This window comes from Syngnathus leptorhynchus, unplaced genomic scaffold, assembly GCF_054491065.1.
Source record: "Syngnathus leptorhynchus isolate UIUO unplaced genomic scaffold, UIUO_Slep HiC_scaffold_35, whole genome shotgun sequence".
In the NCBI taxonomy this organism is placed as follows: Eukaryota; Metazoa; Chordata; class Actinopteri; order Syngnathiformes; family Syngnathidae; genus Syngnathus; species Syngnathus leptorhynchus.
Window position 1 is genome coordinate 141,816 of NW_028232002.1, and position 68,356 is coordinate 210,171.

Sequence of the window (68,356 nt, forward strand, 5' to 3'; positions counted from 1 at the left end):
CTGCCTATGGAAGTGTGGAGCTCCAGCACCCTCCCTGCCTATGGAAGTGTGGAGCTCCAGCACCCTCCCTGCCTATGGAAGTGTGGAGCTCCAGCACCCTCCCTGCCTATGGAAGTGTGGAGCTCCAGCACCCTCCCTGCCTATGGAAGTGTGGAGCTCCAGCACCCTCCCTGCCTATGGAAGTGTGGAGCTCCAGCACCCTCCCTGCCTATGGAAGTGTGGAGCTCCAGCACCCTCCCTGCCTATGGAAGTGTGGAGCTCCAGCACCCTCCCTGCCTATGGAAGTGTGGAGCTCCAGCACCCTCCCTGCCTATGGAAGTGTGGAGCTCCAGCACCCTCCGTGCCTATGGAAGTGTGGAGCTCCAGCACCCTCCCTGCCTATGGAAGTGTGGAGCTCCAGCACCCTCCGCGCCTATGGAAGTGTGGAGCTCCAGCACCCTCCGTGCCTATGGAAGTGTGGAGCTCCAGCACCCTCCGTGCCTATGGAAGTGTGGAGCTCCAGCACCCTCCGTGCCTATGGAAGTGTGGAGCTCCAGCACCCTCCGTGCCTGGAGCTATGGAGCTATGGAGCTATGGAAGTATGGAGCTATGGAGCTATGGAAGTATGGAGCTATGGAGCTCTGGAGCTATGGAGCTATGGAAGTATGGAGCTATGGAGCTATGGAGGTATGGAGCTCTGGAGCTCTGGAGGTATGGAGCTCTGGAGGTATGGAGCTATGGAGCCCTGGAGCTCTGGAGGTATGGAGCTATGGTGCTATGGAGCTCTGAAGCCATGGAGCTCTGGTGCTATGGAGCTCTGGAGCTCTGGAGGTATGGAGCTCTGGAGGTGTGGAGCTATGGAGCCCTGGAGCTCTGGAGGTATGGAGCTATGGTGCTATGGAGCTCTGAAGCCATGGAGCTCTGGTGCTATGGAGCTCTGGAGCTCTGGAGGTATGGAGCTCTGGAGGTATGGAGCTCTGGAGGTATGGAGCTATGGAGCCCTGGAGCTCTGGAGGTATGGAGCTATGGTGCTATGGAGCTCTGAAGCCATGGAGCTCTGGTGCTATGGAGCTCTGGAGGTATGGAGCTCTGGAGGTATGGAGCTCTGGAGGTATGGAGCTATGGAGCCCTGGAGCTCTGGAGGTATGGAGCTATGGTGCTATGGAGCTCTGAAGCCATGGAGCTCTGGTGCTATGGAGCTCTGGAGGTATGGAGCTCTGGAGGTATGGAGCTCTGGAGGTATGGAGCTATGGAGCCCTGGAGCTCTGGAGGTATGGAGCTATGGTGCTATGGAGCTCTGAAGCCATGGAGCTCTGGTGCTATGGAGCTATGGAGCTCTGGTGCTATGGAGCTATGGAGCTATGGAGCTCTGGAAGTATGGAGCTCTGGTGCTATGGAGCTATGGAGCTCTGGTGCTATGGAGCTATGGAGCTCTGGTGCTATGGAGCTATGGAGCTCTGGTGCTATGGAGCTCTGGTGCTATGGAGCTCTGGTGCTATGGAGCTATGGAGCTCTGGTGCTATGGAGCTATGGAGCTCTGGAGGTATGGAGCTCTGGAGGTATGGAGCTCTGGAGGTATGGAGCTATGGAGCCCTGGAGCTCTGGAGGTATGGAGCTATGGTGCTATGGAGCTCTGAAGCCATGGAGCTCTGGTGCTATGGAGCTCTGGAGCTCTGGAGGTATGGAGCTCTGGAGGTATGGAGCTATGGAGCCCTGGAGCTCTAGAGGTATGGAGCTATGGTGCTATGGAGCTCTGAAGCCATGGAGCTCTGGTGCTATGGAGCTCTGGAGCTCTGGAGGTATGGAGCTCTGGAGGTATGGAGCTCTGGAGGTATGGAGCTATGGAGCCCTGGAGCTCTGGAGGTATGGAGCTATGGTGCTATGGAGCTCTGAAGCCATGGAGCTCTGGTGCTATGGAGCTCTGGAGGTATGGAGCTCTGGAGGTATGGAGCTCTGGAGGTATGGAGCTATGGAGCCCTGGAGCTCTGGAGGTATGGAGCTATGGAGCTCTGAAGCCATGGAGCTCTGGTGCTATGGAGCTCTGGTGCTATGGAGCTCTGGAGGTATGGAGCTCTGGAGGTATGGAGCTCTGGAGGTATGGAGCTATGGAGCCCTGGAGCTCTGGAGGTATGGAGCTATGGTGCTATGGAGCTCTGAAGCCATGGAGCTCTGGTGCTATGGAGCTATGGAGCTCTGGTGCTATGGAGCTATGGAGGTATGGAGCCACCAGCCAGCACCCTCCGTGGCTGGATCAATGGAAGTGTTTTAGGTACCAGGCAGCCAAAGGGCCGAGGCCTCACGCTCGACCACGCCGGCGCAGAGTTCCAGCCGCTCGGATAAGCTCTGTCACTCACCCGCCGCGCAGCCACCGGTAACGGGGAAATGTCGCCGCCTGGCGGACACGCCGTTGTAAATGAATGGGCTTTCGCACTTAGTGCAATTTTCGCCAACTCTCTGACTTAGAGCTATGGAAGTATGGAGCTATGGAGCCACCAGCCACCCAGGCTGGAGCTATGGAGCTCTGGAGGTATGGAGCTCAGGTGCTATGGAAGTATGGAGCTATGGAGCTATGGAAATATGGAGCTATGGAGCTATGGAGCTCTGGAAGTATGGAGCTATGGAGCTCTGGAGGTATGGAGCTATGGAGCCCTGGAGCCCTGGAGCTATGGAGCTCTGGTGCTATGGAGGTATGGAGCTCTGGAGGTATGGAGCTCTGGAGGTATGGAGCTATGGAGCTATGGAGCCCTGGAGCTATGGAGCTATGGAGCCCTGGAGCTATGGAGCCCTGGAGCTATGGAGCTATGGAGCTCTGGAGGTATGGAGCTATGGAGCTCTGGTGCTATGGAGCTATGGAGCTCTGGTGCTATGGAGCTATGGAGCTCTGGTGCTATGGAGCTATGGAGCTCTGGAAGTATGGAGCTATGGAGCTCTGGAGGTATGGAGCTATGGAGCCCTGGAGCTATGGAGCCCTGGAGCTATGGAAGTATGGAGCTCTGGTGCTATGGAGCTATGGAGCTATGGAGCTCTGGTGCTATGGAGCTATGGAGCTCTGGAGCTATGGAGCTCTGGAGGTATGGAGCTATGGAGCTATGGAGCTCTGGAGGTATGGAGCTATGGAGCTATGGAAGTATGGAGCTCTGGTGCTATGGAGCTATGGAGCTCTGGTGCTATGGAGCTATGGAGCTCTGGTGCTATGGAGCTATGGAGCTATGGAGCTCTGGAAGTATGGAGCTCTGGTGCTATGGAGCTATGGAGCTCTGGTGCTATGGAGCTATGGAGCTCTGGTGCTATGGAGCTATGGAGCTCTGGTGCTATGGAGCTCTGGTGCTATGGAGCTATGGAGCTCTGGTGCTATGGAGCTATGGAGCTCTGGAGGTATGGAGCTCTGGAGGTATGGAGCTCTGGAGGTATGGAGCTTTGGAGCCCTGGAGCTCTGGAGGTATGGAGCTATGGTGCTATGGAGCTCTGAAGCCATGGAGCTCTGGTGCTATGGAGCTCTGGAGCTCTGGAGGTATGGAGCTCTGGAGGTATGGAGCTATGGAGCCCTGGAGCTCTGGAGGTATGGAGCTATGGTGCTATGGAGCTCTGAAGCCATGGAGCTCTGGTGCTATGGAGCTCTGGAGCTCTGGAGGTATGGAGCTCTGGAGGTATGGAGCTATGGAGCCCTGGAGCTCTGGAGGTATGGAGCTATGGTGCTATGGAGCTCTGAAGCCATGGAGCTCTGGTGCTATGGAGCTCTGGAGCTCTGGAGGTATGGAGCTCTGGAGGTATGGAGCTCTGGAGGTATGGAGCTATGGAGCCCTGGAGCTCTGGAGGTATGGAGCTATGGTGCTATGGAGCTCTGAAGCCATGGAGCTCTGGTGCTATGGAGCTCTGGAGGTATGGAGCTCTGGAGGTATGGAGCTCTGGAGGTATGGAGCTATGGAGCTATGGAGCCCTGGAGCTCTGGAGGTATGGAGCTATGGTGCTATGGAGCTCTGAAGCCATGGAGCTCTGGTGCTATGGAGCTCTGGAGGTATGGAGCTCTGGAGGTATGGAGCTCTGGAGGTATGGAGCTATGGTGCTATGGAGCTCTGAAGCCATGGAGCTCTGGTGCTATGGAGCTCTGAAGCCATGGAGCTCTGGTGCTATGGAGCTCTGGAGGTATGGAGCTCTGGAGGTATGGAGCTCTGGAGGTATGGAGCTATGGAGCCCTGGAGCTCTGGAGGTATGGAGCTATGGTGCTATGGAGCTCTGAAGCCATGGAGCTCTGGTGCTATGGAGCTATGGAGCTCTGGTGCTATGGAGCTATGGAGGTATGGAGCCACCAGCCAGCACCCTCCGTGGCTGGATCAATGGAAGTGTTTTAGGTACCAGGCAGCCAAAGGGCCGAGGCCTCACGCTCGACCACGCCGGCGCAGAGTTCCAGCCGCTCGGATAAGCTCTGTCACTCACCCGCCGCGCAGCCACCGGTAACGGGGAAATGTCGCCGCCTTGTGGACACGCCGTTGTAAATGAATGGGCTTTCGCACTTAGTGCAATTTTCGCCAACTCTCTGACTTAGAGCTATGGAAGTATGGAGCTATGGAGCCACCAGCCACCCAGGCTGGAGCTCTGGAGCTCTGGAGGTATGGAGCTCTAGTGCTATGGAAGTATGGAGCTCTGGTGCTATGGAAGTATGGAGCTATGGAGGTATGGAAGTATGGAGCTATGGAAGTATGGAGCTATGGAGCTCTGGAAGTATGGAGCTATGGAGCTCTGGAGGTATGGAGCCCTGGAGCTATGGAGCCCTGGAGCTATGGAAGTATGGAGCTCTGGTGCTATGGAGCTATGGAGCTCTGGTGCTATGGAGCTATGGAGCTATGGAGCTCTGGAGCTATGGAGCTCTGGAGGTATGGAGCTATGGAGCTATGGAGCTCTGGAGGTATGGAGCTATGGAGCTATGGAAGTATGGAGCTCTGGTGCTATGGAGCTATGGAGCTCTGGTGCTATGGAGCTATGGAGCTCTGGTGCTATGGAGCTATGGAGCTATGGAGCTCTGGAAGTATGGAGCTCTGGTGCTATGGAGCTATGGAGCTCTGGTGCTATGGAGCTATGGAGCTCTGGTGCTATGGAGCTCTGGTGCTATGGAGCTCTGGTGCTATGGAGCTATGGAGCTCTGGTGCTATGGAGCTATGGAGCTCTGGAGGTATGGAGCTCTGGAGGTATGGAGCTCTGGAGGTATGGAGCTATGGAGCCCTGGAGCTCTGGAGGTATGGAGCTATGGTGCTATGGAGCTCTGGAGCTCTGGAGGTATGGAGCTCTGGAGGTATGGAGCTATGGAGCCCTGGAGCTATGGAGCCCTGGAGCTATGGTGCTATGGAGCTCTGAAGCCATGGAGCTCTGGTGCTATGGAGCTCTGGAGCTCTGGAGGTATGGAGCTCTGGAGGTATGGAGCTATGGAGCCCTGGAGCTCTGGAGGTATGGAGCTATGGTGCTATGGAGCTCTGAAGCCATGGAGCTCTGGTGCTATGGAGCTCTGGAGCTCTGGAGGTATGGAGCTCTGGAGGTATGGAGCTCTGGAGGTATGGAGCTATGGAGCCCTGGAGCTCTGGAGGTATGGAGCTATGGTGCTATGGAGCTCTGAAGCCATGGAGCTCTGGTGCTATGGAGCTCTGGAGGTATGGAGCTCTGGAGGTATGGAGCTCTGGAGTTATGGAGCTATGGAGCCCTGGAGCTCTGGAGGTATGGAGCTATGGTGCTATGGAGCTCTGAAGCCATGGAGCTCTGGTGCTATGGAGCTCTGGAGGTATGGAGCTCTGGAGGTATGGAGCTCTGGAGGTATGGAGCTATGGAGCCCTGGAGCTCTGGAGGTATGGAGCTATGGTGCTATGGAGCTCTGAAGCCATGGAGCTCTGGTGCTATGGAGCTCTGGAGGTATGGAGCTCTGGAGGTATGGAGCTCTGGAGGTATGGAGCTATGGAGCCCTGGAGCTCTGGAGGTATGGAGCTATGGTGCTATGGAGCTCTGAAGCCATGGAGGTCTGGTGCTATGGAGCTATGGAGCTCTGGTGCTATGGAGCTATGGAGGTATGGAGCCACCAGCCAGCACCCTCCGTGGCTGGATCAATGGAAGTGTTTCAGGTACCAGGCAGCCAAAGGGCCGAGGCCTCACGCTCGACCACGCCGGCGCAGAGTTCCAGCCGCTCGGATAAGCTCTGTCACTCACCCGCCGCGCAGCCACCGGTAACGGGGAAATGTCGCCGCCTTGTGGACACGCCGTTGTAAATGAATGGGCTTTCGCACTTAGTGCAATTTTCGCCAACTCTCTGACTTAGAGCTATGGAAGTATGGAGCTATGGAGCCACCAGCCACCCAGGCTGGAGCTCTGGAGGTATGGAGCTCTGGTGCTATGGAAGTATGGAGCTCTGGTGCTATGGAAGTATGGAGCTATGGAGGTATGGAAGTATGGAGCTATGGAAGTATGGAGCTATGGAGCTCTGGAAGTATGGAGCTATGGAGCTCTGGAGGTATGGAGCCCTGGAGCTATGGAGCCCTGGAGCTATGGAAGTATGGAGCTCTGGAGGTATGGAGCTATGGAGCTCTGGTGCTATGGAGCTATGGAGCTATGGAGCTCTGGAGCTATGGAGCTCTGGAGGTATGGAGGTATGGAGCTATGGAGCTATGGAGCTCTGGAGGTATGGAGCTATGGAGCTATGGAAGTATGGAGCTCTGGTGCTATGGAGCTATGGAGCTCTGGTGCTATGGAGCTATGGAGCTCTGGTGCTATGGAGCTATGGAGCTATGGAGCTCTGGAAGTATGGAGCTCTGGTGCTATGGAGCTATGGAGCTCTGGTGCTATGGAGCTATGGAGCTCTGGTGCTATGGAGCTCTGGTGCTATGGAGCTCTGGTGCTATGGAGCTATGGAGCTCTGGTGCTATGGAGCTATGGAGCTCTGGAGGTATGGAGCTCTGGAGGTATGGAGCTCTGGAGGTATGGAGCTATGGAGCCCTGGAGCTCTGGAGGTATGGAGCTATGGTGCTATGGAGCTCTGAAGCCATGGAGCTCTGGTGCTATGGAGCTCTGGAGCTCTGGAGGTATGGAGCTCTGGAGGTATGGAGCTATGGAGCCCTGGAGCTCTGGAGGTATGGAGCTATGGAGCTCTGAAGCCATGGAGCTCTGGTGCTATGGAGCTCTGGAGCTCTGGAGGTATGGAGCTCTGGAGGTATGGAGCTCTGGAGGTATGGAGCTATGGAGCCCTGGAGCTCTGGAGGTATGGAGCTATGGTGCTATGGAGCTCTGAAGCCATGGAGCTCTGGTGCTATGGAGCTCTGGAGGTATGGAGCTCTGGAGGTATGGAGCTCTGGAGGTATGGAGCTATGGAGCCCTGGAGCTCTGGAGGTATGGAGCTATGGTGCTATGGAGCTCTGAAGCCATGGAGCTCTGGTGCTATGGAGCTCTGGAGGTATGGAGCTCTGGAGGTATGGAGCTCTGGAGGTATGGAGCTATGGAGCCCTGGAGCTCTGGAGGTATGGAGCTATGGTGCTATGGAGCTCTGAAGCCATGGAGCTCTGGTGCTATGGAGCTATGGAGCTCTGGTGCTATGGAGCTATGGAGGTATGGAGCCACCAGCCAGCACCCTCCGTGGCTGGATCAATGGAAGTGTTTTAGGTACCAGGCAGCCAAAGGGCCGAGGCCTCACGCTCGACCACGCCGGCGCAGAGTTCCAGCCGCTCGGATAAGCTCTGTCACTCACCCGCCGCGCAGCCACCGGTAACGGGGAAATGTCGCCGCCTGGCGGACACGCCGTTGTAAATGAATGGGCTTTCGCACTTAGTGCAATTTTCGCCAACTCTCTGACTTAGAGCTATGGAAGTATGGAGCTATGGAGCCACCAGCCACCCAGGCTGGAGCTATGGAGCTCTGGAGGTATGGAGCTCAGGTGCTATGGAAGTATGGAGCTATGGAGCTATGGAAGTATGGAGCTATGGAGCTATGGAGCTCTGGAAGTATGGAGCTATGGAGCTCTGGAGGTATGGAGCTATGGAGCCCTGGAGCCCTGGAGCTATGGAGCTCTGGTGCTATGGAGGTATGGAGCTCTGGAGGTATGGAGCTCTGGAGGTATGGAGCTATGGAGCTATGGAGCCCTGGAGCTATGGAGCTATGGAGCCCTGGAGCTATGGAGCTATGGAGCCCTGGAGCTATGGAGCTATGGAGCTCTGGTGCTATGGAGCTATGGAGCTCTGGTGCTATGGAGCTATGGAGCTCTGGTGCTATGGAGCTATGGAGCTCTGGTGCTATGGAGCTATGGAGCTCTGGAAGTATGGAGCTATGGAGCTCTGGAGGTATGGAGCTATGGAGCCCTGGAGCTATGGAGCCCTGGAGCTATGGAAGTATGGAGCTCTGGTGCTATGGAGCTATGGAGCTCTGGTGCTATGGAGCTATGGAGCTCTGGAGCTATGGAGCTCTGGAGGTATGGAGCTATGGAGCTATGGAGCTCTGGAGGTATGGAGCTATGGAGCTATGGAAGTATGGAGCTCTGGTGCTATGGAGCTATGGAGCTCTGGTGCTATGGAGCTATGGAGCTCTGGTGCTATGGAGCTATGGAGCTATGGAGCTCTGGAAGTATGGAGCTCTGGTGCTATGGAGCTATGGAGCTCTGGTGCTATGGAGCTATGGAGCTCTGGTGCTATGGAGCTATGGAGCTCTGGTGCTATGGAGCTCTGGTGCTATGGAGCTCTGGTGCTATGGAGCTATGGAGCTCTGGTGCTATGGAGCTATGGAGCTCTGGAGGTATGGAGCTCTGGAGGTATGGAGCTCTGGAGGTATGGAGCTTTGGAGCCCTGGAGCTCTGGAGGTATGGAGCTATGGTGCTATGGAGCTCTGAAGCCATGGAGCTCTGGTGCTATGGAGCTCTGGAGCTCTGGAGGTATGGAGCTCTGGAGGTATGGAGCTATGGAGCCCTGGAGCTCTGGAGGTATGGAGCTATGGTGCTATGGAGCTCTGAAGCCATGGAGCTCTGGTGCTATGGAGCTCTGGAGCTCTGGAGGTATGGAGCTCTGGAGGTATGGAGCTATGGAGCCCTGGAGCTCTGGAGGTATGGAGCTATGGTGCTATGGAGCTCTGAAGCCATGGAGCTCTGGTGCTATGGAGCTCTGGAGCTCTGGAGGTATGGAGCTCTGGAGGTATGGAGCTCTGGAGGTATGGAGCTATGGAGCCCTGGAGCTCTGGAGGTATGGAGCTATGGTGCTATGGAGCTCTGAAGCCATGGAGCTCTGGTGCTATGGAGCTCTGGAGGTATGGAGCCACCAGCCAGCACCCTCCGTGGCTGGATCAATGGAAGTGTTTTAGGTACCAGGCAGCCAAAGGGCCGAGGCCTCACGCTCGACCACGCCGGCGCAGAGTTCCAGCCGCTCGGATAAGCTCTGTCACTCACCCGCCGCGCAGCCACCGGTAACGGGGAAATGTCGCCGCCTTGTGGACACGCCGTTGTAAATGAATGGGCTTTCGCACTTAGTGCAATTTTCGCCAACTCTCTGACTTAGAGCTATGGAAGTATGGAGCTATGGAGCCACCAGCCACCCAGGCTGGAGCTCTGGAGCTCTGGAGGTATGGAGCTCTGGTGCTATGGAAGTATGGAGCTCTGGTGCTATGGAAGTATGGAGCTATGGAGGTATGGAAGTATGGAGCTATGGAAGTATGGAGCTATGGAGCTCTGGAAGTATGGAGCTATGGAGCTCTGGAGGTATGGAGCCCTGGAGCTATGGAGCCCTGGAGCTATGGAAGTATGGAGCTCTGGTGCTATGGAGCTATGGAGCTCTGGTGCTATGGAGCTATGGAGCTATGGAGCTCTGGAGCTATGGAGCTCTGGAGGTATGGAGCTATGGAGCTATGGAGCTCTGGAGGTATGGAGCTATGGAGCTATGGAGCTATGGAAGTATGGAGCTCTGGTGCTATGGAGCTATGGAGCTCTGGTGCTATGGAGCTATGGAGCTCTGGTGCTATGGAGCTATGGAGCTATGGAGCTCTGGAAGTATGGAGCTCTGGTGCTATGGAGCTATGGAGCTCTGGTGCTATGGAGCTATGGAGCTCTGGTGCTATGGAGCTCTGGTGCTATGGAGCTCTGGTGCTATGGAGCTATGGAGCTCTGGTGCTATGGAGCTCTGGAGGTATGGAGCTCTGGAGGTATGGAGCTCTGGAGGTATTGAGCTATGGAGCCCTGGAGCTCTGGAGGTATGGAGCTATGGTGCTATGGAGCTCTGAAGCCATGGAGCTCTGGTGCTATGGAGCTCTGGAGCTCTGGAGGTATGGAGCTCTGGAGGTATGGAGCTATGGAGCCCTGGAGCTCTGGAGGTATGGAGCTATGGTGCTATGGAGCTCTGAAGCCATGGAGCTCTGGTGCTATGGAGCTCTGGAGCTCTGGAGGTATGGAGCTCTGGAGGTATGGAGCTCTGGAGGTATGGAGCTATGGAGCCCTGGAGCTCTGGAGGTATGGAGCTATGGTGCTATGGAGCTCTGAAGCCATGGAGCTCTGGTGCTATGGAGCTCTGGAGGTATGGAGCTCTGGAGGTATGGAGCTCTGGAGGTATGGAGCTATGGAGCCCTGGAGCTCTGGAGGTATGGAGCTATGGTGCTATGGAGCTCTGAAGCCATGGAGCTCTGGTGCTATGGAGCTCTGGAGGTATGGAGCTCTGGAGGTATGGAGCTCTGGAGGTATGGAGCTATGGAGCCCTGGAGCTCTGGAGGTATGGAGCTATGGTGCTATGGAGCTCTGAAGCCATGGAGCTCTGGTGCTATGGAGCTATGGAGCTCTGGTGCTATGGAGCTATGGAGGTATGGAGCCACCAGCCAGCACCCTCCGTGGCTGGATCAATGGAAGTGTTTTAGGTACCAGGCAGCCAAAGGGCCGAGGCCTCACGCTCGACCACGCCGGCGCAGAGTTCCAGCCGCTCGGATAAGCTCTGTCACTCACCCGCCGCGCAGCCACCGGTAACGGGGAAATGTCGCCGCCTTGTGGACACGCCGTTGTAAATGAATGGGCTTTCGCACTTAGTGCAATTTTCGCCAACTCTCTGACTGGAGCTATGGAAGTATGGAGCTATGGAGCCACCAGCCACCCAGGCTGGAGCTATGGAGCTCTGGAGGTATGGAGCTCTGGTGCTATGGAAGTATGGAGCTATGGAGCTATGGAAGTATGGAGCTATGGAGCTCTGGAAGTATGGAGCTATGGAGCTCTGGAGGTATGGAGCTATGGAGCCCTGGAGCCCTGGAGCTATGGAGCCCTGGAGCTATGGAGCTATGGAGCCCTGGAGCTATGGAGCTATGGAGCCCTGGAGCTATGGAGCTATGGAGCTCTGGTGCTATGGAGCTATGGAGCTCTGGTGCTATGGAGCTATGGAGCTCTGGTGCTATGGAGCTATGGAGCTCTGGTGCTATGGAGCTATGGAGCTCTGGAAGTATGGAGCTATGGAGCTCTGGAGGTATGGAGCTATGGAGCTCTGGAGGTATGGAGCTATGGAGCCCTGGAGCTATGGAGCCCTGGAGCTATGGAAGTATGGAGCTCTGGTGCTATGGAGCTATGGAGCTCTGGTGCTATGGAGCTATGGAGCTCTGGAGCTATGGAGCTCTGGAGGTATGGAGCTATGGAGCTCTGGAGGTATGGAGCTATGGAGCTATGGAAGTATGGAGCTCTGGTGCTATGGAGCTATGGAGCTCTGGTGCTATGGAGCTATGGAGCTCTGGTGCTATGGAGCTATGGAGCTATGGAGCTCTGGAAGTATGGAGCTCTGGTGCTATGGAGCTATGGAGCTCTGGTGCTATGGAGCTATGGAGCTCTGGTGCTATGGAGCTATGGAGCTCTGGTGCTATGGAGCTATGGTGCTATGGAGCTCTGGTGCTATGGAGCTATGGAGCTCTGGTGCTATGGAGCTATGGAGCTCTGGAGGTATGGAGCTCTGGAGGTATGGAGCTCTGGAGGTATGGAGCTTTGGAGCCCTGGAGCTCTGGAGGTATGGAGCTATGGTGCTATGGAGCTCTGAAGCCATGGAGCTCTGGTGCTATGGAGCTATGGAGCTCTGGTGCTATGGAGCTATGGAGGTATGGAGCCACCAGCCAGCACCCTCCGTGGCTGGATCAATGGAAGTGTTTTAGGTACCAGGCAGCCAAAGGGCCGAGGCCTCACGCTCGACCACGCCGGCGCAGAGTTCCAGCCGCTCGGATAAGCTCTGTCACTCACCCGCCGCGCAGCCACCGGTAACGGGGAAATGTCGCCGCCTTGTGGACACGCCGTTGTAAATGAATGGGCTTTCGCACTTAGTGCAATTTTCGCCAACTCTCTGACTTAGAGCTATGGAAGTATGGAGCTATGGAGCCACCAGCCACCCAGGCTGGAGCTCTGGAGCTCTGGAGGTATGGAGCTCTGGTGCTATGGAAGTATGGAGCTCTGGTGCTATGGAAGTATGGAGCTATGGAGGTATGGAAGTATGGAGCTATGGAAGTATGGAGCTATGGAGCTCTGGAGCTCTGGAAGTATGGAGCTATGGAGCTCTGGAGGTATGGAGCCCTGGAGCTATGGAGCCCTGGAGCTATGGAAGTATGGAGCTCTGGTGCTATGGAGCTATGGAGCTCTGGTGCTATGGAGCTATGGAGCTATGGAGCTCTGGAGCTATGGAGCTCTGGAGGTATGGAGCTATGGAGCTATGGAGCTCTGGAGGTATGGAGCTATGGAGCTATGGAAGTATGGAGCTCTGGTGCTATGGAGCTATGGAGCTCTGGTGCTATGGAGCTATGGAGCTCTGGTGCTATGGAGCTATGGAGCTATGGAGCTCTGGAAGTATGGAGCTCTGGTGCTATGGAGCTATGGAGCTCTGGTGCTATGGAGCTATGGAGCTCTGGTGCTATGGAGCTCTGGTGCTATGGAGCTCTGGTGCTATGGAGCTATGGAGCTCTGGTGCTATGGAGCTATGGAGCTCTGGAGGTATGGAGCTCTGGAGGTATGGAGCTCTGGAGGTATGGAGCTATGGAGCCCTGGAGCTCTGGAGGTATGGAGCTATGGTGCTATGGAGCTCTGAAGCCATGGAGCTCTGGTGCTATGGAGCTCTGGAGCTCTGGAGGTATGGAGCTCTGGAGGTATGGTGCTATGGAGCCCTGGAGCTCTGGAGGTATGGAGCTATGGAGCTCTGAAGCCATGGAGCTCTGGTGCTATGGAGCTCTGGAGCTCTGGAGGTATGGAGCTCTGGAGGTATGGAGCTCTGGAGGTATGGAGCTATGGAGCCCTGGAGCTCTGGAGGTATGGAGCTATGGTGCTATGGAGCTCTGAAGCCATGGAGCTCTGGTGCTATGGAGCTCTGGAGGTATGGAGCTCTGGAGGTATGGAGCTCTGGAGGTATGGAGCTATGGAGCCCTGGAGCTCTGGAGGTATGGAGCTATGGTGCTATGGAGCTCTGAAGCCATGGAGCTCTGGTGCTATGGAGCTATGGAGCTCTGGTGCTATGGAGCTATGGAGGTATGGAGCCACCAGCCAGCACCCTCCGTGGCTGGATCAATGGAAGTGTTTTAGGTACCAGGCAGCCAAAGGGCCGAGGCCTCACGCTCGACCACGCCGGCGCAGAGTTCCAGCCGCTCGGATAAGCTCTGTCACTCACCCGCCGCGCAGCCACCGGTAACGGGGAAATGTCGCCGCCTTGTGGACACGCCGTTGTAAATGAATGGGCTTTCGCACTTAGTGCAATTTTCGCCAACTCTCTGACTTAGAGCTATGGAAGTATGGAGCTATGGAGCCACCAGCCACCCAGGCTGGAGCTCTGGAGCTCTGGAGGTATGGAGCTCTGGTGCTATGGAAGTATGGAGCTCTGGTGCTATGGAAGTATGGAGCTATGGAGGTATGGAAGTATGGAGCTATGGAAGTATGGAGCTATGGAGCTCTGGAAGTATGGAGCTATGGAGCTCTGGAGGTATGGAGCCCTGGAGCTATGGAGCCCTGGAGCTATGGAAGTATGGAGCTCTGGTGCTATGGAGCTATGGAGCTCTGGTGCTATGGAGCTATGGAGCTATGGAGCTCTGGAGCTATGGAGCTCTGGAGGTATGCAGCTATGGAGCTATGGAGCTCTGGAGGTATGGAGCTATGGAGCTATGGAAGTATGGAGCTCTGGTGCTATGGAGCTATGGAGCTCTGGTGCTATGGAGCTATGGAGCTCTGGTGCTATGGAGCTATGGAGCTATGGAGCTCTGGAAGTATGGAGCTCTGGTGCTATGGAGCTATGGAGCTCTGGTGCTATGGAGCTATGGAGCTCTGGTGCTATGGAGCTATGGAGCTCTGGTGCTATGGAGCTCTGGTGCTATGGAGCTCTGGTGCTATGGAGCTATGGAGCTCTGGTGCTATGGAGCTATGGAGCTCTGGAGGTATGGAGCTCTGGAGGTATGGAGCTCTGGAGGTATGGAGCTATGGAGCCCTGGAGCTCTGGAGGTATGGAGCTATGGTGCTATGGAGCTCTGAAGCCATGGAGCTCTGGTGCTATGGAGCTCTGGAGCTCTGGAGGTATGGAGCTCTGGAGGTATGGAGCTATGGAGCCCTGGAGCTCTGGAGGTATGGAGCTATGGAGCTCTGAAGCCATGGAGCTCTGGTGCTATGGAGCTCTGGAGCTCTGGAGGTATGGAGCTCTGGAGGTATGGAGCTCTGGAGGTATGGAGCTATGGAGCCCTGGAGCTCTGGAGGTATGGAGCTATGGTGCTATGGAGCTCTGAAGCCATGGAGCTCTGGTGCTATGGAGCTCTGGAGGTATGGAGCTCTGGAGGTATGGAGCTCTGGAGGTATGGAGCTATGGAGCCCTGGAGCTCTGGAGGTATGGAGCTATGGTGCTATGGAGCTCTGAAGCCATGGAGCTCTGGTGCTATGGAGCTATGGAGCTCTGGTGCTATGGAGCTATGGAGGTATGGAGCCACCAGCCAGCACCCTCCGTGGCTGGATCAATGGAAGTGTTTTAGGTACCAGGCAGCCAAAGGGCCGAGGCCTCACGCTCGACCACGCCGGCGCAGAGTTCCAGCCGCACGGATAAGCTCTGTCACTCACCCGCCGCGCAGCCACCGGTAACGGGGAAATGTCGCCGCCTGGCGGACACGCCGTTGTAAATGAATGGGCTTTCGCACTTAGTGCAATTTTCGCCAACTCTCTGACTTAGAGCTATCGAAGTATGGAGCTATGGAGCCACCAGCCACCCAGGTTGGAGCTATGGAGCTCTGGAGGTATGGAGCTCAGGTGCTATGGAAGTATGGAGCTATGGAGCTATGGAAGTATGGAGCTATGGAGCTATGGAGCTCTGGAAGTATGGAGCTATGGAGCTCTGGAGGTATGGAGCTATGGAGCCCTGGAGCTATGGAGCTCTGGTGCTATGGAGGTATGGAGCTCTGGAGGTATGGAGCTCTGGAGGTATGGAGCTATGGAGCTATGGAGCCCTGGAGCTATGGAGCTATGGAGCCCTGGAGCTATGGAGCTATGGAGCCCTGGAGCTATGGAGCTATGGAGCTCTGGTGCTATGGAGCTATGGAGCTCTGGTGCTATGGAGCTATGGAGCTCTGGTGCTATGGAGCTATGGAGCTCTGGTGCTATGGAGCTATGGAGCTCTGGAAGTATGGAGCTATGGAGCTCTGGAGGTATGGAGCTATGGAGCCCTGGAGCTATGGAGCCCTGGAGCTATGGAAGTATGGAGCTCTGGTGCTATGGAGCTATGGAGCTCTGGTGCTATGGAGCTATGGAGCTCTGGAGCTATGGAGCTCTGGAGGTATGGAGCTATGGAGCTATGGAGCTCTGGAGGTATGGAGCTATGGAGCTATGGAAGTATGGAGCTCTGGTGCTATGGAGCTATGGAGCTCTGGTGCTATGGAGCTATGGAGCTCTGGTGCTATGGAGCTATGGAGCTATGGAGCTCTGGAAGTATGGAGCTCTGGTGCTATGGAGCTATGGAGCTCTGGTGCTATGGAGCTATGGAGCTCTGGTGCTATGGAGCTATGGAGCTCTGGTGCTATGGAGCTCTGGTGCTATGGAGCTCTGGTGCTATGGAGCTATGGAGCTCTGGTGCTATGGAGCTATGGAGCTCTGGAGGTATGGAGCTCTGGAGGTATGGAGCTCTGGAGGTATGGAGCTTTGGAGCCCTGGAGCTCTGGAGGTATGGAGCTATGGTGCTATGGAGCTCTGAAGCCATGGAGCTCTGGTGCTATGGAGCTCTGGAGCTCTGGAGGTATGGAGCTCTGGAGGTATGGAGCTATGGAGCCCTGGAGCTCTGGAGGTATGGAGCTATGGTGCTATGGAGCTCTGAAGCCATGGAGCTCTGGTGCTATGGAGCTCTGGAGCTCTGGAGGTATGGAGCTCTGGAGGTATGGAGCTATGGAGCCCTGGAGCTCTGGAGGTATGGAGCTATGGTGCTATGGAGCTCTGAAGCCATGGAGCTCTGGTGCTATGGAGCTCTGGAGCTCTGGAGGTATGGAGCTCTGGAGGTATGGAGCTCTGGAGGTATGGAGCTATGGAGCCCTGGAGCTCTGGAGGTATGGAGCTATGGTGCTATGGAGCTCTGAAGCCATGGAGCTCTGGTGCTATGGAGCTCTGGAGGTATGGAGCTCTGGAGGTATGGAGCTCTGGAGGTATGGAGCTATGGAGCCCTGGAGCTCTGGAGGTATGGAGCTATGGTGCTATGGAGCTCTGAAGCCATGGAGCTCTGGTGCTATGGAGCTCTGGAGGTATGGAGCTCTGGAGGTATGGAGCTCTGGAGGTATGGAGCTATGGAGCCCTGGAGCTCTGGAGGTATGGAGCTATGGTGCTATGGAGCTCTGAAGCCATGGAGCTCTGGTGCTATGGAGCTCTGGAGGTATGGAGCTCTGGAGGTATGGAGCTCTGGAGGTATGGAGCTATGGAGCCCTGGAGCTCTGGAGGTATGGAGCTATGGTGCTATGGAGCTCTGAAGCCATGGAGCTCTGGTGCTATGGAGCTATGGAGCTCTGGTGCTATGGAGCTATGGAGGTATGGAGCCACCAGCCAGCACCCTCCGTGGCTGGATCAATGGAAGTGTTTTAGGTACCAGGCAGCCAAAGGGCCGAGGCCTCACGCTCGACCACGCCGGCGCAGAGTTCCAGCCGCTCGGATAAGCTCTGTCACTCACCCGCCGCGCAGCCACCGGTAACGGGGAAATGTCGCCGCCTTGTGGACACGCCGTTGTAAATGAATGGGCTTTCGCACTTAGTGCAATTTTCGCCAACTCTCTGACTTAGAGCTATGGAAGTATGGAGCTATGGAGCCACCAGCCACCCAGGCTGGAGCTCTGGAGCTCTGGAGGTATGGAGCTCTGGTGCTATGGAAGTATGGAGCTCTGGTGCTATGGAAGTATGGAGCTATGGAGGTATGGAAGTATGGAGCTATGGAAGTATGGAGCTATGGAGCTCTGGAAGTATGGAGCTCTGGAGGTATGGAGCCCTGGAGCTATGGAGCCCTGGAGCTATGGAAGTATGGAGCTCTGGTGCTATGGAGCTATGGAGCTCTGGTGCTATGGAGCTATGGAGCTATGGAGCTCTGGAGCTATGGTGCTATGGAGCTCTGAAGCCATGGAGCTCTGGTGCTATGGAGCTCTGGAGGTATGGAGCTCTGGAGGTATGGAGCTCTGGAGGTATGGAGCTATGGAGCCCTGGAGCTCTGGAGGTATGGAGCTATGGTGCTATGGAGCTCTGAAGCCATGGAGCTCTGGTGCTATGGAGCTCTGGAGGTATGGAGCTCTGGAGGTATGGAGCTCTGGAGGTATGGAGCTATGGAGCCCTGGAGCTCTGGAGGTATGGAGCTATGGTGCTATGGAGCTCTGAAGCCATGGAGCTCTGGTGCTATGGAGCTATGGAGCTCTGGTGCTATGGAGCTATGGAGGTATGGAGCCACCAGCCAGCACCCTCCGTGGCTGGATCAATGGAAGTGTTTTAGGTACCAGGCAGCCAAAGGGCCGAGGCCTCACGCTCGACCACGCCGGCGCAGAGTTCCAGCCGCTCGGATAAGCTCTGTCACTCACCCGCCGCGCAGCCACCGGTAACGGGGAAATGTCGCCGCCTTGTGGACACGCCGTTGTAAATGAATGGGCTTTCGCACTTAGTGCAATTTTCGCCAACTCTCTGACTTAGAGCTATGGAAGTATGGAGCTATGGAGCCACCAGCCACCCAGGCTGGAGCTCTGGAGCTCTGGAGGTATGGAGCTCTGGTGCTATGGAAGTATGGAGCTCTGGTGCTATGGAAGTATGGAGCTATGGAGGTATGGAAGTATGGAGCTATGGAAGTATGGAGCTATGGAGCTCTGGAAGTATGGAGCTATGGAGCTCTGGAGGTATGGAGCCCTGGAGCTATGGAGCCCTGGAGCTATGGAAGTATGGAGCTCTGGTGCTATGGAGCTATGGAGCTCTGGTGCTATGGAGCTATGGAGCTATGGAGCTCTGGAGCTCTGGAGCTATGGAGCTCTGGAGGTATGGAGCTATGGAGCTATGGAGCTCTGGAGGTATGGAGCTATGGAGCTATGGAAGTATGGAGCTCTGGTGCTATGGAGCTATGGAGCTCTGGTGCTATGGAGCTATGGAGCTCTGGTGCTATGGAGCTATGGAGCTATGGAGCTCTGGAAGTATGGAGCTCTGGTGCTATGGAGCTATGGAGCTCTGGTGCTATGGAGCTATGGAGCTCTGGTGCTATGGAGCTCTGGTGCTATGGAGCTCTGGTGCTATGGAGCTATGGAGCTCTGGTGCTATGGAGCTATGGAGCTCTGGAGGTATGGAGCTCTGGAGGTATGGAGCTCTGGAGGTATGGAGCTATGGAGCCCTGGAGCTCTGGAGGTATGGAGCTATGGTGCTATGGAGCTCTGAAGCCATGGAGCTCTGGTGCTATGGAGCTCTGGAGCTCTGGAGGTATGGAGCTCTGGAGGTATGGAGCTATGGAGCCCTGGAGCTCTGGAGGTATGGAGCTATGGAGCTCTGAAGCCATGGAGCTCTGGTGCTATGGAGCTCTGGAGCTCTGGAGGTATGGAGCTCTGGAGGTATGGAGCTCTGGAGGTATGGAGCTATGGAGCCCTGGAGCTCTGGAGGTATGGAGCTATGGTGCTATGGAGCTCTGAAGCCATGGAGCTCTGGTGCTATGGAGCTCTGGAGGTATGGAGCTCTGGAGGTATGGAGCTCTGGAGGTATGGAGCTATGGAGCCCTGGAGCTCTGGAGGTATGGAGCTATGGTGCTATGGAGCTCTGAAGCCATGGAGCTCTGGTGCTATGGAGCTCTGGAGGTATGGAGCTCTGGAGGTATGGAGCTCTGGAGGTATGGAGCTATGGAGCCCTGGAGCTCTGGAGGTATGGAGCTATGGTGCTATGGAGCTCTGAAGCCATGGAGCTCTGGTGCTATGGAGCTATGGAGCTCTGGTGCTATGGAGCTATGGAGGTATGGAGCCACCAGCCAGCACCCTCCGTGGCTGGATCAATGGAAGTGTTTTAGGTACCAGGCAGCCAAAGGGCCGAGGCCTCACGCTCGACCACGCCGGCGCAGAGTTCCAGCCGCTCGGATAAGCTCTGTCACTCACCCGCCGCGCAGCCACCGGTAACGGGGAAATGTCGCCGCCTGGCGGACACGCCGTTGTAAATGAATGGGCTTTCGCACTTAGTGCAATTTTCGCCAACTCTCTGACTTAGAGCTATGGAAGTATGGAGCTATGGAGCCACCAGCCACCCAGGCTGGAGCTCTGGAGCTCTGGAGGTATGGAGCTCTGGTGCTATGGAAGTATGGAGCTCTGGTGCTATGGAAGTATGGAGCTATGGAGGTATGGAAGTATGGAGCTATGGAAGTATGGAGCTATGGAGCTCTGGAAGTATGGAGCTCTGGAGGTATGGAGCCCTGGAGCTATGGAGCCCTGGAGCTATGGAAGTATGGAGCTCTGGTGCTATGGAGCTATGGAGCTCTGGTGCTATGGAGCTATGGAGCTATGGAGCTCTGGAGCTATGGAGCTCTGGAGGTATGGAGCTATGGAGCTATGGAGCTCTGGAGGTATGGAGCTATGGAGCTATGGAAGTATGGAGCTCTGGTGCTATGGAGCTATGGAGCTCTGGTGCTATGGAGCTATGGAGCTCTGGTGCTATGGAGCTATGGAGCTATGGAGCTCTGGAAGTATGGAGCTCTGGTGCTATGGAGCTATGGAGCTCTGGTGCTATGGAGCTATGGAGCTCTGGTGCTATGGAGCTCTGGTGCTATGGAGCTCTGGTGCTATGGAGCTATGGAGCTCTGGTGCTATGGAGCTCTGGAGGTATGGAGCTCTGGAGGTATGGAGCTCTGGAGGTATGGAGCTATGGAGCCCTGGAGCTCTGGAGGTATGGAGCTATGGTGCTATGGAGCTCTGAAGCCATGGAGCTCTGGTGCTATGGAGCTATGGAGCTCTGGTGCTATGGAGCTATGGAGCTATGGAGCTCTGGAAGTATGGAGCTCTGGTGCTATGGAGCTATGGAGCTCTGGTGCTATGGAGCTATGGAGCTCTGGTGCTATGGAGCTATGGAGCTCTGGTGCTATGGAGCTCTGGTGCTATGGAGCTCTGGTGCTATGGAGCTATGGAGCTCTGGTGCTATGGAGCTATGGAGCTCTGGAGGTATGGAGCTCTGGAGGTATGGAGCTCTGGAGGTATGGAGCTATGGAGCCCTGGAGCTCTGGAGGTATGGAGCTATGGTGCTATGGAGCTCTGAAGCCATGGAGCTCTGGTGCTATGGAGCTCTGGAGCTCTGGAGGTATGGAGCTCTGGAGGTATGGAGCTATGGAGCCCTGGAGCTCTGGAGGTATGGAGCTATGGTGCTATGGAGCTCTGAAGCCATGGAGCTCTGGTGCTATGGAGCTCTGGAGCTCTGGAGGTATGGAGCTCTGGAGGTATGGAGCTCTGGAGGTATGGAGCTATGGAGCCCTGGAGCTCTGGAGGTATGGAGCTATGGTGCTATGGAGCTCTGAAGCCATGGAGCTCTGGTGCTATGGAGCTCTGGAGGTATGGAGCTCTGGAGGTATGGAGCTCTGGAGGTATGGAGCTATGGAGCCCTGGAGCTCTGGAGGTATGGAGCTATGGTGCTATGGAGCTCTGAAGCCATGGAGCTCTGGTGCTATGGAGCTCTGGAGCTCTGGAGGTATGGAGCTCTGGAGGTATGGAGCTATGGAGCCCTGGAGCTCTGGAGGTATGGAGCTATGGTGCTATGGAGCTCTGAAGCCATGGAGCTCTGGTGCTATGGAGCTATGGAGCTCTGGTGCTATGGAGCTATGGAGGTATGGAGCCACCAGCCAGCACCCTCCGTGGCTGGATCAATGGAAGTGTTTTAGGTACCAGGCAGCCAAAGGGCCGAGGCCTCACGCTCGACCACGCCGGCGCAGAGTTCCAGCCGCTCGGATAAGCTCTGTCACTCACCCGCCGCGCAGCCACCGGTAACGGGGAAATGTCGCCGCCTGGCGGACACGCCGTTGTAAATGAATGGGCTTTCGCACTTAGTGCAATTTTCGCCAACTCTCTGACTTAGAGCTATGGAAGTATGGAGCTATGGAGCCACCAGCCACCCAGGCTGGAGCTATGGAGCTCTGGAGGTATGGAGCTCAGGTGCTATGGAAGTATGGAGCTATGGAGCTATGGAAGTATGGAGCTATGGAGCTATGGAGCTCTGGAAGTATGGAGCTATGGAGCTCTGGAGGTATGGAGCTATGGAGCCCTGGAGCCCTGGAGCTATGGAGCTCTGGTGCTATGGAGGTATGGAGCTCTGGAGGTATGGAGCTCTGGAGGTATGGAGCTATGGAGCTATGGAGCCCTGGAGCTATGGAGCTATGGAGCCCTGGAGCTATGGAGCTATGGAGCCCTGGAGCTATGGAGCTATGGAGCTCTGGTGCTATGGAGCTATGGAGCTCTGGTGCTATGGAGCTATGGAGCTCTGGTGCTATGGAGCTATGGAGCTCTGGTGCTATGGAGCTATGGAGCTCTGGAAGTATGGAGCTATGGAGCTCTGGAGGTATGGAGCTATGGAGCCCTGGAGCTATGGAGCCCTGGAGCTATGGAAGTATGGAGCTCTGGTGCTATGGAGCTATGGAGCTCTGGTGCTATGGAGCTATGGAGCTCTGGAGCTATGGAGCTCTGGAGGTATGGAGCTATGGAGCTATGGAGCTCTGGAGGTATGGAGCTATGGAGCTATGGAAGTATGGAGCTCTGGTGCTATGGAGCTATGGAGCTCTGGTGCTATGGAGCTATGGAGCTCTGGTGCTATGGAGCTATGGAGCTATGGAGCTCTGGAAGTATGGAGCTCTGGTGCTATGGAGCTATGGAGCTCTGGTGCTATGGAGCTATGGAGCTCTGGTGCTATGGAGCTATGGAGCTCTGGTGCTATGGAGCTCTGGTGCAATGGAGCTCTGGTGCTATGGAGCTATGGAGCTCTGGTGCTATGGAGCTATGGAGCTCTGGAGGTATGGAGCTCTGGAGGTATGGAGCTCTGGAGGTATGGAGCTTTGGAGCCCTGGAGCTCTGGAGGTATGGAGCTATGGTGCTATGGAGCTCTGAAGCCATGGAGCTCTGGTGCTATGGAGCTCTGGAGCTCTGGAGGTATGGAGCTCTGGAGGTATGGAGCTATGGAGCCCTGGAGCTCTGGAGGTATGGAGCTATGGTGCTATGGAGCTCTGAAGCCATGGAGCTCTGGTGCTATGGAGCTCTGGAGCTCTGGAGGTATGGAGCTCTGGAGGTATGGAGCTATGGAGCCCTGGAGCTCTGGAGGTATGGAGCTATGGTGCTATGGAGCTCTGAAGCCATGGAGCTCTGGTGCTATGGAGCTCTGGAGCTCTGGAGGTATGGAGCTCTGGAGGTATGGAGCTCTGGAGGTATGGAGCTATGGAGCCCTGGAGCTCTGGAGGTATGGAGCTATGGTGCTATGGAGCTCTGAAGCCATGGAGCTCTGGTGCTATGGAGCTCTGGTGCTATGGAGCTATGGAGCTCTGGTGCTATGGAGCTATGGAGCTCTGGTGCTATGGAGCTATGGAGCTCTGGTGCTATGGAGCTCTGGTGCTATGGAGCTCTGGTGCTATGGAGCTATGGAGCTCTGGTGCTATGGAGCTATGGAGCTCTGGAGGTATGGAGCTCTGGAGGTATGGAGCTCTGGAGGTATGGAGCTATGGAGCCCTGGAGCTCTGGAGGTATGGAGCTATGGTGCTATGGAGCTCTGAAGCCATGGAGCTCTGGTGCTATGGAGCTCTGGAGCTCTGGAGGTATGGAGCTCTGGAGGTATGGAGCTATGGAGCCCTGGAGCTCTGGAGGTATGGAGCTATGGTGCTATGGAGCTCTGAAGCCATGGAGCTCTGGTGCTATGGAGCTCTGGAGCTCTGGAGGTATGGAGCTCTGGAGGTATGGAGCTCTGGAGGTATGGAGCTATGGAGCCCTGGAGCTCTGGAGGTATGGAGCTATGGTGCTATGGAGCTCTGAAGCCATGGAGCTCTGGTGCTATGGAGCTCTGGAGGTATGGAGCTCTGGAGGTATGGAGCTCTGGAGGTATGGAGCTATGGAGCCCTGGAGCTCTGGAGGTATGGAGCTATGGTGCTATGGAGCTCTGAAGCCATGGAGCTCTGGTGCTATGGAGCTCTGGAGCTCTGGAGGTATGGAGCTCTGGAGGTATGGAGCTATGGAGCCCTGGAGCTCTGGAGGTATGGAGCTATGGTGCTATGGAGCTCTGAAGCCATGGAGCTCTGGTGCTATGGAGCTATGGAGCTCTGGTGCTATGGAGCTATGGAGGTATGGAGCCACCAGCCAGCACCCTCCGTGGCTGGATCAATGGAAGTGTTTTAGGTACCAGGCAGCCAAAGGGCCGAGGCCTCACGCTCGACCACGCCGGCGCAGAGTTCCAGCCGCTCGGATAAGCTCTGTCACTCACCCGCCGCGCAGCCACCGGTAACGGGGAAATGTCGCCGCCTGGCGGACACGCCGTTGTAAATGAATGGGCTTTCGCACTTAGTGCAATTTTCGCCAACTCTCTGACTTAGAGCTATCGAAGTATGGAGCTATGGAGCCACCAGCCACCCAGGCTGGAGCTATGGAGCTCTGGAGGTATGGAGCTCAGGTGCTATGGAAGTATGGAGCTATGGAGCTATGGAAGTATGGAGCTATGGAGCTATGGAGCTCTGGAAGTATGGAGCTATGGAGCTCTGGAGGTATGGAGCTATGGAGCCCTGGAGCCCTGGAGCTATGGAGCTCTGGTGCTATGGAGGTATGGAGCTCTGGAGGTATGGAGCTCTGGAGGTATGGAGCTATGGAGCTATGGAGCCCTGGAGCTATGGAGCTATGGAGCCCTGGAGCTATGGAGCTATGGAGCCCTGGAGCTATGGAGCTATGGAGCTCTGGTGCTATGGAGCTATGGAGCTCTGGTGCTATGGAGCTATGGAGCTCTGGTGCTATGGAGCTATGGAGCTCTGGTGCTATGGAGCTATGGAGCTCTGGAAGTATGGAGCTATGGAGCTCTGGAGGTATGGAGCTATGGAGCCCTGGAGCTATGGAGCCCTGGAGCTATGGAAGTATGGAGCTCTGGTGCTATGGAGCTATGGAGCTCTGGTGCTATGGAGCTATGGAGCTCTGGAGCTATGGAGCTCTGGAGGTATGGAGCTATGGAGCTATGGAGCTCTGGAGGTATGGAGCTATGGAGCTATGGAAGTATGGAGCTCTGGTGCTATGGAGCTATGGAGCTCTGGTGCTATGGAGCTATGGAGCTCTGGTGCTATGGAGCTATGGAGCTATGGAGCTCTGGAAGTATGGAGCTCTGGTGCTATGGAGCTATGGAGCTCTGGTGCTATGGAGCTATGGAGCTCTGGTGCTATGGAGCTATGGAGCTCTGGTGCTATGGAGCTCTGGTGCTATGGAGCTCTGGTGCTATGGAGCTATGGAGCTCTGGTGCTATGGAGCTATGGAGCTCTGGAGGTATGGAGCTCTGGAGGTATGGAGCTCTGGAGGTATGGAGCTTTGGAGCCCTGGAGCTCTGGAGGTATGGAGCTATGGTGCTATGGAGCTCTGAAGCCATGGAGCTCTGGTGCTATGGAGCTCTGGAGCTCTGGAGGTATGGAGCTCTGGAGGTATGGAGCTATGGAGCCCTGGAGCTCTGGAGGTATGGAGCTATGGTGCTATGGAGCTCTGAAGCCATGGAGCTCTGGTGCTATGGAGCTCTGGAGCTCTGGAGGTATGGAGCTCTGGAGGTATGGAGCTATGGAGCCCTGGAGCTCTGGAGGTATGGAGCTATGGTGCTATGGAGCTCTGAAGCCATGGAGCTCTGGTGCTATGGAGCTCTGGAGCTCTGGAGGTATGGAGCTCTGGAGGTATGGAGCTCTGGAGGTATGGAGCTATGGAGCCCTGGAGCTCTGGAGGTATGGAGCTATGGTGCTATGGAGCTCTGAAGCCATGGAGCTCTGGTGCTATGGAGCTCTGGAGGTATGGAGCTCTGGAGGTATGGAGCTCTGGAGGTATGGAGCTATGGAGCCCTGGAGCTCTGGAGGTATGGAGCTATGGTGCTATGGAGCTCTGAAGCCATGGAGCTCTGGTGCTATGGAGCTCTGGAGGTATGGAGCTCTGGAGGTATGGAGCTCTGGAGGTATGGAGCTATGGAGCCCTGGAGCTCTGGAGGTATGGAGCTATGGTGCTATGGAGCTCTGAAGCCATGGAGCTCTGGTGCTATGGAGCTCTGGAGGTATGGAGCTCTGGAGGTATGGAGCTCTGGAGGTATGGAGCTATGGAGCCCTGGAGCTCTGGAGGTATGGAGCTATGGTGCTATGGAGCTCTGAAGCCATGGAGCTCTGGTGCTATGGAGCTATGGAGCTCTGGTGCTATGGAGCTATGGAGGTATGGAGCCACCAGCCAGCACCCTCCGTGGCTGGATCAATGGAAGTGTTTTAGGTACCAGGCAGCCAAAGGGCCGAGGCCTCACGCTCGACCACGCCGGCGCAGAGTTCCAGCCGCTCGGATAAGCTCTGTCACTCACCCGCCGCGCAGCCACCGGTAACGGGGAAATGTCGCCGCCTTGTGGACACGCCGTTGTAAATGAATGGGCTTTCGCACTTAGTGCAATTTTCGCCAACTCTCTGACTTAGAGCTATGGAAGTATGGAGCTATGGAGCCACCAGCCACCCAGGCTGGAGCTCTGGAGCTCTGGAGGTATGGAGCTCTGGTGCTATGGAAGTATGGAGCTCTGGTGCTATGGAAGTATGGAGCTATGGAGGTATGGAAGTATGGAGCTATGGAAGTATGGAGCTATGGAGCTCTGGAAGTATGGAGCTATGGAGCTCTGGAGGTATGGAGCCCTGGAGCTATGGAGCCCTGGAGCTATGGAAGTATGGAGCTCTGGTGCTATGGAGCTATGGAGCTCTGGTGCTATGGAGCTATGGAGCTATGGAGCTCTGGAGCTATGGAGCTCTGGAGGTATGGAGCTATGGAGCTATGGAGCTCTGGAGGTATGGAGCTATGGAGCTATGGAAGTATGGAGCTCTGGTGCTATGGAGCTATGGAGCTCTGGTGCTATGGAGCTATGGAGCTCTGGTGCTATGGAGCTATGGAGCTATGGAGCTCTGGAAGTATGGAGCTCTGGTGCTATGGAGCTATGGAGCTCTGGTGCTATGGAGCTATGGAGCTCTGGTGCTATGGAGCTCTGGTGCTATGGAGCTCTGGTGCTATGGAGCTATGGAGCTCTGGTGCTATGGAGCTCTGGAGGTATGGAGCTCTGGAGGTATGGAGCTCTGGAGGTATGGAGCTATGGAGCCCTGGAGCTCTGGAGGTATGGAGCTATGGTGCTATGGAGCTCTGAAGCCATGGAGCTCTGGTGCTATGGAGCTATGGAGCTCTGGTGCTATGGAGCTATGGAGCTATGGAGCTCTGGAAGTATGGAGCTCTGGTGCTATGGAGCTATGGAGCTCTGGTGCTATGGAGCTATGGAGCTCTGGTGCTATGGAGCTATGGAGCTCTGGTGCTATGGAGCTCTGGTGCTATGGAGCTCTGGTGCTATGGAGCTATGGAGCTCTGGTGCTATGGAGCTATGGAGCTCTGGAGGTATGGAGCTCTGGAGGTATGGAGCTCTGGAGGTATGGAGCTATGGAGCCCTGGAGCTCTGGAGGTATGGAGCTATGGTGCTATGGAGCTCTGAAGCCATGGAGCTCTGGTGCTATGGAGCTCTGGAGCTCTGGAGGTATGGAGCTCTGGAGGTATGGAGCTATGGAGCCCTGGAGCTCTGGAGGTATGGAGCTATGGTGCTATGGAGCTCTGAAGCCATGGAGCTCTGGTGCTATGGAGCTCTGGAGCTCTGGAGGTATGGAGCTCTGGAGGTATGGAGCTCTGGAGGTATGGAGCTATGGAGCCCTGGAGCTCTGGAGGTATGGAGCTATGGTGCTATGGAGCTCTGAAGCCATGGAGCTCTGGTGCTATGGAGCTCTGGAGGTATGGAGCTCTGGAGGTATGGAGCTCTGGAGGTATGGAGCTATGGAGCCCTGGAGCTCTGGAGGTATGGAGCTATGGTGCTATGGAGCTCTGAAGCCATGGAGCTCTGGTGCTATGGAGCTCTGGAGGTATGGAGCTCTGGAGGTATGGAGCTCTGGAGGTATGGAGCTATGGAGCCCTGGAGCTCTGGAGGTATGGAGCTATGGTGCTATGGAGCTCTGAAGCCATGGAGCTCTGGTGCTATGGAGCTATGGAGCTCTGGTGCTATGGAGCTATGGAGGTATGGAGCCACCAGCCAGCACCCTCCGTGGCTGGATCAATGGAAGTGTTTTAGGTACCAGGCAGCCAAAGGGCCGAGGCCTCACGCTCGACCACGCCGGCGCAGAGTTCCAGCCGCTCGGATAAGCTCTGTCACTCACCCGCCGCGCAGCCACCGGTAACGGGGAAATGTCGCCGCCTGGCGGACACGCCGTTGTAAATGAATGGGCTTTCGCACTTAGTGCAATTTTCGCCAACTCTCTGACTTAGAGTTGGAGGAGGAGCTGTAATGTGAGATGGAACTGAAGTTGAATTCAGATGCAGAACTGGTGTGGAGCTGGAGTCAGAGGTGGAACTGAAGTCAGAAACTGGTGTGGAGCTGGCGGCGGAGTTGGAGGCGGAAGTGGGGCTGAAGTCAGAGGCAGAGATGGTGTAGAGCTGGAGTCAGAGGCAGAAATGAAGTCAGAGGTAGAGCTGGTGTGGAGCTGGAGTCAGTGGCGGAGATGAAGTTGGAGTCAGATGCAAATCTGGTGTGGGGCTGGAGTCAGAGGTGGAGCTGAAGTGAGACTGGTGTGGAGCTGGAGTCAGAGGTAGAGCTGAAGTCAGGGTTGGAGGTGGAGCTGAAGTCAGAGACTGGTGTGGAGCTGGAGGCGGAGCTGAAGGCAGAGGCAGAGCAGGTCTGGAGCTGGAGGCACAGTCAAAGGCGGAAGTGGGGCTGAAGTCAGAGGCAGAGCTGGAGGCGGAGCTGAAGTCAGAGGCAGAGCTGGAGGCGGTGCGGAAGTCAGAGGTGGAGCTGAAGTCAGAGGCAGAGCTGGTGGTGGAGTCAGAGAATGCTCCATTAAACCATATAGTGTACATTCCTTCCCTGCAACACTAGTGAAGTCTTCATGGTATAGTGGATAGTGCTCTGGACTCTCACCCCAGCGACCCGAGTTCAAATCCCGGCTGAAGTCAGAGGCAGAGATGGTGTAGAGCTGGAGTCAGAGGCAGAAATGAAGTCAGAGGTAGAGCTGGTGTGGAGCTGAAGTCAGAGGCGGAGATGAAGTAGGAGTCAGATGCAAAGCTGGTGTGGGGCTGGAGTTGGAGGCAGAGCTGGTGTGGAGCTCAAGTCAGAGGTGGAGCTGAAGTCAGAGACTGGTGTGGAGCTGGAGTCAGAGGTAGAGCTGAAGTCAGGGTTGGAGGTGGAGCTGATGTCAGAGACTGGTGTGGAGCTGGAGGCGGAGCTGAAGGCAGAGGCAGAGCAGGTCTGGAGCTGTAGGCACAGTCAAAGGGGGAAGTGGGGCTGAAGTCAGAGGCAGAGCTGGAGGCGGAGCTGAAGTCAGAGGCAGAGCTGGAGGCGGTGCTGAAGTCAGAGGTGGAGCTGAAGTCAGAGGCAGAGCTGGTGGTGGAGTCAGAGAATGCTCCATTAAACCATATAGTGTACATTCCTTCCCTGCAACACTAGTGAAGTCTTCATGGTATAGTGGATAGTGCTCTGGACTCTCACCCCAGCGACCCGAGTTCAAATCCCGGGTGAAGTCAGAGGCAGAGATGGTGTAGAGCTGGAGTCAGAGGCAGAAATGAAGTCAGAGGTAGAGCTGGTGTGGAGCTGAAGTCAGAGGCGGAGATGAAGTTGGAGTCAGATGCAAATCTGGTGTGGGGCTGGAGTCAGAGGTGGAGCTGAAGTGAGACTGGTGTGGAGCTGGAGTCAGAGGTAGAGCTGAAGTCAGAGTTGGAGGTGGAGCTGAAGTCGGAGACTGGTGTGGAGCTGGAGGCGGAGCTGAAGGCAGAGGCAGAGCAAATCTGGAGCTGGAGGCAGAGTCAAAAGCGGAAGTGGGGCTGAAGTCAGAGGCAGAGCTGGAGGCGGTGCTGAAGTCAGAGGTGGAGCTGAAGTCAGAGGCAGAGCTGGTGGTGGAGTCAGAGAATGCTCCATTAAACCATATAGTGTACATTCCTTCCCTGCAACACTAGTGAAGTCTTCATGGTATAGTGGATAGTGCTCTGGACTCTCACCCCAGCGACCCGAGTTCATATCCCGGTGGGACCAAAGAAAATATGTCATCATGGAAAAGGCGTTGGAGGCGGAGCTGGAGCTGTAGGCGGAGCTGAAGTCAGAGGCGGAGCTGAAGTCAGAGGCAGATTTGGTGTGGTGCCGAAATTGGAGGCGGAGCTGAAGTCAGTGGCAGAGATGGTGTGGAGCTGGAGTTGGAGGAGAAGCTGTAGTCAGAGATGGAACTGAAGTTGTGGTCAGATGCAGAACTGGTGTGGAGCTGGAGTCAGAGGCGGAGCTGAAGTCAGAAACTGGTGTGGAGCTGGCGGCGGAGATGGAGGCGGAAGTGGGGCGGAAGTCAGAGGCAGAGATGGTGTAGAGCTGGAGTCAGAGGCAGAAATGAAGTCAGAGGTAGAGCTGGTGTGGAACTGTAGTCAGAGGTGGAAATGAAGTTGGAGTCAGATGCAAATCTGGTGTGGGGCTGGAGTCAGAGGTGGAGCTGAAGTGAGACTGGTGTGGAGCTGGAGTCAGAGGTAGAGCTGAAGTCAGGGTTGGAGGTGGAGCTGAAGTCGGAGACTGGTGTGGAGCTGAAGGCAGAGGCAGAGCAGGTCTGGAGCTCGAGGCAGAGTCAAAGGCGGAAGTGGGGCTGAAGTCAGAGGCAGAGCTGGAGGCGGAGCTGAAGTCAGAGGCAGAGCTGGAGGTGGTGCTGAAGTCAGAGGTGGAGCTGAAGTCAGAGGCAGAGCTGGTGGTGGAGTCAGAGAATGCTCCATTAAACCATATAGTGTACATTCCTTCCCTGCAACACTAGTGAAGTCTTCATGGTATAGTGGATAGTGCTCTGGACTCTCACCCCAGCGACCCGAGTTCAAATCCCGGCGGGACCAAAAAAAATATGTCATCATGGAAAAGGCGTTGGTGGCGGAGCTGGAGCTGTAGGCGGAGTTGAAGTCAGAGGCGGAGCTGAAGTCAGAGGCAGATTTGGTGTGGTGCCGAAATTGGAGGCGGAGCTGAAGTCAGTGGCAGAGATGGTGTGGAGCTGGAGTTGGAGGAGAAGCTGTAGTCAGAGATGGAACTGAAGTTGTGGTCAGATGCAGAACTGGTGTGGAGCTGGAGTCAGAGGCGGAGCTGAAGTCAGAAACTGGTGTGGAGCTGGCGGCGGAGATGGAGGCGGAAGTGAGGCGGAAGTCAGAGGCAGAGATGGTGTAGAGCTGGAGTCAGAGGCAGAAATGAAGTCAGAGGTAGAGCTGGTGTGGAACTGTAGTCAGAGGTGGAAATGAAGTTGGAGTCAGATGCAAATCTGGTGTGGGGCTGGAGTCAGAGGTGGAGCTGAAGTGAGACTGGTGTGGAGCTGGAGTCAGAGGTAGAGCTGAAGTCAGGGTTGGAGGTGGAGCTGAAGTCGGAGACTGGTGTGGAGCTGAAGGCAGAGGCAGAGCAGGTCTGGAGCTCGAGGCAGAGTCAAAGGCGGAAGTGGGGCTGAAGTCAGAGCCCGAGCTGGAGGCGTAGCTGAAGTCAGAGGCAGAGCTGGAGGCGGTGCTGAAGTCAGAGGTGGAGCTGAAGTCAGAGGCAGAGCTGGTGGTGGAGTCAGAGAATGCTCCATTAAACCATATAGTGTACATTCCTTCCCTGCAACACTAGTGAAGTCTTCATGGTATAGTGGATAGTGCTCTGGACTCTCACCCCAGGGACCCGAGTTCAAATCCCGGTGGGACCAAAGAAAATATGTCATCATGGAAAAGGTGTTGGAGGCGGAGCTGGAGCTGTAGGCGGAGCTGAAGTCAGAGGCGGACCTGAAGTCAGAGGCAGATTTGGTGTGGCGCCGGAATTGGAAGCGGAGCTGAAGTCAGTGGCAGAGATGGTGTGGAACTGGAGTTGGAGGAGGAGCTGTAGTCAGAGATGGAACTGAAGTTGAAGTCAGATGCAAAACTGGTGTGGAGCTGGAGTCAGAAGGGGAGCTGAAGTCAGAAACTGGTGTGGAGCTGGCGGCGGAGTTGGAGGCGGAAGTGGGGCTGAAGTCAGAGGCAGAGATGGTGTAGAGCTGGAGTCAGAGGCAGAAATGAAGTCAGAGGTAGAGCTGGTGTGGAGCTGAAGTCAGAGGCGGAGATGAAGTTGGAGTCAGATGCAAATCTGGTGTGGGGCTGGAGTCAGAGGTGGAGCTGAAGTGAGACTGGTGTGGAGCTGGAGTCACAGGTAGAGCTGAAGTCAGGGTTGGAGGTGGAGCTGAAGTCGGAGACTGGTGTGGATCTGGAGGTGGAGCTGAAGGCAGAGGCAGAGCAAATCTGGAGCTGGAGGCAGAGTCAAAAGCGGAAGTGGGGCTGAAGTCAGAGGCAGAGCTGGAGGCGGTGCTGAAGTCAGAGGTGGAGCTGAAGTCAGAGGCAGAGCTGGTGGTGGAGTCAGAGAATGCTCCATTAAACCATATAGTGTACATTCCTTCCCTGCAACACTAGTGAAGTCTTCATGGTATAGTGGATAGTGCTCTGGACTCTCACCCCAGCGACCCGAGTTCAAATCCCGGTGGGACCAAAGAAAATATGTCATCATGGAAAAGGCGTTGGTGGCGGAGCTGGAGCTGTAGGCGGAGCTGAAGTCAGAGGCGGAGCTGAAGTCAGAGGCAGATTTGGTGTGGTGCCGAAATTGGAGGCGGAGCTGAAGTCAGTGGCAGAGATGGTGTGGAGCTGGAGTTGGAGGAGAAGCTGTAGTCAGAAATGGAACTGAAGTTGTGGTCAGATGCAGAACTGGTGTGGAGCTGGAGTCAGAGGCGGAGCTGAAGTCAGAAACTGGTGTGGAGCTGGAGGCGGAAGTGGGGCGGAAGTCAGAGGCAGAGATGGTGTAGAGCTGGAGTCAGAGGCAGAAATGAAGTCAGAGGTAGAGCTGGTGTGGAACTGTAGTCAGAGGCGGAAATGAAGTTGGAGTCAGTTGCAAATCTGGTGTGGGGCTGGAGTCAGAGGTGGAGCTGAAGTGAGACTGGTGTGGAGCTGGAGTCAGAGGTAGAGCTGAAGTCAGGGTTGGAGGTGGAGCTGAAGTCGGAGACTGGTGTGGAGCTGAAGGCAGAGGCAGAGCAGGTCTGGAGCTCGAGGCAGAGTCAAAGGCGGAAGTGGGGCTGAAGTCAGAGGCAGAGCTGGAGCTCGAGGCAGAGTCAAAGGCGGAAGTGGGGCTGAAGTCAGAGGCAGAGCTGGAGGCGGAGCTGAAGTCAGAGGCAGAGCTGGAGGCGGTGCTGAAGTCAGAGGTGGAGCTGAAGTCAGAGGCAGAGCTGGTGGTGGAGTCAGAGAATGCTCCATTAAACCATATAGTGTACATTCCTTCCCTGCAACACTAGTGAAGTCTTCATGGTATAGTGGATAGTGCTCTGGACTCTCACCCCAGCGACCCGAGTTCAAATCCCGGTGGGACCAAAGAAAATATGTCATCATGGAAAAGGCGTTGGTGGCGGAGCTGGAGCTGTAGGCGGAGCTGAAGTCAGAGGCGGAGCTGAAGTCAGAGGCAGATTTGGTGTGGTGCCGAAATTGGAGGCGGAGCTGAAGTCAGTGGCAGAGATGGTGTGGAGCTGGAGTTGGAGGAGAAGCTGTAGTCAGAGATGGAACTGAAGTTGTGGTCAGATGCAGAACTGGTGTGGAGCTGGAGTCAGAGGCGGAGCTGAAGTCAGAAACTGGTGTGGAGCTGGCGGCGGAGATGGAGGCGGAAGTGGGGCGGAAGTCAGAGGCAGAGATGGTGTAGAGCTAGAGTCAGAGGCAGAAATGAAAGTGGAACTGTAGTCAGAGGCGGAAATGAAGTTGGAGTCAGTTGCAAATCTGGTGTGGGGCTGGAGTCAGAGGTGGAGATGAAGTGAGACTGATGTGGAGCTGGAGTCAGAGGTAGAGCTGAAGTCAGGGTTGGAGGTGGAGCTGAAGTCGGAGACTGGTGTGGAGCTGGAGGTGGAGCTGAAGGCAGAGGCAGAGCAAATCTGGAGCTGGAGGCAGAGTCAAAAGCGGAAGTGGGGCTGAAGTCAGAGGCAGAGCTGGAGGCGGTGCTGAAGTCAGAGGTGGAGCTGAAGTCAGAGGCAGAGCTGGTGGTGGAGTCAGAGAATGCTCCATTAAACCATGAAATGAAGTCAGAGGTAGAGCTGGTGTGGAACTGTAGTCAGAGGCGGAAATGAAGTTGGAGTCAGTTGCAAATCTGGTGTGGGGCTGGAGTCAGAGGTGGAGCTGAAGTGAGACTGGTGTGGAGCTGGAGTCAGAGGTAGAGCTGAAGTCAGGGTTGGAGGTGGAGCTGAAGTCGGAGACTGGTGTGGAGCTGAAGGCAGAGGCAGAGCAGGTCTGGAGCTCGAGGCAGAGTCAAAGGCGGAAGTGGGGCTGAAGTCAGAGGCAGAGCTGGAGCTCGAGGCAGAGTCAAAGGCGGAAGTGGGGCTGAAGTCAGAGGCAGAGCTGGAGGCGGAGCTGAAGTCAGAGGCAGAGCTGGAGGCGGTGCTGAAGTCAGAGGTGGAGCTGAAGTCAGAGGCAGAGCTGGTGGTGGAGTCAGAGAATGCTCCATTAAACCATATAGTGTACATTCCTTCCCTGCAACACTAGTGAAGTCTTCATGGTATAGTGGATAGTGCTCTGGACTCTCACCCCAGCGACCCGAGTTCAAATCCCGGTGGGACCAAAGAAAATATGTCATCATGGAAAAGGTGTTGGAGGCGGAGCTGGAGCTGTAGGCGGAGCTGAAGTCAGAGGCGGACCTGAAGTCAGAGGCAGATTTGGTGTGGCGCCGGAATTGGAAGCGGAGCTGAAGGCAGTGGCAGAGATGGTGTGGAACTGGAGTTGGAGGAGGAGCTGTAGTCAGAGATGGAACTGAAGTTGAAGTCAGTTGCAAAACTGGTGTGGAGCTGGAGTCAGAAGGGGAGCTGAAGTCAGAAACTGGTGTGGAGCTGGCGGCGGAGTTGGAGGCGGAAGTGGGGCTGAAGTCAGAGGCAGAAATGAAGTCAGAGGTAGAGCTGGTGTGGAGCTGAAATCAGAGGCGGAGATGAAGTTGGAGTCAGATGCAAATCTGGTGTGGGGCTGGAGTCAGAGGTGGAGCTGAAGTGAGACTGGTGTGGAGCTGGAGTCAGAGGTAGAGCTGAAGTCAGGGTTGGAGGTGGAGGTGAAGTCGGAGACTGGTGTGGAGCTGGAGGTGGAGCTGAAGGCAGAGGCAGAGCAAATCTGGAGCTGGAGGCAGAGTCAAAAGCGGAAGTGGGGCTGAAGTCAGAGGCAGAGCTGGAGGCGGTGCTGAAATCAGAGGTGGAGCTGAAGTCAGAGGCAGAGCTGGTGGTGGAGTCAGAGAATGCTCCATTAAACCATATAGTGTACATTCCTTCCCTGCAACACTAGTTAAGTCTTCATGGTATAGTGGATAGTGCTCTGGACTCTCACCCCAGCGACCCGAGTTCAAATCCCGGTGGGACCAAAGAAAATATGTCATCATGGAAAAGGCGTTGGTGGCGGAGCTGGAGCTGTAGGCGGAGCTGAAGTCAGAGGCGGAGCTGAAGTCAGAGGCAGATTTGGTGTGGTGCCGAAATTGGAGGCGGAGCTGAAGTCAGTGGCAGAGATGGTGTGGAGCTGGAGTTGGAGGAGAAGCTGTAGTCAGAGATGGAACTGAAGTTGTGGTCAGATGCAGAACTGGTGTGGAGCTGGAGTCAGAGGCGGAGCTGAAGTCAGAAACTGGTGTGGAGCTGGCGGCGGAGATGGAGGCGGAAGTGGGGCGGAAGTCAGAGGCAGAGATGGTGTAGAGCTAGAGTCAGAGGCAGAAATGAAGTCAGAGGTAGAGCTGGTGTGGAACTGTAGTCAGAGGCGGAAATGAAGTTGGAGTCAGTTGCAAATCTGGTGTGGGGCTGGAGTCAGAGGTGGAGCTGAAGTGAGACTGATGTGGAGCTGGAGTCAGAGGTAGAGCTGAAGTCAGGGTTGGAGGTGGAGCTGAAGTCGGAGACTGGTGTGGAGCTGGAGGTGGAGCTGAAGGCAGAGGCAGAGCAAATCTGGAGCTGGAGGCAGAGTCAAAAGCGGAAGTGGGGCTGAAGTCAGAGGCAGAGCTGGAGGCGGTGCTGAAGTCAGAGGTGGAGCTGAAGTCAGAGGCAGAGCTGGTGGTGGAGTCAGAGAATGCTCCATTAAACCATATAGTGTACATTCCTTCCCTGCAACACTAGTGAAGTCTTAATGGTATAGTGGATAGTGCTCTGGACTCTCACCCCAGCGACCCGAGTTCAAATCCCGGTGGGACCAAAGAAAATATGTCATCATGGAAAAGGTGTTGGAGGCGGAGCTGGAGCTGTAGGCGGAGCTGAAGTCAGAGGCGGACCTGAAGTCAGAGGCAGATTTGGTGTGGCGCCGGAATTGGAAGCGGAGCTGAAGGCAGTGGCAGAGATGGTGTGGAACTGGAGTTGGAGGAGGAGCTGTAGTCAGAGATGGAACTGAAGTTGAAGTCAGATGCAAAACTGGTGTGGAGCTGGAGTCAGAAGGGGAGCTGAAGTCAGAAACTGGTGTGGAGCTGGCGGCGGAGTTGGAGGCGGAAGTGGGGCTGAAGTCAGAGGCAGAGATGGTGTAGAGCTGGAGTCAGAGGCAGAAATGAAGTCAGAGGTAGAGCTGGTGTGGAGCTGAAATCAGAGGCGGAGATGAAGTTGGAGTCAGATGCAAAGCTGGTGTGGGGCTGGAGTCAGAGGTGGAGCTGAAGTGAGACTGGTGTGGAGCTGGAGTCAGAGGTAGAGCTGAAGTCAGGGTTGGAGGTGGAGCTGAAGTCGGAGAATGGTGTGGAGCTGAAGGCAGAGGCAGAGCAGGTCTGGAGCTCGAGGCAGAGTCAAAGGCGGAAGTGGGGCTGAAGTCAGAGGCAGAGCTGGCGGCGGAGCTGAAGTCAGAGGCAGAGCTGGAGGTGGTGCTGAAGTCAGAGGTGGAGCTGAAGTCAGAGGCAGAGCTGGTGGTGGAGTCAGAGAATGCTCCATTAAACCATATAGTGTACATTCCTTCCCTGCAACACTAGTGAAGTCTTCATGGTATAGTGGATAGTGCTCTGGACTCTCACCCCAGCGACCCGAGTTCAAATCCCGGCTGAAGTCAGAGGCAGAGATGGCGTAGAGCTGGAGTCAGAGGCAGAAATTAAGTCAGAGGTAGAGCTGGTGTGGAGCTGAAGTCAGAGGCGGAGATGAAGTAGGAGTCAGATGCAAAGCTGGTGTGGGGCTGGAGTTGGAGGTGGAGCTGAAGTCAGAGACTGGTTTGGAGCTGGAGTCAGAGGTAGAGCTGAAGTCAGGGTTGGAGGTGGAGCTGAAGTCAGAGACTGGTGTGGAGCTGGAGGCAGAGCTGAAGGCAGAGGCAGAGCAGGTCTGGAGCTGTAGGCAGAGTCAAAGGCGGAAGTGGGGCTGAAGTCAGAGGCAGAGCTGGAGGCGGAGGCAGAGCTCGAGGCGGTGCTGAAGTCAGAGGTGGAGCTGAAGTCAGAGGCAGAGCTGGTGGTGGAGTCAGAGAATGCTCCATTAAACCATATAGTGTACATTCCTTCCCTGCAACACTAGTGAAGTCTTAATGGTATAGTGGATAGTGCTCTGGACTCTCACCCCAGCGACCCGAGTTCAAATCCCGGTGGGACCAAAGAAAATATGTCATCATGGAAAAGGTGTTGGAGGCGGAGCTGGAGCTGTAGGCGGAGCTGAAGTCAGAGGCGGACCTGAAGTCAAAGGCAGATTTGGTGTGGCGCCGGAATTGGAAGCGGAGCTGAAGTCAGTGGCAGAGATGGTGTGGAACTGGAGTTGGAGGAGGAGCTGTAGTCAGAGATGGAACTGAAGTTGAAGTCAGATGCAAAACTGGTGTGGAGCTGGAGTCAGAGGTGGAGCTGAAGTCAGAAACTGGTGTGGAGCTGGCGGCGGAGTTGGAGGCGGAAGTGGGGCTGAAGTCAGAGGCAGAGATGGTGTAGAGCTGGAGTCAGAGGCAGAAATGAAGTCAGAGGTAGAGCTGGTGTGGAGCTGAAGTCAGAGGCGGAGATGAAGTTGGAGTCAGATGCAAATCTGGTGTAGGGCTGGAGTCAGAGGTGGAGCTGAAGTGAGACTGGTGTGGAGCTGGAGTCAGAGGTAGAGCTGAAGTCAGGGTTGGAGGTGGAGCTGAAGTCGGAGACTGGTGTGGAGCTGGAGGTGGAGCTGAAGGCAGAGGCAGAGCAGGTCTGGAGCTGTAGGCACAGTCAAAGGCGGAAGTGGGGCTAAAGTCAGAGGCAGAGCTGGTGGTGGAGTCAGAGAATGCTCCATTAAACCATATAGTGTACATTCCTTCCCTGCAACACTAGTAAAGTCTTCATGGTATAGTGGATAGTGCTCTGGACTCTCACCCCAGCGACCCGAGTTCAAATCCCGGTGGGACCAAAGAAAATATGTCATCATGGAAAAGGCGTTGGTGGCGGAGCTGGAGCTGTAGGCGGAGCTGAAGTCAGAGGCAGATTTGGTGTGGTGCCGAAATTGGAGGCGGAGCTGAAGTCAGTGGCAGAGATGGTGTGGAGCTGGAGTTGGAGGAGAAGCTGTAGTCAGAGATGGAACTGAAGTTGTGGTCAGATGCAGAACTGGTGTGGAGCTGGAGTCAGAGGCGGAGCTGAAGTCAGAAACTGGTGTGGAGCTGGCGGCGGAGTTGGAGGCGGAAGTGGGGCTGAACTCAGAGGCAGAGATGGTGTAGAGCTGGAGTCAGAGGCAGAAATGAAGTCAGAGGTAGAGCTGGTGTGGAGCTGAAGTCAGAGGCGGAGATGAAGTTAGAGTCAGATGCAAACCTGGTGTGGGGCTGGAGTTGGAGGCAGAGCTGGTGTGGAGCTGGAGTCAGAGGTGGAGCTGAAGTGAGACTGGTGTGGAGCTGGAGTCAGAGGTAAAGTTGAAGTCAGGGTTGGAGGTGGAGCTGAAGTCAGAGACTGGTGTGGAGCTGGAGGCGGAGCTGAAGGCAGAGGCAGAGCAGGTCTGGAGCTGTAGGCACAGTCAAAGGCGGAAGTGGGGCTGAAGTCAGAGGCAGAGCTGGAGGCGGTGCTGAAGTCAGAGGTGGAGCTGAAGTCAGAGGCAGAGCTGGTGGTGGAGTCAGAGAATGCTCCATTAAACCATATAGTGTACATTCCTTCCCTGCAACACTAGTGAAGTCTTCATGGTATAGTGGATAGTGCTCTGGACTCTCACCCCAGCAGTTCAAATCCCGGCTGAAGTCAGAGGCAGAGATGGTGTAGAGCTGGAGTCAGAAGCAGAAATGAAGTCAGAGGTAGAGCTGGTGTGGAGCTGAAGTCAGAGGCGGAGATGAAGTAGGAGTCAGATGCAAAGCTGGTGTGGGGCTGGAGTTGGAGGCAGCTGGTGTGGAGCTGAAGTCAGAGGTGGAGCTGAAGTCAGAGGTGGAGCTGAAGTCAGAGGCAGAGCTGGTGGTGGAGTCAGAGAATGCTCCATTAAACCATATAGTGTACATTCCTTCCCTGCAACACTAGTAAAGTCTTCATGGTATAGTGGATAGTGCTCTGGACTCTCACCCCAGCGACCCGAGTTCAAATCCCGGTGGGACCAAAGAAAATATGTCATCATGGAAAAGGTGTTGGAGGCGGAGCTGGAGCTGTAGGCGGAGCTGAAGTCAGAGGCAGATTTGGTGTGGCGCCGGAATTGGAAGCGGAGCTGAAGTCAGTGGCAGAGATGGTGTGGAACTGGAGTTGGAGGAGGAGCTGTAGTGTGGGATGGAACTGAAGTTGAAGTCAGATGCAGAACTGGTGTGGAGCTGGCGTCAGAGGCAGAGCTGGTGGTGGAGTCAGAGAATGCTCCATTAAACCATATAGTGTACATTCCTTCCCTGCAACACTAGTGAAGTCTTCATGGTATAGTGGATAGTACTCTGGACTCTCACCCCAGCGACCCGAGTTCAAATCCCGGCTGAAGTCAGAGGCAGAGATGGTGTAGAGCTGGAGTCAGAGGCAGAAATGAAGTCAGAGGTAGAGCTGGTGTGGAGCTGAAGTCAGAGGCGGAGATGAAGTAGGAGTCAGATGCAAAGCTGGTGTGGGGCTGGAGTTGGAGGCAGAGCTGGTGTGGAGCTGAAGTCAGAGGTGGAGCTGAAGTCAGAGGCAGAGCTGGTGGTGGAGTCAGAGAATGCTCCATTAAACCATATAGTGTACATTCCTTCCCTGCAACACTAGTAAAGTCTTCATGGTATAGTGGATAGTGCTCTGGACTCTCACCCCAGCGACCCGAGTTCAAATCCCGGTGGGACCAAAGAAAATATGTCATCATGGAAAAGGCGTTGGTGGCGGAGCTGGAGCTGTAGGCGGAGCTGAAGTCAGAGGCGGAGCTGAAGTCAGAGGCAGATTTGGTGTGGTGCCGAAATTGGATGCGGAGCTGAAGTCAGTGGCAGAGATGGTGTGGAGCTGGAGCTGGAGGAGAAGCTGTAGTCAGAGATGGAACTGAAGTTGTGGTCAGATGCAGAACTGGTGTGGAGCTGTAGTCAGAGGCGGAGCTGAAGTCAGAAACTGGTGTGGAGCTGGCGGCGGAGATGGAGGCGGAAGTGGGGCTGAACTCAGTAGCAGAGATGGTGTAGAGCTGGATCCAGAGGCAGAAATGAAGTCAGAGGTAGAGCTGGTGTGGAACTGTAGTCAGAGGCGGAAATGAAGTTGGAGTCAGATGCAAATCTGGTGTGGGGCTGGAGTCAGAGGTGGAGCTGAAGTCAGGGTTGGAGGTGGAGCTGAAGTCGGAGACTGGTGTGGAGCTGAAGGCAGAGGCAGAGCAGGTCTGGAGCTCGAGGCAGAGTCAAAGGCGGAAGTGGGGCTGAAGTCAGAGGCAGAGCTGGAGGCGGAGCTGAAGTCAGAGGCAGAGCTGGAGGCGGTGCTGAAGTCAGAGGTGGAGCTGAAGTCAGAGGCAGAGCTGGTGGTGGAGTCAGAGAATGCTCCATTAAACCATATAGTGTACATTCCTTCCCTGCAACACTAGTGAAGTCTTCATGGTATAGTGGATAGTGCTCTGGACTCTCACCCCAGCGACCCGAGTTCAAATCCCGGTGGGACCAAAGAAAATATGTCATCATGGAAAAGGCGTTGGTGGCGGAGCTGGAGCTGTAGGCGGAGTTGAAGTCAGAGGCGGAGATGAAGTTAGAGTCAGATGCAAACCTGGTGTGGAGCTGGAGTTGGAGGCAGAGCTGGTGTGGAGCTGGAGTCAGAGGTGGAGCTGAAGTGAGACTGGTGTGGAGCTGGAGTCAGAGGTAAAGTTGAAGTCAGGGTTGGAGGTGGAGCTGAAGTCAGAGACTGGTGTGGAGCTGGAGGCGGAGCTGAAGGCAGAGGCAGAGCAGGTCTGGAGCTGTAGGCACAGTCAAAGGCGGAAGTGGGGCTGAAGTCAGAGGCAGAGCTGGAGGCGGAGCTGAAGTCAGAGGCAGAGCTGGAGGCGGTGCTGAAGTCAGAGGTGGAGCTGAAGTCAGAGGCAGAGCTGGTGGTGGAGTCAGAGAATGCTCCATTAAACCATATAGTGTACATTCCTTCCCTGCAACACTAGTGAAGTCTTCATGGTATAGTGGATAGTGATCTGGACTCTCACCCCAGCGACCCGAGTTCAAATCCCGGTGGGACCAAAGAAAATATGTCATCATGGAAAAGGCGTTGGAGGCGGAGCTGGAGCTGTAGGCGGAGCTGAAGTCAGAGGCGGAGCTGAAGTCAGAGGCAGATTTGGTGTGGTGCCGGAATTGGAGGCGGAGCTGAAGTCAATGGCAGAGATGGTGTGGAGCTGGAGTTGGAGGAGAAGCTGTAGTCAGAGATGGAACTGAAGTTGTGGTCAGATGCAGAACTGGTGTGGAGCTGGAGTCAGAGGCGGAGCTGAAGTCAGAAACTGGTGTGGAGCTGGCGGCGGAGATGGAGGCGGAGGTGGGGCGGAAGTCAGAGGCAGAGATGGTGTAGAGCTGGAGTCAGAGGCAGAAATGAAGTCAGAGGTAGAGCTGGTGTGGAGCTGAAGTCAGAGGCGGAGATGAAGTTAGAGTCAGATGCAAACCTGGTGTGGGGCTGGAGTTGGAGGCAGAGCTGGTGTGGAGCTGGAGTCAGAGGTGGAGCTGAAGTGAGACTGGTGTGGAGCTGGAGTCAGAGGTAAAGTTGAAGTCAGGGTTGGAGGTGAAGCTGAAGTCAGAGACTGGTGTGGAGCTGGAGGCGGAGCTGAAGGCAGAGGCAGAGCAGGTCTGGAGCTGTAGGCACAGTCAAAGGCGGAAGTGGGGCTGAAGTCAGAGGCAGAGCTGGAGGCGGAGCTGAAGTCAGAGGTGGAGCTGAAGTCAGAGGCAGAGCTGGTGGTGGAGTCAGACAATGCTCCATTAAAGTCAGAGGCGGACCTGAAGTCAGAGGCAGATTTGGTGTGGCGCCGGAATTGGAAACGGAGCTGAAGTCAGTGGCAGAGATGGTGTGGAACTGGAGTTGGAGGAGGAGCTGTAGTGTGAGATGGAACTGAAGCTGGAGTCAGAGCTGGAGTCAGAGAAGGAGCTGAAGTCAGAAACTGGTGTGGAGCTGGCGGCGGAGATGGAGGCGGAAGTGGGGCTGTAGTCAGAGGCAGAGATGGTGTAGAGCTGGAGTCAGAGGCAGAAATGAAGTCAGAGGTAGAGCTAGTGTGGAACTGTAGTCAGAGGCGGAAATGAAGTTGGAGTCAGATGCAAATCTGGTTTGGGGCTGGAGTCAGAGGTGGAGCTGAAGTGAGACTGGTGTGGAGCTGGAGTCAGAGGTGGAGCTGAAGTCGGAGACTGGTGTGGAGCTGAAGGCAGAGGCAGAGCAGGTCTGGAGCTGGAGGCAGAGTCAAAGGCGGAAGTGGGGCTGAAGTCAGAGGCAGAGCTGGAGGCGGAGCTGAAGTCAGAGGCAGAGCTGGAGGCGGTGCTGAAGTCAGAGGTGGAGCTGAAGTCAGAGGCAGAGCTGGTGGTGGAGTCAGAGAATGCTCCATTAAACCATATAGTGTACATTCCTTCCCTGCAACACTAGTGAAGTCTTCATGGTATAGTGGATAGTGATCTGGACTCTCACCCCAGCGACCCGAGTTCAAATCCCGGTGGGACCAAAGAAAATATGTCATCATGGAAAAGGCGTTGGAGGCGGAGCTGGAGCTGTAGGCGGAGCTGAAGTCAGAGGCGGAGCTGAAGTCAGAGGCAGATTTGGTGTGGTGCCGGAATTGGAGGCGGAGCTGAAGTCAGTGGCAGAGATGGTGTGGAGCTGGAGTTGGAGGAGAAGCTGTAGTCAGAGATGGAACTGAAGTTGTGGTCAGATGCAGAACTGGTGTGGAGCTGGAGTCAGAGGCGGAGCTGAAGTCAGAAACTGGTGTGGAGCTGGCGGCGGAGATGGAGGCGGAGGTGGGGCGGAAGTCAGAGGCAGAGATGGTGTAGAGCTGAAGTCAGAGGCAGAAATGAAGTCAGAGGTAGAGCTGGTGTGGAACTGTAGTCAGAGGCGGAAATGAAGTTGGAGTCAGATGCAAATCTGGTGTGGGGCTGGAGTCAGAGGTGGAGCTGAAGTGAGACTGGTGCGGAGCTGGAGTCAGAGGTAGAGCTGAAGTCAGGGTTGGAGGTGGAGCTGAAGTCGGAGACTGGTGTGGAGCTGGAGGCGGAGCTGAAGGCAGAGGCAGAGCAGGTCTGGAGCTGGAGGCAGAGTCAAAGGCGGAAGTGGGGCTGAAGTCAGAGGCAGAGCTGGAGGCGGAGCAGAAGTCAGAGGCAGAGCTGGAGGCGGTGCTGAAGTCAGAGGCAGAGCTGGTGGTGGAGTCAGAGAATGCTCCATTAAACAATATAGTGTACATTCCTTCCCTGCAACACTAGTGAAGTCTTAATGGTATAGTGGATAGTGCTCTGGACTCTCACCCCAGCGACCCGAGTTCAAATCCCGGTGGGACCAAAGAAAATATGTCATCATGGAAAAGGTGTTGGAGGCGGAGCTGGAGCTGTAGGCGGAGCTGAAGTCAGAGGCAGATTTGGTGTGGCGCCGGAATTGGAAGCGGAGCTGAAGTCAGTGGCAGAGATGGTGTGGAACTGGAGTTGGAGGAGGAGCTGTAGTGTGGGATGGAACTGAAGTTGAAGTCAGATGCAGAACTGGTGTGGAGCTGGAGTCAGAGGCAGAGCTGGTGGTGTAGTCAGAGAATGCTCCATTAAACCATATAGTGTACATTCCTTCCCTGCAACACTAGTGAAGTCTTCATGGTATAGTGGATAGTGCTCTGGACTCTCACCCCAGCGACCCGAGTTCAAATCCCGGCTGAAGTCAGAGGCAGAGCTGGAGGCGGTGCTGAAGTCAGAGGTGGAGCTGAAGTCAGAGGCAGAGTTGGTGGTGGAGTCAGAGAATGCTCCATTAAACCATATAGTGTACATTCCTTCCCTGCAACACTAGTGAAGTCTTAATGGTATAGTGGATAGTGCTCTGGACTCTCACCCCAGCGACCCGAGTTCAAATCCCGGTGGGACCAAAGAAAATATGTCATCATGGAAAAGGTGTTGGAGGCGGAGCTGGAGCTGTAGGCGGAGCTGAAGTCAGAGGCGGACCTGAAGTCAGAGGCAGATTTGGTGTGGCGCCGGAATTGGAAGCGGAGCTGAAGTAAGTGGCAGAGATGGTGTGGAACTGGAGTTGGAGGAGGAGCTGTAGTGTGAGATGGAACTGAAGTTGTGGTCAGATGCAGAACTGGTGTGGAGCTGGAGTCAGAGGCGGAGCTGAAGTCAGAAACTGGTGTGGAGCTGGCGGCGGAGTTGGAGGCGGAAGTGGGGCTGAAGTCAGAGGCAGAGATGGTGTAGAGCTGGAGTCAGAGGCAGACATGAAGTCAGAGGTAGAGCTGGTGTGGAGCTGAGGTCAGAGGCGGAGATGAAGTTAGAGTCAGATGCAAATCTGGTGTGGGGCTGGTGTCAGAGGTGGAGCTGAAGTGAGACTGGTGTGGAGCTGGAGTCAGAGGTAGAGCTGAAGTCAGGGTTGGAGGTGGAGCTGAAGTCGGAGACTGGTGTGGAGCTGGAGGCGGAGCTGAAGGCAGAGGCAGAGCAGGTCTGGAGCTGGAGGCAGAGTCAAAGGCGGAAGTGGGGCTGAAGTCAGAGGCAGAGCTGGAGGCGGAGCTGAAGTCAGAGGCAGAGCTGGAGGCGGTGCTGAAGTCAGAGGTGGAGCTCAAGTCAGAGGCAGAGCTGGTGGTGGAGTCAGAGAATGCTCCATTAAACCATATAGTGTACATTCCTTCCCTGCAACACTAGTGAAGTCTTCATGGTATAGTGGATAGTGCTCTGGACTCTCACCCCAGCGACCCGAGTTCAAATCCCGGTGGGACCAAAGAAAATATGTCATCATGGAAAAGGCGTTGGTGGCGGAGCTGGAGCTGTAGGCGGAGCTGAAGTCAGAGGCAGATTTGGTGTGGTGCCAAAATTGGAGGCAGAGCTGAAGTCAGTGGCAGAGATGGTGTGGAGCTGGAGTTGGAGGAGAAGCTGTAGTCAGAGATGGAACTGAAGTTGTGGAGTCAGAGGCAGAAATGAAGTCAGAGGTAGAGCTGGTGTGGAGCTGAAGTCAGAGGCGGAGATGAAGTTGGAGTCAGATGCAAAGCTGGTGTGGGGCTGGAGTCAGAGGTGGAGCTGAAGTCAGAGACTGGTGTGGAGCTGGAGTCAGAGGTAGAGCTCAAGTCAGGGTTGGAGGTGGAGCTGAAGTCAGAGACTGGTGTGGAGCTGGAGGCGGAGCTGAAGGCAGAGGCAGAGCAGGTCTGGAGCTGGAGGCAGAGTCAAAGGCGGAAGTGGGGCTGAAGTGAGAGGCAGAGCTGGAGGCGGAAGTGGGGCTGAAGTCAGAGGCAGAGCTGGAGGCGGAGCTGAAGTCAGAGGCAGAGCTGGAGGCGGTGCTGAAGTCAGAGGCAGAGCTGGTGGTGGAGTCAGAGAATGCTCCATTAAACCATATAGTGTACATTCCTTCCTGCAACACTAGTGAAGTCTTCATGGTATAGTGGGTAGTGCTCTGGACTCTCACCCCAGCGACCCGAGTTCAAATCCCGGTGGGACCAAAGAAAATATGTCATCATGGAAAAGGTGTTGGTGGCGGAGCTGGAGCTGTAGGCGAAGCTGAAGTCAGAGGCGGAGCTGAAGTCAGAGGCAGATTTGGTGTGGTGCCGAAATTAAAGGCGGAGCTGAAGTCAGTGGCAGAGATGGTGTGGAGCTGGAGTTGGAGGAGAAGCTGTGGTCAGAGATGGAACTGAAGTTGTGGTCAGATGCAGAACTGGTGTGGAGCTGGAGTCAGAGGCGGAGCTGAAGTCAGAAACTGGTGTGGAGCTGGCGGCGGAGTTGGAGGCGGAAGTGGGGCTGAAGTCAGAGGCAGAGATGGTGAAGAGCTGGAGTCAGAGGCAGAAATGAAGTCAGAGGTAGAGCTGGTGTGGAACTGAAGTCAGAGGTGGAGATGAAGTTGGAGTCAGATGCAAAGCTGGTGTGGGGCTGGAGTCAGAGGTGGAGCTGAAGTCAGAGACTGGTGTGGAGCTGGAGTCAGAGGTAGAGCTGAAGTCAGGGTTGGAGGTGGAGCTGAAGTCAGAGACTGGTGTGGAGCTGGAGGCGGAGCTGAAGGCAGAGGCAGAGCAGGTCTGGAGCTGTAGGCACAGTCAAAGGCGGAAGTGGGGCTGAAGTCAGAGGCAGAGCTGGAGGCGGAGCTGAAGTCAGAGGCAGAGCTGGAGGCGGTGCTGAAGTCAGAGGTGCAGCTCAAGTCAGAGGCAGAGCTGGTGGTGGAGTCAGAGAATGCTCCATTAAACCATATAGTGTACATTCCTTCCCTGCAACACTAGTGAAGTCTTCATGGTATAGTGGATAGTGCTCTGGACTCTCACCCCAGCGACCCGAGTTCAAATCCCGGCTGAAGTCAGAGGCAGAGATGGTGTAGAGCTGGATTCAGAGGCAGAAATGAAGTCAGAGGTAGAGCTGGTGTGGAGCTGAAGTCAGAGGCGGAGATGAAGTAGGAGTCAGATGCAAAGCTGGTGTGGGGCTGGAGTTGGAGGCAGAGCTGGTGTGGAGCTGAAGTCAGAGGTGGAGCTGAAGTCAGAGACTGGTGTGGAGCTGGAGTCAGAGGTAGAGCTGAAGTCAGGGTTGGAGGTGGAGCTGAAGTCGGAGACTGGTGTGGAGCTGGAGGCGGAGCTGAAGGCAGAGGCAGAGCTGGAGGCGGTGCTGAAGTCAGAGGTGGAGCTGAAGTCAGAGGCAGAGCTGGTGGTGGAGTCAGAGAATGCTCCATTAAACCATATAGTGTACATTCCTTCCCTGCAACACTAGTGAAGTCTTCATGGTATAGTGGATAGTGCTCTGGACTCTCACCCCAGCGACCCGAGTTCAAATCCCGGTGGGACCAAAGAAAATATGTCATCATGGAAAAGGCGTTGGTGGCGGAGCTGGAGCTGTAGGCGGAGCTGAAGTCAGAGGCGGAGCTGAAGTCAGAGGCAGATTTGGTGTGGTGCCGAAATTGAAGGCGGAGCTGAAGTCAGTGGCAGAGATGGTGTGGAGCTGGAGTTGGAGGAGAAGCTGTGGTCAGAGATGGAACTGAAGTTGTGGTCAGATGCAGAACTGGTGTGGAGCTGGAGTCAGAGGCGGAGCTGAAGTCAGAAACTGGTGTGGAGCTGGCGGCGGAGTTGGAGGCGGAAGTGGGGCTGAAGTCAGAGGCAGAGATGGTGAAGAGCTGGAGTCAGAGGCAGAAATGAAGTCAGAGGTAGAGCTGGTGTGGAACTGAAGTCAGAGGTGGAGATGAAGTTGGAGTCAGATGCAAAGCTGGTGTGGGGCTGGAGTCAGAGGTGGAGCTGAAGTCAGAGACTGGTGTGGAGCTGGAGTCAGAGGTAGAGCTGAAGTCAGGGTTGGAGGTGGAGCTGAAGTCAGAGACTGGTGTGGAGCTGGAGGCGGAGCTGAAGGCAGAGGCAGAGCAGGTCTGGAGCTGTAGGCACAGTCAAAGGCGGAAGTGGGGCTGAAGTCAGAGGCAGAGCTGGAGGCGGAGCTGAAGTCAGAGGCAGAGCTGGAGGCGGTGCTGAAGTCAGAGGTGCAGCTCAAGTCAGAGGCAGAGCTGGTGGTGGAGTCAGAGAATGCTCCATTAAACCATATAATGTACATTCCTTCCCTGCAACACTAGTGAAGTCTTCATGGTATAGTGGATAGTGCTCTGGACTCTCACCCCAGCGACCCGAGTTCAAATCCCGGCTGAAGTCAGAGGCAGAGATGGTGTAGAGCTGGATTCAGAGGCAGAAATGAAGTCAGAGGTAGAGCTGGTGTGGAGCTGAAGTCAGAGGCGGAGATGAAGTAGGAGTCAGATGCAAAGCTGGTGTGGGGCTGGAGTTGGAGGCAGAGCTGGTGTGGAGCTGAAGTCAGAGGTGGAGCTGAAGTCAGAGACTGGTGTGGAGCTGGAGTCAGAGGTAGAGCTGAAGTCAGGGTTGGAGGTGGAGCTGAAGTCGGAGACTGGTGTGGAGCTGGAGGCGGAGCTGAAGGCAGAGGCAGAGCTGGAGGCGGTGCTGAAGTCAGAGGTGGAGCTGAAGTCAGAGGCAGAGCTGGTGGTGGAGTCAGAGAATGCTCCATTAAACCATATAGTGTACATTCCTTCCCTGCAACACTAGTGAAGTCTTCATGGTATAGTGGATAGTGCTCTGGACTCTCACCCCAGCGACCCGAGTTCAAATCCCGGTGGGACCAAAGAAAATATGTCATCATGGAAAAGGCGTTGGTGGCGGAGCTGGAGCTGTAGGCGGAGCTGAAGTCAGAGGCGGAGCTGAAGTCAGAGGCAGATTTGGTGTGGTGCCGAAATTGAAGGCGGAGCTGAAGTCAGTGGCAGAGATGGTGTGGAGCTGGAGTTGGAGGAGAAGCTGTGGTCAGAGATGGAACTGAAGTTGTGGTCAGATGCAGAACTGGTGTGGAGCTGGAGTCAGAGGCGGAGCTGAAGTCAGAAACTGGTGTGGAGCTGAAGTCAGAGGTGGAGATGAAGTTGGAGTCAGATGCAAAGTTGGTGTGGGGCTGGAGTCAGAGGTGGAGCCGAAGTCAGAGACTGGTGTGGAGCTGGAGTCAGAGGTAGAGCTGAAGTCAGGGTTGGAGGTAGAGCTGAAGTCAGAGACTGGTGTGGAGCTGGAGGCGGAGCTGAAGGCAGAGGCAGAGCAGGTCTGGAGCTGTAGGCACAGTCAAAGGCGGAAGTGGGGCTGAAGTCAGAGGCAGAGCTGGAGGCGGAGCTGAAGTCAGAGGCAGAGCTGGAGGCGGTGCTGAAGTCAGAGGTGCAGCTCAAGTCAGAGGCAGAGCTGGTGGTGGAGTCAGAGAATGCTCCATTAAACCATATAGTGTACATTCCTTCCCTGCAACACTAGTGAAGTCTTCATGGTGTAGTGGATAGTGCTCTGGACTCTCACCCCAGCGACCCGAGTTCAAATCCCGGTGGGACCAAAGAAAATATGTCATCATGGAAAAGGTGTTGGAGGCGGAGCTGGAGCTGTAGGCGGAGCTGAAGTCAGAGGCGGACCTGAAGTCAGAGGCAGATTTGGTGTGGCGCCGGAATTGGAAGCGGAGCTGAAGTCAGTGGCAGAGATGGTGTGGAACTGGAGTTGGAGGAGGAGCTGTAGTGTGAGATGGAACTGAAGTTGAAGTCAGATGCAAAACTGGTGTGGAGCTGAAGTCAGAAACTGGTGTGGAGCTGGCGGCGGAGTGTGAGGCGGAAGTGGGGCTGAAGTCAGAGGCAGAGATGGTGTAGAGCTGGAGTCAGAGGCAGAAATGAAGTCAGAGGTAGAGCTGGTGTGAAGCTGAAGTCAGAGGCGGAGATGAAATTGGAGTCAGATGCAAAGCTGGTGTGGGGCTGGAGTCAGAGGTGGAGCTGAAGTGAGACTGGTGTGGAGCTGGAGTCAGAGGTCGAGCTGAAGTCAGGGTTGGAGGTGGAGCTGAAGTCGGAGACTGGTGTGGAGCTGGAGGCGGAGCTGAAGGCAGAGGCAGAGCAGGTCTGGAGCTGGAGGCAGAGTCAAAGGCGGAAGTGGGGCTGAAGTCAGAGGCAGAGCTGGAGGCGGAGCTGAAGTCAGAGGCAGAGCTGGAGGCGGTGCTGAAGTCAGAGGTGGAGCTGAAGTCAGAGGCAGAGCTGGTGGTGGAGTCAGAGAATGCTCCATTAAACCATATAGTGTACATTCCTTCCCTGCAACACTAGTAAAGTCTTCATGGTATAGTGGATAGTGCTCTGGACTCTCACCCCAGCGACCCGAGTTCAAATCCCGGTGGGACCAAAGAAAATATGTCATCATGGAAAAGGCGTTGGTGGCGGAGCTGGAGCTGTAGGCGGAGCTGAAGTCAGAGGCGGAGCTGAAGTCAGAGGCAGATTTGGTGTGGTGCCGAAATTGAAGGCGGAGCTGAAGTCAGAGACTGGTGTGGAGCTGGAGGCGGAGCTGAAGGCAGAGGCAGTGCAGGTCTGGAGCTGGAGGCACAGTCAAAGGCGGAAGTGGGGCTGAAGTCAGAGGCAGAGCTGGAGGCGGAGCTGAAGTCAGAGGCAGAGCTGGAGGCGGTGCTGAAGTCAGAGGTGGAGCTGAAGTCAGAGGCAGAGCTGGTGGTGGAGTCAGAGAATGCTCAATTAAACCATATAGTGTACATTCCTTCCCTGCAACACTAGTAAAGTCTTCATGGTATAGTGGATAGTGCTCTGGACTCTCACCCCAGCGACCCGAGTTCAAATCCCGGTGGGACCAAAGAAAATATGTCATCATGGAAAAGGCGTTGGTGGCGGAGCTGGAGCTGTAGGCGGAGCTGAAGTCAGAGGCGGAGCTGAAGTCAGAGGCAGATTTGGTGTGGTGCCGAAATTGGAGGCGGAGCTGAAGTCAGTGGCAGAGATGGTGTGGAGCTGGAGTTGGAGGAGAAGCTGTAGTCAGAGATGGAACTGAAGTTGTGGAGTCAGAGGCAGAAATGAAGTCAGAGGTAGAGCTGGTGTGGAGCTGAAGTCAGAGGCGGAGATGAAGTTGGAGTCAGATGCAAAGCTGGTGTGGGGCTGAAGTCAGAGGTGGAGCTGAAGTCAGAGACTGGTGTGGAGCTGGAGTCAGAGGTAGAGCTGAAGTCAGGGTTGGAGGTGGAGCTGAAGTCAGAGACTGGTGTGGAGCTGGAGGCGGAGCTGAAGGCAGAGGCAGAGCAGGTCTGGAGCTGGAGGCACAGTCAAAGGCGGGAGTGGGGCTGAAGTCAGAGGCAGAGCTGGAGGCGGAGCTGAAGTCAGAGGCAGAGCTGGAGGCGGTGCTGAAGTCAGAGGTGCAGCTCAAGTCAGAGGCAGAGCTGGTGGTGGAGTCAGAGAATGCTCCATTAAACCATATAGTGTACATTCCTTCCCTGCAACACTAGTGAAGTCTTCATGGTATAGTGGATAGTGCTCTGGACTCTCACCCCAGCGACCCGAGTTCAAATCCCGGCTGAAGTCAGAGGCAGAGATGGTGTAGAGCTGGATTCAGAGGCAGAAATGAAGTCAGAGGTAGAGCTGGTGTGGAGCTGAAGTCAGAGGCGGAGATGAAGTAGGAGTCAGATGCAAAGCTGGTGTGGGGCTGGAGTTGGAGGCAGAGCTGGTGTGGAGCTGAAGTCAGAGGTGGAGCTGAAGTCAGAGACTGGTGTGGAGCTGGAGTCAGAGGTAGAGCTGAAGTCAGGGTTGGAGGTGGAGCTGAAGTCGGAGACTGGTGTGGAGCTGGAGGCGGAGCTGAAGGCAGAGGCAGAGCAGGTCTGGAGCTGGAGGCAGAGTCAAAGGCGGAAGTGGGGCTGAAGTCAGAGGCAGAGCTGGATGCGGAGCTGAAGTCAGAGGCAGAGCTGGAGGCGGTGCTGAAGTCAGAGGTGGAGCTGAAGTCAGAGGCAGAGCTGGTGGTGGAGTCAGAGAATGCTCCATTAAACCATATAGTGTACATTCCTTCCCTGCAACACTAGTGAAGTCTTCATGGTATAGTGGATAGTGCTCTGGACTCTCACCCCAGCGACCCGAGTTCAAATCCCGGTGGGACCAAAGAAAATATGTCATCATGGAAAAGGCGTTGGTGGCGGAGCTGGAGCTGTAGGCGGAGCTGAAGTCAGAGGCGGAGCTGAAGTCAGAGGCAGATTTGGTGTGGTGCCGAAATTGAAGGCGGAGCTGAAGTCAGTGGCAGAGATGGTGTGGAGCTGGAGTTGGAGGAGAAGCTGTGGTCAGAGATGGAACTGAAGTTGTGGTCAGATGCAGAACTGGTGTGGAGCTGGAGTCAGAGGCGGAGCTGAAGTCAGAAACTGGTGTGGAGCTGAAGTCAGAGGTGGAGATGAAGTTGGAGTCAGATGCAAAGCTGGTGTGGGGCTGGAGTCAGAGGTGGAGCCGAAGTCAGAGACTGGTGTGGAGCTGGAGTCAGAGGTAGAGCTGAAGTCAGGGTTGGAGGTAGAGCTGAAGTCAGAGACTGGTGTGGAGCTGGAGGCGGAGCTGAAGGCAGAGGCAGAGCAGGTCTGGAGCTGTAGGCACAGTCAAAGGCGGAAGTGGGGCTGAAGTCAGAGGCAGAGCTGGAGGCGGAGCTGAAGTCAGAGGCAGAGCTGGAGGCGGTGCTGAAGTCAGAGGTGCAGCTCAAGTCAGAGGCAGAGCTGGTGGTGGAGTCAGAGAATGCTCCATTAAACCATATAGTGTACATTCCTTCCCTGCAACACTAGTGAAGTCTTCATGGTGTAGTGGATAGTGCTCTGGACTCTCACCCCAGCGACCCGAGTTCAAATCCCGGTGGGACCAAAGAAAATATGTCATCATGGAAAAGGTGTTGGAGGCGGAGCTGGAGCTGTAGGCGGAGCTGAAGTCAGAGGCGGACCTGAAGTCAGAGGCAGATTTGGTGTGGCGCCGGAATTGGAAGCGGAGCTGAAGTCAGTGGCAGAGATGGTGTGGAACTGGAGTTGGAGGAGGAGCTGTAGTGTGAGATGGAACTGAAGTTGAAGTCAGATGCAAAACTTGTGTGGAGCTGAAGTCAGAAACTGGTGTGGAGCTGGCGGCGGAGTGTGAGGCGGAAGTGGGGCTGAAGTCAGAGGCAGAGATGGTGTAGAGCTGGAGTCAGAGGCAGAAATGAAGTCAGAGGTAGAGCTGGTGTGAAGCTGAAGTCAGAGGCGGAGATGAAATTGGAGTCAGATGCAAAGCTGGTGTGGGGCTGGAGTCAGAGGTGGAGCTGAAGTGAGACTGGTGTGGAGCTGGAGTCAGAGGTCGAGCTGAAGTCAGGGTTGGAGGTGGAGCTGAAGTCGGAGACTGGTGTGGAGCTGGAGGCGGAGCTGAAGGCAGAGGCAGAGCAGGTCTGGAGCTGGAGGCAGAGTCAAAGGCGGAAGTGGGGCTGAAGTCAGAGGCAGAGCTGGAGGCGGAGCTGAAGTCAGAGGCAGAGCTGGAGGCGGTGCTGAAGTCAGAGGTGGAGCTGAAGTCAGAGGCAGAGCTGGTGGTGGAGTCAGAGAATGCTCCATTAAACCATATAGTGTACATTCCTTCCCTGCAACACTAGTAAAGTCTTCATGGTATAGTGGATAGTGCTCTGGACTCTCACCCCAGCGACCCGAGTTCAAATCCCGGTGGGACCAAAGAAAATATGTCATCATGGAAAAGGCGTTGGTGGCGGAGCTGGAGCTGTAGGCGGAGCTGAAGTCAGAGGCGGAGCTGAAGTCAGAGGCAGATTTGGTGTGGTGCCGAAATTGAAGGCGGAGCTGAAGTCAGAGACTGGTGTGGAGCTGGAGGCGGAGCTGAAGGCAGAGGCAGTGCAGGTCTGGAGCTGGAGGCACAGTCAAAGGCGGAAGTGGGGCTGAAGTCAGAGGCAGAGCTGGAGGCGGAGCTGAAGTCAGAGGCAGAGCTGGAGGCGGTGGTGAAGTCAGAGGTGGAGCTGAAGTCAGAGGCAGAGTTGGTGGTGGAGTCAGAGAATGCTCCATTAAACCATATAGTGTACATTCCTTCCCTGCAACACTAGTGAAGTCTTAATGGTATAGTGGATAGTGCTCTGGACTCTCACCCCAGCGACCCGAGTTCAAATCCCGGTGGGACCAAAGAAAATATGTCATCATGGAAAAGGTGTTGGAGGCGGAGCTGGAGCTGTAGGCGGAGCTTAAGTCAGAGGCGGACCTGAAGTCAGAGGCAGATTTGGTCTGGCGCCGGAATTGGAAGCGGAGCTGAAGTAAGTGGCAGAGATGGTGTGGAACTGGAGTTGGAGGAGGAGCTGTAGTGTGAGATGGAACTGAAGTTGTGGTCAGATGCAGAACTGGTGTGGAGCTGGAGTCAGAGGCGGAGCTGAAGTCAGAAACTGGTGTGGAGCTGGCGGCGGAGTTGGAGGCGGATGTGGGGCTGAAGTCAGAGGCAGAGATAGTGTAGAGCTGGAGTCAGAGGCAGACATGAAGTCAGAGGTAGAGCTGGTGTGGAGCTGAGGTCAGAGGCGGAGATGAAGTTGGAGTCAGATGCAAATCTGGTGTGGGGCTGGAGTCAGAGGTGGAGCTGAAGTGAGACTGGTGTGGAGCTGGAGTCAGAGGTAGAGCTGAAGTCAGGGTTGGAGGTGGAGCTGAAGTCGGAAACTGGTGTGGAGCTGGAGGCGGAGCTGAAGGCAGAGGCAGAGCAGGTCTGGAGCTGGAGGCAGAGTCAAAGGCGGAAGTGGGGCTGAAGTCAGAGGCAGAGCTGGAGGCGGAGCTGAAGTCAGAGGCAGAGCTGGAGGCGGTGCTGAAGTCAGAGGTGGAGCTGAAGTCAGAGGCAGAGCTGGTGGTGGAGTCAGAGAATGCTCCATTAAACCATATAGTGTACATTCCTTCCCTGCAACACTAGTGAAGTCTTCATGGTATAGTGGATAGTGCTCTGGACTCTCACCCCAGCGACCCGAGTTCAAATCCCAGGTGAAGTCAGAGGCAGAGATGTTGTAGAGCTGGAGTCAGAGGCAGAAATGAAGTCAGAGGTAGAGCTGGTGTGGAGCTGAAGTCAGAGGCGGAGATGAAGTAGGAGTCAGATGCAAAGCTGGTGTGGGGCTGGAGTTGGAGGCAGAGCTGGTGTGGAGCTGAAGTCAGAAGTGGAGCTGAAGTCAGAGACTGGTGTGGAGCTGGAGTCAGAGGTAGAGCTGAAGTCAGGGTTGGAGGTGGAGCTGAAGTCGGAGACTGGTGTGGAGCTGGAGGCGGAGCTGAAGGCAGAGGCAGAGCAGGTCTGGAGCTGGAGGCAGAGTCAAAGGCGGAAGTGGGGCTGAAGTCAGAGGCAGAGCTGGAGGCGGAGCTGAAGTCAGAGGCAGAGCTGGAGGCGGTGCTGAAGTCAGAGGTGGAGCTGAAGTCAGAGGCAGAGCTGGTGGTGGAGTCAGAGAATGCTCCATTAAACCATATAGTGTACATTCCTTCCCTGCAACACTAGTGAAGTCTTCATGGTATAGTGGATAGTGCTCTGGACTCTCACCCCAGCGACCCGAGTTCAAATCCCGGTGGGACCAAAGAAAATATGTCATCATGGAAAAGGCGTTGGTGGCGGAGCTGGAGCTGTAGGCGGAGCTGAAGTCAGAGGCGGAGCTCAAGTCAGAGGCAGATTTGGTGTGGTGCCGAAATTGAAGGCGGAGCTGAAGTCAGTGGCAGAGATGGTGTGGAGCTGGAGTTGGAGGAGAAGCTGTGGTCAGAGATGGAACTGAAGTTGTGGTCAGATGCAGAACTGGTGTGGAGCTGGAGTCAGAGGCGGAGCTGAAGTCAGAAACTGGTGTGGAGCTGGCGGCGGAGTTGGAGGCGGAAGTGGGGCTGAAGTCAGAGGCAGAGATGGTGAAGAGCTGGAGTCAGAGGCAGAAATGAAGTCAGAGGTAGAGATGGTGTGGAGCTGAAGTCAGAGGTGGAGATGAAGTTGGAGTCAGATGCAAAGCTGGTGTGGGGCTGGAGTCAGAGGTGGAGCTGAAGTCAGAGACTGGTGTGGAGCTGGAGTCAGAGGTAGAGCTGAAGTCAGGGTTGGAGGTGGAGCTGAAGTCAGAGACTGGTGTGGAGCTGGAGGCGGAGCTGAAGGCAGAGGCAGAGCAGGTCTGGAGCTGGAGGCACAGTCAAAGGCTGAAGTGGGGCTGAAGTCAGAGGCAGAGCTGGAGGCGGAGCTGAAGTCAGAGGCAGAGCTGGAGGCGGTGCTGAAGTCAGAGGTGGAGCTGAAGTCAGAGGCAGAGTTGGTGGTGGAGTCAGAGAATGCTCCATTAAACCATATAGTGTACATTCCTTCCCTGCAACACTAGTGAAGTCTTAATGGTATAGTGGATAGTGCTCTGGACTCTCACCCCAGCGACCCGAGTTCAAATCCCGGTGGGACCAAAGAAAATATGTCATCATGGAAAAGGTGTTGGAGGCGGAGCTGGAGCTGTAGGCGGAGCTGAAGTCAGAGGCGGACCTGAAGTCAGAGGCAGATTTGGTCTGGCGCCGGAATTGGAAGCGGAGCTGAAGTAAGTGGCAGAGATGGTATGGAACTGGAGTTGGAGGAGGAGCTGTAGTGTGAGATGGAACTGAAGTTGTGGTCAGATGCAGAACTGGTGCGGAGCTGGAATCAGAGGCGGAGCTGAAGTCAGAAACTGGTGTGGAGCTGGCGGCGGAGTTGGAGGCGGAAGTGGGGCTGAAGTCAGAGGCAGAGATGGTGTAGAGCTGAAGTCAGAGGCAGACATGAAGTCAGAGGTAGAGCTGGTGTGGAGCTGAGGTCAGAGGCGGAGATGAAGTTGGAGTCAGATGCAAATCTGGTGTGGGGCTGAAGTCAGAGGTGGAGCTGAAGTGAGACTGGTGTGGAGCTGGAGTCAGAGGTAGAGCTGAAGTCAGGGTTGGAGGTGGAGCTGAAGTCGGAAACTGGTGTGGAGCTGGAGGCGGAGCTGAAGGCAGAGGCAGAGCAGGTCTGGAGCTGGAGGCAGAGTCAAAGGCGGAAGTGGGGCTGAAGTCAGAGGCAGAGCTGGAGGCGGAGCTGAAGTCAGAGGCAGAGCTGGAGGCGGTGCTGAAGTCAGAGGTGGAGCTGAAGTCAGAGGCAGAGCTGGTGGTGGAGTCAGAGAATGCTCCATTAAACCATATAGTGTACATTCCTTCCCTGCAACACTAGTGAAGTCTTCATGGTATAGTGGATAGTGCTCTGGACTCTCACCCCAGCGACCCGAGTTCAAATCCCAGGTGAAGTCAGAGGCAGAGATGGTGTAGAGCTGGAGTCAGAGGCAGAAATGAAGTCAGAGGTAGAGCTGGTGTGGAGCTGAAGTCAGAGGCGGAGATGAAATAGGAGTCAGATGCAAAGCTGGTGTGGGGCTGGAGTTGGAGGCAGAGCTTGTGTGGAGCTGAAGTCAGAGGTGGAGCTGAAGTCAGAGACTGGTGTGGAGCTGGAGTCAGAGGTACAGCTGAAGTCAGGGTTGGAGGTGGAGCTGATGTCAGAGACTGGACTCTCACCCCAGCGACCCGAGTTCAAATCCCGGTGGGACCAAATAAAATATGTCATCATGGAAAATGTGTTGGAGGCGGAGCTGGAGCTGTAGGCGGAGCTGAAGTCAGAGGCGGACCTGAAGTCAGAGGCAGATTTGGTGTGGTGCCGAAATTGAAGGCGGAGCTGAAGTCAGTGGCAGAGATGGTGTGGAGCTGGAGTTGGAGGAGTAGCTGTAGTCAGAGATGGAACTGAAGTTGTGGTCAGATGCAGAACTGGTGTGGAGCTGGAGTCAGAGGCGGAGCTGAAGTCAGAAACTGGTATGGAGCTGGCGGCGGAGTTGGAGGCGGAAGTGGGGCTGAAGTCAGAGGCAGAGATGGTGTAGAGCTGAAGTCAAAGGCAGAAATGAAGTCAGAGGTAGAGCTGGTGTGGAGCTGAAGTCAGAGGCGGAGATGAAGTTGGAGTCAGATGCAAAGCTGGTGTGGGGCTGGAGTCAGAGGTGGAGCTGAAGTCAGAGACTGGTGTGGAGCTGGAGTCAGAGGTAGAGCTGAAGTCAGGGTTGGAGGTGGAGCTGAAGTCAGAGACTGGTGTGGAGCTGGAGGCGGAGCTGAAGGCAGAGGCAGAGCAGGTCTGGAGCTTTAGGCAGAGTCAAAGGCGGAAGTGGGGCTGAAGTCAGAGGCAGAGCTGGAGGCGGAGCTGAAGTCAGAGGCAGAGCTGGAGGCGGTGCTGAAGTCAGAGGCAGAGTTGGTGGTGGAGTCAGAGAATGCTCCATTAAACCATATAGTGTACATTCCTTCCCTGCAACACTAGTGAAGTCTTAATGGTATAGTGGATAGTGCTCTGGACTCTCACCCCAGCGACCCGAGTTCAAATCCCGTTGGGACCAAAGAAAATATGTCATCATGGAAAAGGTGTTGGAGGCGGAGCTGGAGCTGTAGGCGGAGCTGAAGTCAGAGGCGGACCTGAAGTCAGAGGCAGATTTGGTGTGGCGCCGGAATTGGAAGCGGAGCTGAAGTAAGTGGCAGAGATGGTGTGGAACTGGAGTTGGAGGAGGAGCTGTAGTGTGAGATGGAACTGAAGTTGTGGTCAGATGCAGAACTGGTGTGGAGCTGGAGTCAGAGGCGGAGCTGAAGTCAGAAACTGGTGTGGAGCTGGCGGCGGAGTTGGAGGCGGAAGTGGGGCTGAAGTCAGTGGCAGAGATGGTGTAGAGCTGGAGTCAGAGGCAGACATGAAGTCAGAGGTAGAGCTGGTGTGGAGCTGAGGTCAGAGGCGGAGATGAAGTTGGAGTCAGATGCAAATCTGGTGTGGGGCTGGTGTCAGAGGTGGAGCTGAAGTGAGACTGGTGTGGAGCTGGAGTCAGACGTAGAGCTGAAGTCAGGGTTGGAGGTGGAGCTGAAGTCGGAGACTGGTGTGGAGCTGGAGGCGGAGCTGGAGGCAGAGTCAAAGGCGGAAGTGGGGCTGAAGTCAGAGGCAGAGCTGGAGGCGGAGCTGAAGTCAGAGGCAGAGCTGGAGGCGGTGCTGAAGTCAGAGGTGGAGCTCAAGTCAGAGGCAGAGCTGGTGGTGGAGTCAGAGAATGCTCCATTAAACCATATAGTGTACATTCCTTCCCTGCAACACTAGTGAAGTCTTCATGGTATAGTGGATAGTGCTCTGGACTCTCACCCCAGCGACCCGAGTTCAAATCCCAGGTGAAGTCAGAGGCAGAGATGGTGTAGAGCTGGAGTCAGAGGCAGAAATGAAGTCAGAGGTAGAGCTGGTGTGGAGCTGAAGTCAGAGGCGGAGATGAAGTAGGAGTCAGATGCAAAGCTGGTGTGGGGCTGGAGTTGGAGGCAGAGCTGGTGTGGAGCTGAAGTCAGAGGTGGAGCTGAAGTCAGAGACTGGTGTGGAGCTGGAGTCAGAGGCAGAAATGAAGTCAGAGGTAGAGCTGGTGTGGAGCTAAAGTCAGAGGTGGAGATGAAATTGGAGTCAGATGCAAAGCTGGTGTGGGGCTGGAGTCAGAGGTGGAGCTGAAGTGAAACTGGTGTGGAGCTGGAGTCAGAGGTAGAGCTGAAGTCAGGGTTGGAGGTGGAGCTGAAGTCGGAGACTGGTGTGGAGCTGGAGGCAGAGTCAAAGGCGGAAGTGGGGCTGAAGTCAGAGGCAGAGCTGGAGGCGGAGCTGAAGTCAGAGGCAGAGCTGGAGGCGGTGCTGAAGTCAGAGGTGGAGCTGAAGTCAGAGGCAGAGCTGGTGGTGGAGTCAGAGAATGCTCCATTAAACCATATAGTGTACATTCCTTCCTGCAACACTAGTGAAGTCTTCATGGTATAGTGGGTAGTGCTCTGGACTCTCACCCCAGCGACCCGAGTTCAAATCCCGGTGGGACCAAAGAAAATATGTCATCATGGAAAAGGTGTTGGTGGCGGAGCTGGAGCTGTAGGCGAAGCTGAAGTCAGAGGCGGAGCTGAAGTCAGAGGCAGATTTGGTGTGGTGCCGAAATTAAAGGCGGAGCTGAAGTCAGTGGCAGAGATGGTGTGGAGCTGGAGTTGGAGGAGAAGCTGTGGTCAGAGATGGAACTGAAGTTGTGGTCAGATGCAGAACTGGTGTGGAGCTGGAGTCAGAGGCGGAGCTGAAGTCAGAAACTGGTGTGGAGCTGGCGGCGGAGTTGGAGGCGGAAGTGGGGCTGAAGTCAGAGGCAGAGATGGTGAAGAGCTGGAGTCAGAGGCAGAAATGAAGTCAGAGGTAGAGCTGGTGTGGAACTGAAGTCAGAGGTGGAGATGAAGTTGGAGTCAGATGCAAAGCTGGTGTGGGGCTGGAGTCAGAGGTGGAGCCGAAGTCAGAGACTGGTGTGGAGCTGGAGTCAGAGGTAGAGCTGAAGTCAGGGTTGGAGGTAGAGCTGAAGTCAGAGACTGGTGTGGAGCTGGAGGCGGAGCTGAAGGCAGAGGCAGAGCAGGTCTGGAGCTGTAGGCACAGTCAAAGGCGGAAGTGGGGCTGAAGTCAGAGGCAGAGCTGGAGGCGGAGCTGAAGTCAGAGGCAGAGCTGGAGGCGGTGCTGAAGTCAGAGGTGGAGCTGAAGTCAGAGGCAGAGCTGGTGGTGGAGTCAGAGAATGCTCCATTAAACCATATAGTGTACATTCCTTCCCTGCAACACTAGTAAAGTCTTCATGGTATAGTGGATAGTGCTCTGGACTCTCACCCCAGCGACCCGAGTTCAAATCCCGGTGGGACCAAAGAAAATATGTCATCATGGAAAAGGCGTTGGTGGCGGAGCTGGAGCTGTAGGCGGAGCTGAAGTCAGAGGCGGAGCTCAAGTCAGAGGCAGATTTGGTGTGGTGCCGAAATTGAAGGCGGAGCTGAAGTCAGTGGCAGAGATGGTGTGGAGCTGGAGTTGGAGGAGAAGCTGTGGTCAGAGATGGAACTGAAGTTGTGGTCAGATGCAGAACTGGTGTGGAGCTGGAGTCAGAGGCGGAGCTGAAGTCAGAAACTGGTGTGGAGCTGGCGGCGGAGTTGGAGGCGGAAGTGGGGCTGAAGTCAGAGGCAGAGATGGTGAAGAGCTGGAGTCAGAGGCAGAAATGAAGTCAGAGGTAGAGATGGTGTGGAGCTGAAGTCAGAGGCGGAGATGAAGTTGGAGTCAGATGCAAATCTGGTGTGGGGCTGAAGTCAGAGGTGGAGCTGAAGTGAGACTGGTGTGGAGCTGGAGTCAGAGGTAGAGCTGAAGTCAGGGTTGGAGGTGGAGCTGAAGTCGGAAACTGGTGTGGAGCTGGAGGCGGAGCTGAAGGCAGAGGCAGAGCAGGTCTGGAGCTGGAGGCAGAGTCAAAGGCGGAAGTGGGGCTGAAGTCAGAGGCAGAGCTGGAGGCGGAGCTGAAGTCAGAGGCAGAGCTGGAGGCGGTGCTGAAGTCAGAGGTGGAGCTGAAGTCAGAGGCAGAGCTGGTGGTGGAGTCAGAGAATGCTCCATTAAACCATATAGTGTACATTCCTTCCCTGCAACACTAGTGAAGTCTTCATGGTATAGTGGATAGTGCTCTGGACTCTCACCCCAGCGACCCGAGTTCAAATCCCAGGTGAAGTCAGAGGCAGAGATGGTGTAGAGCTGGAGTCAGAGGCAGAAATGAAGTCAGAGGTAGAGCTGGTGTGGAGCTGAAGTCAGAGGCGGAGATGAAATAGGAGTCAGATGCAAAGCTGGTGTGGGGCTGGAGTTGGAGGCAGAGCTTGTGTGGAGCTGAAGTCAGAGGTGGAGCTGAAGTCAGAGACTGGTGTGGAGCTGGAGTCAGAGGTACAGCTGAAGTCAGGGTTGGAGGTGGAGCTGATGTCAGAGACTGGACTCTCACCCCAGCGACCCGAGTTCAAATCCCGGTGGGACCAAATAAAATATGTCATCATGGAAAATGTGTTGGAGGCGGAGCTGGAGCTGTAGGCGGAGCTGAAGTCAGAGGCGGACCTGAAGTCAGAGGCAGATTTGGTGTGGTGCCGAAATTGAAGGCGGAGCTGAAGTCAGTGGCAGAGATGGTGTGGAGCTGGAGTTGGAGGAGTAGCTGTAGTCAGAGATGGAACTGAAGTTGTGGTCAGATGCAGAACTGGTGTGGAGCTGGAGTCAGAGGCGGAGCTGAAGTCAGAAACTGGTATGGAGCTGGCGGCGGAGTTGGAGGCGGAAGTGGGGCTGAAGTCAGAGGCAGAGATGGTGTAGAGCTGAAGTCAAAGGCAGAAATGAAGTCAGAGGTAGAGCTGGTGTGGAGCTGAAGTCAGAGGCGGAGATGAAGTTGGAGTCAGATGCAAAGCTGGTGTGGGGCTGGAGTCAGAGGTGGAGCTGAAGTCAGAGACTGGTGTGGAGCTGGAGTCAGAGGTAGAGCTGAAGTCAGGGTTGGAGGTGGAGCTGAAGTCAGAGACTGGTGTGGAGCTGGAGGCGGAGCTGAAGGCAGAGGCAGAGCAGGTCTGGAGCTGGAGGCAGAGTCAAAGGCGGAAGTGGGGCTGAAGTCAGAGGCAGAGCTGGAGGCGGAGCTGAAGTCAGAGGCAGAGCTGGAGGCGGTGCTGAAGTCAGAGGCAGAGTTGGTGGTGGAGTCAGAGAATGCTCCATTAAACCATATAGTGTACATTCCTTCCCTGCAACACTAGTGAAGTCTTAATGGTATAGTGGATAGTGCTCTGGACTCTCACCCCAGCGACCCGAGTTCAAATCCCGTTGGGACCAAAGAAAATATGTCATCATGGAAAAGGTGTTGGAGGCGGAGCTGGAGCTGTAGGCGGAGCTGAAGTCAGAGGCGGACCTGAAGTCAGAGGCAGATTTGGTGTGGCGCCGGAATTGGAAGCGGAGCTGAAGTAAGTGGCAGAGATGGTGTGGAACTGGAGTTGGAGGAGGAGCTGTAGTGTGAGATGGAACTGAAGTTGTGGTCAGATGCAGAACTGGTGTGGAGCTGGAGTCAGAGGCGGAGCTGAAGTCAGAAACTGGTGTGGAGCTGGCGGCGGAGTTGGAGGCGGAAGTGGGGCTGAAGTCAGTGGCAGAGATGGTGTAGAGCTGGAGTCAGAGGCAGACATGAAGTCAGAGGTAGAGCTGGTGTGGAGCTGAGGTCAGAGGCGGAGATGAAGTTGGAGTCAGATGCAAATCTGGTGTGGGGCTGGTGTCAGAGGTGGAGCTGAAGTGAGACTGGTGTGGAGCTGGAGTCAGACGTAGAGCTGAAGTCAGGGTTGGAGGTGGAGCTGAAGTCGGAGACTGGTGTGGAGCTGGAGGCGGAGCTGGAGGCAGAGTCAAAGGCGGAAGTGGGGCTGAAGTCAGAGGCAGAGCTGGAGGCGGAGCTGAAGTCAGAGGCAGAGCTGGAGGCGGTGCTGAAGTCAGAGGTGGAGCTCAAGTCAGAGGCAGAGCTGGTGGTGGAGTCAGAGAATGCTCCATTAAACCATATAGTGTACATTCCTTCCCTGCAACACTAGTGAAGTCTTCATGGTATAGTGGATAGTGCTCTGGACTCTCACCCCAGCGACCCGAGTTCAAATCCCAGGTGAAGTCAGAGGCAGAGATGGTGTAGAGCTGGAGTCAGAGGCAGAAATGAAGTCAGAGGTAGAGCTGGTGTGGAGCTGAAGTCAGAGGCGGAGATGAAGTAGGAGTCAGATGCAAAGCTGGTGTGGGGCTGGAGTTGGAGGCAGAGCTGGTGTGGAGCTGAAGTCAGAGGTGGAGCTGAAGTCAGAGACTGGTGTGGAGCTGGAGTCAGAGGCAGAAATGAAGTCAGAGGTAGAGCTGGTGTGGAGCTAAAGTCAGAGGTGGAGATGAAATTGGAGTCAGATGCAAAGCTGGTGTGGGGCTGGAGTCAGAGGTGGAGCTGAAGTGAAACTGGTGTGGAGCTGGAGTCAGAGGTAGAGCTGAAGTCAGGGTTGGAGGTGGAGCTGAAGTCGGAGACTGGTGTGGAGCTGGAGGCAGAGTCAAAGGCGGAAGTGGGGCTGAAGTCAGAGGCAGAGCTGGAGGCGGAGCTGAAGTCAGAGGCAGAGCTGGAGGCGGTGCTGAAGTCAGAGGTGGAGCTGAAGTCAGAGGCAGAGCTGGTGGTGGAGTCAGAGAATGCTCCATTAAACCATATAGTGTACATTCCTTCCTGCAACACTAGTGAAGTCTTCATGGTATAGTGGGTAGTGCTCTGGACTCTCACCCCAGCGACCCGAGTTCAAATCCCGGTGGGACCAAAGAAAATATGTCATCATGGAAAAGGTGTTGGTGGCGGAGCTGGAGCTGTAGGCGAAGCTGAAGTCAGAGGCGGAGCTGAAGTCAGAGGCAGATTTGGTGTGGTGCCGAAATTAAAGGCGGAGCTGAAGTCAGTGGCAGAGATGGTGTGGAGCTGGAGTTGGAGGAGAAGCTGTGGTCAGAGATGGAACTGAAGTTGTGGTCAGATGCAGAACTGGTGTGGAGCTGGAGTCAGAGGCGGAGCTGAAGTCAGAAACTGGTGTGGAGCTGGCGGCGGAGTTGGAGGCGGAAGTGGGGCTGAAGTCAGAGGCAGAGATGGTGAAGAGCTGGAGTCAGAGGCAGAAATGAAGTCAGAGGTAGAGCTGGTGTGGAACTGAAGTCAGAGGTGGAGATGAAGTTGGAGTCAGATGCAAAGCTGGTGTGGGGCTGGAGTCAGAGGTGGAGCCGAAGTCAGAGACTGGTGTGGAGCTGGAGTCAGAGGTAGAGCTGAAGTCAGGGTTGGAGGTAGAGCTGAAGTCAGAGACTGGTGTGGAGCTGGAGGCGGAGCTGAAGGCAGAGGCAGAGCAGGTCTGGAGCTGTAGGCACAGTCAAAGGCGGAAGTGGGGCTGAAGTCAGAGGCAGAGCTGGAGGCGGAGCTGAAGTCAGAGGCAGAGCTGGAGGCGGTGCTGAAGTCAGAGGTGGAGCTGAAGTCAGAGGCAGAGCTGGTGGTGGAGTCAGAGAATGCTCCATTAAACCATATAGTGTACATTCCTTCCCTGCAACACTAGTAAAGTCTTCATGGTATAGTGGATAGTGCTCTGGACTCTCACCCCAGCGACCCGAGTTCAAATCCCGGTGGGACCAAAGAAAATATGTCATCATGGAAAAGGCGTTGGTGGCGGAGCTGGAGCTGTAGGCGGAGCTGAAGTCAGAGGCGGAGCTCAAGTCAGAGGCAGATTTGGTGTGGTGCCGAAATTGAAGGCGGAGCTGAAGTCAGTGGCAGAGATGGTGTGGAGCTGGAGTTGGAGGAGAAGCTGTGGTCAGAGATGGAACTGAAGTTGTGGTCAGATGCAGAACTGGTGTGGAGCTGGAGTCAGAGGCGGAGCTGAAGTCAGAAACTGGTGTGGAGCTGGCGGCGGAGTTGGAGGCGGAAGTGGGGCTGAAGTCAGAGGCAGAGATGGTGAAGAGCTGGAGTCAGAGGCAGAAATGAAGTCAGAGGTAGAGATGGTGTGGAGCTGAAGTCAGAGGTGGAGATGAAGTTGGAGTCAGATGCAAAGCTGGTGTGGGGCTGGAGTCAGAGGTGGAGCTGAAGTCAGAGACTGGTGTGGAGCTGGAGTCAGAGGTAGAGCTGAAGTCAGGGTTGGAGGTGGAGCTGAAGTCAGAGACTGGTGTGGAGCTGGAGGCGGAGCTGAAGGCAGAGGCAGAGCAGGTCTGGAGCTGGAGGCACAGTCAAAGGCTGAAGTGGGGCTGAAGTCAGAGGCAGAGCTGGAGGCGGAGCTGAAGTCAGAGGCAGAGCTGGAGGCGGTGCTGAAGTCAGAGGTGGAGCTGAAGTCAGAGGCAGAGTTGGTGGTGGAGTCAGAGAATGCTCCATTAAACCATATAGTGTACATTCCTTCCCTGCAACACTAGTGAAGTCTTAATGGTATAGTGGATAGTGCTCTGGACTCTCACCCCAGCGACCCGAGTTCAAATCCCGGTGGGACCAAAGAAAATATGTCATCATGGAAAAGGTGTTGGAGGCGGAGCTGGAGCTGTAGGCGGAGCTGAAGTCAGAGGCGGACCTGAAGTCAGAGGCAGATTTGGTCTGGCGCCGGAATTGGAAGCGGAGCTGAAGTAAGTGGCAGAGATGGTATGGAACTGGAGTTGGAGGAGGAGCTGTAGTGTGAGATGGAACTGAAGTTGTGGTCAGATGCAGAACTGGTGCGGAGCTGGAATCAGAGGCGGAGCTGAAGTCAGAAACTGGTGTGGAGCTGGCGGCGGAGTTGGAGGCGGAAGTGGGGCTGAAGTCAGAGGCAGAGATGGTGTAGAGCTGGAGTCAGAGGCAGACATGAAGTCAGAGGTAGAGCTGGTGTGGAGCTGAGGTCAGAGGCGGAGATGAAGTTGGAGTCAGATGCAAATCTGGTGTGGGGCTGAAGTCAGAGGTGGAGCTGAAGTGAGACTGGTGTGGAGCTGGAGTCAGAGGTAGAGCTGAAGTCAGGGTTGGAGGTGGAGCTGAAGTCGGAAACTGGTGTGGAGCTGGAGGCGGAGCTGAAGGCAGAGGCAGAGCAGGTCTGGAGCTGGAGGCAGAGTCAAAGGCGGAAGTGGGGCTGAAGTCAGAGGCAGAGCTGGAGGCGGAGCTGAAGTCAGAGGCAGAGCTGGAGGCGGTGCTGAAGTCAGAGGTGGAGCTGAAGTCAGAGGCAGAGCTGGTGGTGGAGTCAGAGAATGCTCCATTAAACCATATAGTGTACATTCCTTCCCTGCAACACTAGTGAAGTCTTCATGGTATAGTGGATAGTGCTCTGGACTCTCACCCCAGCGACCCGAGTTCAAATCCCAGGTGAAGTCAGAGGCAGAGATGGTGTAGAGCTGGAGTCAGAGGCAGAAATGAAGTCAGAGGTAGAGCTGGTGTGGAGCTGAAGTCAGAGGCGGAGATGAAATAGGAGTCAGATGCAAAGCTGGTGTGGGGCTGGAGTTGGAGGCAGAGCTTGTGTGGAGCTGAAGTCAGAGGTGGAGCTGAAGTCAGAGACTGGTGTGGAGCTGGAGTCAGAGGTACAGCTGAAGTCAGGGTTGGAGGTGGAGCTGATGTCAGAGACTGGACTCTCACCCCAGCGACCCGAGTTCAAATCCCGGTGGGACCAAATAAAATATGTCATCATGGAAAAGGTGTTGGAGGCGGAGCTGGAGCTGTAGGCGGAGCTGAAGTCAGAGGCGGACCTGAAGTCAGAGGCAGATTTGGTGTGGTGCCGAAATTGAAGGCGGAGCTGAAGTCAGTGGCAGAGATGGTGTGGAGCTGGAGTTGGAGGAGTAGCTGTAGTCAGAGATGGAACTGAAGTTGTGGTCAGATGCAGAACTGGTGTGGAGCTGGAGTCAGAGGCGGAGCTGAAGTCAGAAACTGGTATGGAGCTGGCGGCGGAGTTGGAGGCGGAAGTGGGGCTGAAGTCAGAGGCAGAGATGGTGTAGAGCTGAAGTCAAAGGCAGAAATGAAGTCAGAGGTAGAGCTGGTGTGGAGCTGAAGTCAGAGGCGGAGATGAAGTTGGAGTCAGATGCAAAGCTGGTGTGGGGCTGGAGTCAGAGGTGGAGCTGAAGTCAGAGACTGGTGTGGAGCTGGAGTCAGAGGTAGAGCTGAAGTCAGGGTTGGAGGTGGAGCTGAAGTCAGAGACTGGTGTGGAGCTGGAGGCGGAGCTGAAGGCAGAGGCAGAGCAGGTCTGGAGCTGGAGGCAGAGTCAAAGGCGGAAGTGGGGCTGAAGTCAGAGGCAGAGCTGGAGGCGGAGCTGAAGTCAGAGGCAGAGCTGGAGGCGGTGCTGAAGTCAGAGGCAGAGTTGGTGGTGGAGTCAGAGAATGCTCCATTAAACCATATAGTGTACATTCCTTCCCTGCAACACTAGTGAAGTCTTAATGGTATAGTGGATAGTGCTCTGGACTCTCACCCCAGCGACCCGAGTTCAAATCCCGTTGGGACCAAAGAAAATATGTCATCATGGAAAAGGTGTTGGAGGCGGAGCTGGAGCTGTAGGCGGAGCTGAAGTCAGAGGCGGACCTGAAGTCAGAGGCAGATTTGGTGTGGCGCCGGAATTGGAAGCGGAGCTGAAGTAAGTGGCAGAGATGGTGTGGAACTGGAGTTGGAGGAGGAGCTGTAGTGTGAGATGGAACTGAAGTTGTGGTCAGATGCAGAACTGGTGTGGAGCTGGAGTCAGAGGCGGAGCTGAAGTCAGAAACTGGTGTGGAGCTGGCGGCGGAGTTGGAGGCGGAAGTGGGGCTGAAGTCAGTGGCAGAGATGGTGTAGAGCTGGAGTCAGAGGCAGACATGAAGTCAGAGGTAGAGCTGGTGTGGAGCTGAGGTCAGAGGCGGAGATGAAGTTGGAGTCAGATGCAAATCTGGTGTGGGGCTGGTGTCAGAGGTGGAGCTGAAGTGAGACTGGTGTGGAGCTGGAGTCAGACGTAGAGCTGAAGTCAGGGTTGGAGGTGGAGCTGAAGTCGGAGACTGGTGTGGAGCTGGAGGCAGAGTCAAAGGCGGAAGTGGGGCTGAAGTCAGAGGCAGAGCTGGAGGCGGAGCTGAAGTCAGAGGCAGAGCTGGAGGCGGTGCTGAAGTCAGAGGTGGAGCTCAAGTCAGAGGCAGAGCTGGTGGTGGAGTCAGAGAATGCTCCATTAAACCATATAGTGTACATTCCTTCCCTGCAACACTAGTGAAGTCTTCATGGTATAGTGGATAGTGCTCTGGACTCTCACCCCAGCGACCCGAGTTCAAATCCCAGGTGAAGTCAGAGGCAGAGATGGTGTAGAGCTGGAGTCAGAGGCAGAAATGAAGTCAGAGGTAGAGCTGGTGTGGAGCTGAAGTCAGAGGCGGAGATGAAGTAGGAGTCAGATGCAAAGCTGGTGTGGGGCTGGAGTTGGAGGCAGAGCTGGTGTGGAGCTGAAGTCAGAGGTGGAGCTGAAGTCAGAGACTGGTGTGGAGCTGGAGTCAGAGGCAGAAATGAAGTCAGAGGTAGAGCTGGTGTGGAGCTAAAGTCAGAGGTGGAGATGAAATTGGAGTCAGATGCAAAGCTGGTGTGGGGCTGGAGTCAGAGGTGGAGCTGAAGTGAAACTGGTGTGGAGCTGGAGTCAGAGGTAGAGCTGAAGTCAGGGTTGGAGGTGGAGCTGAAGTCGGAGACTGGTGTGGAGCTGGAGGCAGAGTCAAAGGCGGAAGTGGGGCTGAAGTCAGAGGCAGAGCTGGAGGCGGAGCTGAAGTCAGAGGCAGAGCTGGAGGCGGTGCTGAAGTCAGAGGTGGAGCTGAAGTCAGAGGCAGAGCT